Below are 71,032 nucleotides of genomic sequence, written 5' to 3' on the forward strand. Positions count from 1 at the left end.
ACAAAATTGCTAACCATTGAGGTTGTACTCCTATATTTTCTTAAGTGAGTAAATTAATACTGGCAGCCAGAATTAGCTATAATCCTAGGCCCCTTATAGAGATGAGTCAGGCAGGGTAGGGATGGCATGTAAAAATAATATTTCTCGAACATGCTGTGGCAGCTGAATAGTTTAAAACCTGTTTTAGAAGACTTCCTAACCTATGCCTTGTAATTTTATAGTCTTTTTTCATCTTTTAAGATTTTTTAAAATATTTTTATTGATTTTTAAAGAGAGAGAAACATTGAAGTGAGAGAAACATCGATCGGTTGCCTCCCGACTGGGGATGGAAGTCACAACCTGGGCATATGCCCGGACTGGGAATCAAAATAGGAACCTTTTGGTGCATAGGATGATGCTCAACCAACTGAGCCACAGCAGCCAGGGCTATTTTTCATCTTTAATTTTTTTTCATCTTTTAAATTTTTTCTGTCCTTCTCTGCCTTTCTAATCCTTTATACACACTACCACCAATCCTCTCACCTCCACCCACATAAAACGCATCTCCTATGGACACTTGCTAGAGGAAGATAAGCTATACTTCCCATAGAAAGATGAGGTATTATTAATAGAATACACACATGTGATAGTTTTGTTTGTTGTAATAAATTTATGCTGAGCTTTTGTTTTTCTTGGACCAACATTATATGTTTACAAAATGCTAGCTAGGTTGAGAATAGTATATTATTGACTATGAATGAGGTTTCTGCACATAAACCAAAATTACTAAATAGAAAAAGTAAGCCCAAATGGATTCCGGCATCAAGAGTATTAGTGGGGCCGTAGCCAGTTTGGCTCAGTGGATAGAGCATCAGCCTGCAGACTGAAGGGTCCTGGATTCAATTTTGGTCAAGGGCACATGCCCTGGTTGTGGGCTCCATCCCCAGTAGGGGGCGTGCAGGAGGCAGCCTATCAGTGATTCTCTTTCATCATTGATGTTTCTCTCTCTCTCTCCCTCATCCTTCCTCTCTGAAATCAATAAAAATATGTACTATAAAAAATACTTTTAAAAATTAAAAGAGTATTAGTGTGAAGTTTGAGAGTATTGCCCCAGGGTCTATATAGGTGTGCTCAGCATTAGTAATTCTACACTATATAATTCAACCATTTCCCCAATACATTCAAACTTGACATGTATATAGATGACGACAAGTTTAGATTTTTGAAGTATCAACTGTAAGATCACATGAATGGCCAGCGTGTCGCTCATGTTTGTCTTGGGAACAAGGTATAATGATGACTCAAGTAGAGAAAGCAGCAACATTGATCCCAGGCAGGAAATGGCTTCTGGACCTAATGGCTCTGTAGTCCTGCTAAAGGTGATTATTTCACTGTCTGAGTGTCACAAAAATAGTCTGATTTCTTAGCTCTGAGTATGTAGGAGAGGAAAAAGTAATCTTTCCTCTCCCCTCTTAGGTTCTATAGCTAGGCCCTGCAAATTGGGCTGACAAAAAGATTAATAGGAGGAACGTTTTTATTTTGTATGCACATGGGGGGGAAAAAAACCAAATATTCCAAAAAGCAGTTAGGCCTGGGAGCTTATATTATCATTTCACAAGGGCAATAAATTTGTGGGAAAGAGCTAAGACAAAGAAAAGCACTTTCCCACAAATTTATTGGGCTTCTAGGTGCAGTAAATTGTGAGAAGGTAAATATATGGGGGAAACAAAAGAAGAATTACCTTAGGGAGGTTTATTTGTGCAGACCCATTTAAGTGCCATCTTCCCCTTATTGTCTCCCGAGAATCAGTTGTTCTCTTCTTCCTGGTACGGCGAGGGGAAGGGGGACACCTTTACAAAGGGACATTCATGCCCTGATTTTAGGCAGACAGGGGGCGGTAGAGAGCTTTTCTTGCATCTGCTGTTTCTCAGTTGCCTTCAGCTCAATATGATCTTTATGCCAATGTGGCACGTTTTGAGTAGCATATTCTGATACCCTTCAAATGTACCACTCAGAAAACCTAAATCCATATACCAGAATCTATTATTCTCTGCACAAACATAACACCCTTTCGAGAATTAGTAAATGTCGCCCATGATTTAATTATTCCCTTTGTTCAAGGTATTGTGCTAGGTTTTGTAAGCATACTAAGATAAACGAAAATATTCACTCCTGCCCTGGCTGGTGTGGTTCAGTTGGAGCATTTTTCTGTACACCAAAAGGTAGTGGGTTCAATTCCAGGTCAGGGCACATTCCTGGGTTTTAGGTTTGATTCCTGGTCGGGGTGTGTACCGTAGGCAGCCAGTCCATGTTCTCTCTCTCCCCCACCACCACCCACATTTGTCTCTCTAAAAAAATTTAAAAATCAATAAAATGAAAAAAATGTTCACTCCTTTCAAGTAACTTAATATAATTAGAAAACAAAGTCAAGTGTATATATTGTTTCATGTGACCAACAGCACAAACTTTGAGATCTGGTTTTGGATCCTGACTATACTACTTACTTACTAATTCTGCCATTTACATGGTCATGGGCAAGTAACATAACTTCTGTAAATCTCATTCTTCTTATCTGTAAAATGAAGGGCCTACCTACCTTTTCAGGGTTGTTATGAGAATTCAGTGAATGCTACACAGAATTCATTTAGTCCATTGATTGTCCTTGGAAAGCATTCAATATAATTGATTGTTGATATTAACAACTACAGTGCAAGCAGATGGTGGTAAGAGCTCTATAAGAAGATTATACTTACTCAAGAATGCCCATGTCCCCATCTGGTCAGCAAAAGGGAGAAGGAGAGGAAAAAAGAAAAAAGAAAAAGAGAAAAATAATGTTTGAAGTAGGATTTGATCAGAATATGAAGGAATCAGAGGGACAATCTTTAAGAATCTTATCTCTTGATCAAACTGGCCAAATGACAACTTCAACAGATATTTACATTAATTAACTATGCTAGATGACTTTTACTTGTTATCCATTTAATTTCCCATTGATCCTGAGAGGTCATCATTACAGTGTCTCTTCTAGGTTTGGGGGGTTATTAGTGAGCCTGTATTCAAACTCTGTCTCTGATTGGTTTCCTGGAAGGCCTTACGGAGGAGCCAGATCCACAGAAGAACCACTGTAGATAAGTAACACCTTCCCCACTGATTGACCCTCCTTATCCCTTGGCAACCATGGGAAAAGCATGTCAGTGGTTTCTTAGGTTGTAGGCTTCTGAGGTTCATTAAAAGGTTAAATGTAAAATGAATCCACAAAAGCTCCCCTAATTTCAGTTTTTTAACTGTGAATAAGTGTAAGATCATTTGTGTCACCATAATATTGTAATTATAAAATAAAATAATTAATTGGAAAAAGCTATGAAACAAAAGTTCTAGGAGAGAAAATTAAAATTTATTGAAGACTTTATTTAAGAGTTAACCCACTGAAGTAAGACACTTTTCAGGAGCAAATAATCAATACATGTAATTTTAATACATATTATGTTTTTGACATTGTGCGAGGCAGTGTAAGAGGTACAGAAGCACTCTAAAACATTGACCCTGTTCTCAAAAATGGTAGGGTAGAAGGAAATTACTGATGTAAGTTGAAACAGCCAACCAACACATACAAATTTTTCTTTACTAAAAGTATTAGAACCATATGATACATTATCTCTGGGCAGTAAGTGGAAGAAAAGAAGGAAATTACTTATTGGGCTAAGTAATTTTACATGTGATGTCTTATTTAATCCTCTCAAGCATTCATTGAATTAAGGACTACTTTCTCCAATTTTTTAAATGAGGTTACCGAAACCGATATGCAAAATGACTTGTGTTGATAACATAAATATAAGAACAGGGGTCAAAACCCTAATATCAAATTCTAAATCTCTTACTGTTTTCACCATATTGAGGAAGTCTTTAAGATTGGTCACAAAAGTTCCAGATTTTTCTCCTTCCAGGCATATGGTAGGATTAAACTTCCCTGCCCACCTGAAGTCATGTATGGCCATGTGGCTTGTGAAATATGAGTGGATATGATTTGCATCTCTTCTGGGCAGAAGCCTCAAGAGCCAGTGCACAGGATTAACCTTGTTCTCTCTTTCCTTCTGCCACAATATAGAGCAACATTCACCATAGCAGCTTCAATCGCCTCGGTTATTGGAATGAAGAACATAGGCACTATCCAACCCTCAGTGGACACGTAAATGAGGAATAAATATTTTTACTTTAAGGGCTAAGTTTTTTGTTTTGTTTTTGTTTTTGTTTTTTTTAAATATATTTTATTGATTTTTTACAGAGAGGAAGGGAGAGGGATAGAGAGTTAGAAACATCGATAAGAGAGAAACATCAATCAGCTGCCTCCTGCACATCTCCTCCTGGGGATGTGCCCGCAACCCCGGTACATGCCCTTGACCGGAATCGAACTTGGGACCTTTCAGTCCGCAGGCCGAAGCTCTATCCACTGAGCCAAACCGGTTTCGGCTAAGGGCTAAGTTTTGAGGTTGTTCATTTTGGCAACCTAACCAGTCCTTACTCTGGTACTAAAACGAAGGTGCTGTTCCCATTAAATTCCTAAAATATGTAACTTTCGCTGAAGGACCAGTCAACAGATGATGAAGAAATTTAGTGGAAACCAAAAGTCTGGGACGATATGTTCTTATTTTTTCTACAATAACTTGAAAGTCAGATCAGCTGTCTAATGATCTTTTAGCTCTAGAAGTTGGAAAATAGAATGTCAGTAGCATGTATTGGTTACTTCATTTAAATGAATTTGACAAGGTACTACAAGAGATGACCATAACAAAGAACTGGCCAGTTTTCAATCAGGAATAGTAGGGGCAAGAACAAGTCTATAAGTTTGAAGACTTATGAGCTTGGAAGAGGCAACTTCATAGGAAAGCTTTTTTTTTTTTTTTTAATTCTTTAGTGTTTAAAGCAGTGGTTCTCAACCTGTGGGTCACGACTCCTTTGGCTGTCGAACGACCTTTTCACAGGGGTCGCCTAAGACCATCCTGCATATCAGATATTTACATTACGATTCATAACAGTAGCAACATTACAGTTATGAAGTAGCAACGAAAATAATTTTATGGTTGGGTCACAACATGAGGAACTGTATTCAAAGGGCCAGAAGGTTGAGAACCACTGGTTTAAAGTATTACATATGTCTCCTTTTTCCCCCATTGACCTCTCCCTGGCTGCTCCCAATCCCCAGCACATGCCTTCACTCCCATAGGAAAGCTTTTGATAAAGGCAGGCCAACTAGACCTTAGTTTTATGGCAAAGATCAAATCAAAGTATGGTAGTCATATTAGTTTTTAAAACCTCTCATGGATTAATGTATTACCCAGCAAATCCTTTCAGTTAGGAAAAAAAAAAAAAATGGCTTAGTATTTAGTTCTCCACCAAAGCTTAATAGGTTTAAAGTACTCACAGTTAAGTTGAGAAAGAGTTAAGTCTTGAAAGAAAGAATTATAAATGCATCTACCGACACATGGATAGTGTCGGCAATAGTAAAGTAGATAAGAAGCTAACTAAATTTTGAAACCATGAATGTGGGGTAAGAAAATTGTCACTGAAAAATGACTCCTGGATTCTTAATCTTCTGCAGGCAACGAGCCAAGTTATAAAACCTGCTCAGTAATCCAAAGCCATCTCCAGACATGGCCAAGAAGGATAAAGGGAAAAACAGAGCTCCCATAGGGGGCAGCCATAATCACAGAGAACATGAACTGGGAGTCCCTCCAAGGGAACAACATTGGGACCTAATTAAAGAAACTCCTCATCCCCTCGGTAAAAGACCTCTGGGCATTGGTTTAGAATGTCTCCCGAATAACATTTTTTTTTCTGGTTAAAAAAGTAAATAAGTAAGTAGATAACCAGGTGCCGAGGATACCTTATCCTTTATTTTAAATCATCTCTATTTCCCACACTTTGCAAATAGCTAATTGTTGGGGAGACCTACCAGCCCATCAGATCTTCTGTGAGTTTGTAACCTGTTCAGTTTCTGTAGCCCTCAGATTTCCTGTGCTGCTTGTCTTGAGTATCATAAAGAAGTCTGCACTCTGGGTCTCAGTTTCCTAATTTTTTCAGTTGAAGAGATCTTTCTAGGTGATTTCTAAAGAAACTTTTATTTTTTTAAAAAAACATTTTTTAATGATTTTCAGAGAGAGAGAAAGGAAAGAGAGAGAGAAACATCAATGAGAAAGAAACATAGATCTGCTGCCTCCTACCTACCCTCTACTGGGGATCAAGTTTGCAACTCAAGCATGTGGGTCAACGCTCAACCATTGAGCCATACATGCTGGGCAAACTTCTAATTTTTAAAAATTGTAATTCTCTTTTCTGCCAATAGAGGGCAGTTCTTGAACTTTATCCAGGATTCAGACAATGATCTTCATTGCATCTCCTGAAAACTGAGAAATAGTCCAGGGTTGGCTCTTCCTTAAGACCGCTAACATGAAAGGCTTACACTGATGAGGGACATTAGTCACAGGATAGATTCTTATGTATTCAGGATGATGACTTGGATCTGGGAAATTTTATGTGTACACTTCCCTTCAAAATAGAAGCACTATCACAAGATGCATAGAACAAATGCCTGACACAGAAAACAGGAAAACAACTTCAATTTCCAGAGGATGTATAAGCTATTTGCTCTGTCTGGAACAGTCCTCCCATACCTCACCGCTATCCCTATATCATTCCTGCTTATCCTTCAGCCTGCAGAGCAAGCATCACTTCTAGGAATCCTGACTTCAGCCCCGAGATTAGGTTAGGTTCCCATAACCCCTGCCCTTTGCTATATTCATTCTACTCATAGCTATACATTCGGTATTTACCTTCCTCACTAAGCTCCAAGCCCTTCAAGGGCAGAGAGTATAGTTATGTTCATCTTGTGCCTGGCATGGTACCTGGCATTCAGTCGGTGCCCAACAAATATGTTTCATGAAGGCCTCTCCAGTTGCCTTTCTAGTTCAGTGCTGTGGAATAATATTTCTCTCCCCTGCCACACCGCCCTGTAACTACACTTTATGATGGGAAAGAAGAAACCAAGAATTGCCCCAGTAGTTTTGCCAAAACCATAATCTGTTAAATAAATTGCTGAGGGGGGAAATAGTAGTAGAATACTTCAAACAGTAATTCTATTCAATGCAAATGATTAAAATATGCATGCTCTGAAAAAAAGTACATTGCATATAACTGCGAAGCAAATGCTATTGGATAGCTATTATTTAAGGAATATCTCATACTCACTTTCTGGATTTCTACAACAACCATTATAAGGTAAAAGATTCTTAAATTTGCACATGTAAAATTGAATATGCACAGGATATTTCTGAAAACACATACAAGAAACTGAGAACCATCGACACCCACACAGGCTGCATTTACTGTTCCACTGTCTTCATCAACAGGACTTTAATATTCCTGGAAACTCCTGCTCAGAAGATAAAAGTTGCAAATAATTGTATTGTTCATTTCAGAAACATCCAGAAAAACTATTTCAAACTGCTCAGCTTTTCAATAGACAGTTATCAAGTGATTATTCTCTAAGACTTTTCGAAACCCTCACCTTACTATGTCCACAAACTTAACCATGATTCTCACCCAGTCTTAATCAAACCCCTACACTGAAAGACACCCCCCCTTAAACCAGTCCCCAAAACTTCATAAATATCCTGACTTCGTCCTCCCCTCCCAGACATTATTACCAAGGCTCCTTCAATGCAGTGTCCTCCCTCACTACGGTTTGAATAAACCCTGCTTTATCCAGTGGGTGTTTGGGCAGTGTTTTCACAAAACTAATAGAAGTTACTTCTGAAGAGGAAATGGAAAGAAAAGATGTGAAAGATGTTCTTTTGTACCATTGAATCTTTACATTGGTATGTCTTATCTATTCCAACATAAATGATAAAACAAAACAAAATTTAAACACGTAAAAAAAAAATGCAGTAGACACCATTGTGTGCTCTCCTCTCTAACCTAAATGTGTCATTCCTTGCCTAGGTGTAAGCTGCGTCCATCTGAGCTCACTCTGGACTGGGGAAAGGGATGACAGGAGGGCCTCAATGACAGAGCAGAGTACCTAAATGGGAATGAAAATGTTAACTCCTGGAAAGAAATGCCCAGGATCTTGCCTCACAATAACAGGTAATATTCATGAAATACTTTCTAAATGCCAAATAATATTTTTAAATGTCTTTCTAAAATTAGTGTCATATTAACTATCCTCCCTCCTTCTAGATAAGTTTTATTATTTATTTATTATTTTTGTTTTTCCTTAATCCTCACCCAAGGATACTTCTCCATTGGTTTTTTTGGGAGAGTGGAAAAGAGAAGGAAAGACAGAGAGAAACATCGATGTGAGAGAAACACATTGATTGGTTGCCTCCTGCACGAGCCCTGACCAGGGCCCTGGGCCGGGGAAGAGCCTTCAACTAAGGTATGTACCCTTGATTGGAATCGAACCTGGGACCCTTCAGTCCATGGGCCAACACTCTATCCACTGAACCAAACCAGATAGAGATAGATAAGTTTTATTTTTTTATTTTAAAAAATGTATTCATTTGACAGAGAGAAAGGAACAGAGAGAGAGAGAGAGAAAGAGAGAACCCAAGCCAGGCCACAGCAGAACCTTGGCCCTCCGCACACCTATGGACCCCCGGCTAAGCCCGCAGCAGAGGGGCCTCTCCACGTGCCTGTGGACCCCCAGGCCAGCACAGGGGGGCAGGGATGCAAGCCTCACATCCCTAGACCCATTGCCGGGGTTGGGGACACAAGTCTCAAGTCCCCTGGCTGGCGCAGGCGGTGGGGACATAAGCCTCACATCCTGGGTCTGTTGCCAGGGGCAGGGATGCGAGCCTCATGCCTCTGGGCTGGTGTAGGGAGCGGGGACACAGCCTGCTTATCAGTGATGTTGTCCCAACCAATTTGCATATTAGAGGCCCTCTGCACCAAATTTGTGCACTGGGCGGGGGGGGGGGGGCATCTCTCAGCCTCGCCTGCCCCTTCTCATAGTCCGGGAGCCCTCAGGGGATGTCGCCTCTGCAGGAGGTGACCAGCCAATCAGGGGAAGGCACCACCCCCACCACCCCCTTGCTGCTGCTGCCTCTAGCCTCCCTCTGTGGGAGGCAACCCGGAGGTCAGGGGAAGGCAATGCCCCCATCATGCCTCTGCTGCTGCCACTGCCAGCCTCAAGGCTGCCTGAGCCTCGGCCATCACAGCTACTGCGACTTGCCTGAGCCTCATGTGGGCCTCATTGCCTGAGCCTCGGGCCTGTGCAGCGGCAGTGGCCATAGGCGTCTTGCTGGAGCCCCGGGCCGGCCCTGGGCAAGTGGCAGTGGCCATTGGCCACGAGCTTCCCTGTGCTTAGCCAATTGGGTGTGCTCATCCGGTGATGGGCAGACCGCGTCTTCCAGGGTTCTCTTGGCTGCAGGGGAGGGTACAGATCTCCCTCCAGCCCTGGGTCACTGGGTCCAGCTGCTAGAGGAAATTCCCTACATTGATTGCCCGGACACTTGGAGGCCTCCACCGATTCCCAACCCTGACCCGAGGGGTGTTGAGGGCGATATAGGCAGCCTGGGAGTTTTTTGTTGTTGTTGTTGTTTTTTAATACATTATTAAAATAATGTATTTTCATAAACACTGCCTTTATAATTAGTCAAAGTATGTATATACATTATTTTGAGACACCCAATATTTTGGCACACTGCATTTTAACTTAATTTGTTTATTTTTGCCCTCCACAGTTTGTGAGCTCCTTGAGGATAAAAACCTCATTTTATTTATCTTTGCATTGCCAGGCCTGATAAAGTACCTGGCATAAGTAAATGTATGTGTTGAGTACTTACTATAAGTACTATAATACCAAGTGTTCTTTAGAGTTATCTCTGTTCCCTTTCTGTAATACTGAGGGGTAAGTCAAGCTTTGGGGTGGCCTGCTTAGGTATGTCCCCCATCTCCTCTCACTTTGGGAACTCCTAGGAGGACCTGGGCAGAGTCTTGGGTGGAGGAGACAGGGAATGAATAGTCTATGAGGGCCTGGGCACAGGAAGATATCTCTACATCATGGACTTACTTTTCCCTGACTCTGTCATTCAGAGTGTATTATCTTCAAGAGCAATATTAGAGTGTGGATATCTAGGGTAAAGCGTGTAATTATTTAGAGAATCTTCTCTGTTTAAATATCACCCATATTTCCCCCATCCCTTTGCCTCCAAACCTGTTTCCAAAATAAAACCATTGCACCAAGGAAGAGCTTATACAATGATGGTTTCCCATGTGCGTTAGCACTGGGGGGTCATGCAGGGGAAAAGCAGAAATATCAATCACTGTATGCCCTACAGTGACAGCCACTACTGTATGCAGCTGCTTAACTAGGATTCTCTACTGTGACTCCTCCCTGAATCTTTAACATGATCCTTTGAGAAGTGTGGGTCAAAAGGATTTGGTTATAGTTTTTTGAAATATATTTTTACTAGAGGTCCAGCGCATGAATTTGTGCATAGTTGGGGTCTGGCTGGCCCGGCACTGATCAGGGCTCAATCAGGGCCAAGGGGAGGGGCCGTGGGCTATTGGCTGGTGGGCCCCACCCCCAACTGGGGTAGGACCAGCAATCGGGGGTGGGACCAGCCAGGGGGAAGGGCTATATGGGTGGTTGAGCAGCTTTCCCACCCTTGATGGGGTGGGAGAGGCCAATTGGGAGCAGGGCCACGGGAGGTTGGCTGGTCAGCCCCACCCAGATTGGGCCAGTTTGCTTGCCGAAGTGGGTGTCATAGCAACCGTTCATTCTGGTCGTTACAGTGCTCCATTCGCTGGCTTTTTATATATATAGATTGATTTCAGAGAGGAAGGGAAAGGGAGAGAGAGATAGAAACAACAATGATGAGAGAGAATCATTGATTGGCTGCCTCTGGCACACCCCCTCAACTGGGGATTAAGCCTGCAATCCAGGCATGTGCCCTAATGGGCAATCGAACTGTGACCCCCTGGTTTATAGGTCAATGCTCAACCACTGAGCCACACTGGCCTGGTCAAAAGGTTTAAAAAAGAAACCAAAATGTGAGTTTTGGTATCCACAGAAATATTCACAGAGACAAGTACACAGATTTTCTTTTCAAGAAAAGAAGATTTATTTATTTATTTAGTCTACTCCCAAAGCCCTAAATTACATCTTCCCTTAGATTTCACCTCTAGGAAGACATCCTTATCCTCCCTGTATCACTCTCTACCACCCTCTCCTCTCTGGAGCGTCCCCTAAATGGCTAAACCACATCTCCCCCAGCAATCTTTCCTCTGTGATTGCTACTTCATGTGACCATTCCTAGCCCTTCTCCCCCAACCCTTTATTTTGGTATCTAAGTATCTGTGAAGTAGTCAGAAGTAGCTGAGCTCCAGGCGGGCTCATCTGTTACCCACTCACTAGACAATCAGAGAAATCAAATTATCTGATGGAATGAGTTCTGCTTTAGGAGGCAGAAGAATGCTGTCCAATAATGTCACAGAGGATTGATGCAGTTTCTTCCCAACTTCTATCCTAGGGGGAAACAAAAACAAAAATGGAAGAACGTGTTATTCAGAAAGTCTTTACAGTTATAAAGGAGCTTTTCCCTATTTGAAAAGAAGAAAAACCTCACAAATGCACAAAAATATATAATGTAAACATAATTAGAAAAATTCATTCATTTTCAATCAGATAAAAACATGTTGTTTTTTTAAAAATCACATAGAACCCCTCATACAAATGGCATTATTAACTTTCTATGATGTGAACTATGGAGATTATTACTCCCTCTTCAAGAGTTTAGGACAAAAAAGAAAAGCCCACTTTCTATCAAAAATAAGCTTCCAAAAGACAATAACAGTAACCCAGAAGAAGGTCCCCTTAACTTCTGAATATTTCCACACTACCCCAAAACCCATTCTTCTCTCTTCCGGGCTTACCTCATTCACAGGGATCAGAATACTGAATTATTGCTTGTTCATCTGTGAAATGAAATGACATATTTTATTACATTGCAGGCTTCACACATTACAAAGAAAATATTTCATAAAAGCTATTGTTTTAGCCCTTCTCAAAGGATCCCTACAGGTTATATTCAGAATTACAGGAAAGTTCCAAACACTAATATTTGCACTCTTATGGTAAATTATTAATCACAGCAAGAATATTAACAGTTAGCCATTAGAGAACAATGGTCCACATTTTTCTTTTGGTCTGTTGACCACATCCTACAAAATATCTCTAATGCCAAAGACTTTTTTAAATGGCATATAATTAAATTAAAGTATCTTAAGAGATCAGATAATTTATCTATATAAAAGGCTAATATGCTAAGTGTCCTTCCCACTGTCCGACCAGTTGCTATTATGCACACTGACCACCAGGGGACAGACCCTCCGACCGGTAGGTTAGCTTGCTGCTGGGTCTGGCTGACCAGAATCGGGACTGGGCGAGATGGGCCGGACACACCCTGGAGCCCTCCCGCCGTCCCTCCCCAGCCCTGATCATGCACCGGTGGGGACCCTTGGCCTGGCCTGTGCCCTCTCACAATCCAGGATCCCTCAGGGGATGTTGGAGAGCCGGTTTCGGACCAATCCCTGCAGGCCAGGCCGAGGGACCCCACTGGTGCATGAATCCGTGCACCGGTCCTTTAGTACAGCGGTTCTCAACCTGTGGGTTGCGACCCCTTTGGTGGTCGAACGACCCTTTCACAGGGTCACCTAAGACCATCCTGCATATCAGATATTTACATTACGATTCATAACAGTAGCAACATTACAGTTATGAAGTAGCAACGAAAACAATTTTATGGTTGGGTCACAACATGAGGAACTGTATTTAAAGGGCCAGAAGGTTGAGAACCACTGCTTTAGTATAATTATATGATACTTGCCTTGGGAAGGAATATTTGTAAAATCAGAAGAGATATTTTATTCTATTAGTATTTTTTAAAATTCTCACCTGAGGATATGTTTTTATTCATTTTATAGGAAGAGGAAGGGAGAGAAGAGAGAGAAAAAAAATCATGGTGCAAGAGAGAAAATGATTGGCTACCTCCCGCACACACCCCAACTGGGATTGAACCTGCAACCCGGGCTTGTGCCTGACTTGGAAACCGTTTGTTCTCCAACCAATTGAGCCACACCAGCCAGGGCAGGAAAGATATTTTAAAGAATGAGGAGAATTCTGTTGGGAGATGCAGGTGAAGCTCAGCCCTCACCTGGTAGGTAGTAATCATAGACTCTGATCGTTGCTGGTTTCAGGTTGGTGACCAACACACCTTGGCTGATGGTGAAGGTATAGGTCTGAGTCTTCTTATTGAGCTACGGGAAGATGGACACCATGTTACATTAAAATTAAAATGGAAATAATCTATGTGATGTGGAGCTTAAAAGATTTTCTTCTTCACACAGATTTTCTGAAACTCTTCTATCTGTCCCTTCTGACCTACGCCAGGCTGAAAGGTACTGCCTCCTGCTGACTGTCTGGCTCTTTCTTCTCAGGATCTTACAGCTTCCTGGCCCTTCTGTAAAATGGTTCCCTCCATCCTCGGTCTACTTTAATCCATGACTCCTCCACTAAATTAACTGAAGTGGCCAAAGAAACAGACATTTCTCCAACAGCTCTCCCTACTGTTGTTGTTTCTTTATTCTTTCTTTCTTCTTTCTTTCTTTCTTTCTTTCTTCCTTCTTTCCTTCCTTCCTTCCTTCCTTCCTTCCTTCCTCCCTCCCTCCCTCCCTCCCTCCCTCCCTCCCTCCCTCCCTCCCTTCTTTCTTTCTTTCTTTCTTTCTTTCTTTCTTTCTTTCTTTCTTTCTTTCTTTCTTTCTTTCTTTCTTTCTTCTATTCATTCAGGTCTCTGATCAAATGACATCCTCAGGAGGCCTTTCCTGACTACCTTATTTTAAAATAGTCACATCCTGGTCTACTCCCACCATCACTCTATCCCTTTATCCTTCATAGCACTTACTATCGAAATTACTACTGAATGTGTGTGAACACATATATATGTATTTTTTAATTTGCATCATTTATCTCTCACTAGGATATTAACTCCATGAGGACAGGGATCATGTCTGTTATTTTTACTGCTGCATCCCCATCACATCAAAGAGTATCTGGCATAGATTGGTTGCTCAATAAATATTTGTTAAATACATGAATAAATGGAAAATTTAAGACAATTGTATAAATTAATCTAATATAATCAGAAAATAAGATTCATGTTGTACATTTAGATATGGAATTACAAATGCCTAATAGGAAGAGATTTCCAAAAGGAATTTTTTAAGGTACAGTGTCTCTCAAAACGTGGTCCAGGAAGTCTCAGGGAACCCCAAGACTGTATCTAGGGTTCTGCGAGATCAGGATTATTTTTGGAATAATGCTTTTATTCACTCTCATTCTCTTTGATGTGCATGTGCACAGGGGCTATTTGACGTGTGATAATGCAGCGGATTGACTACAGAATCAGATAGAACTTCACTCTCTTCAATGAAGCCAGATGGCAAAGCAAAAATGTAAAACAATCTGACATTATTCTTACTATTTTTTTGTTGTAGAAAATATAGTTGTTTCAGTTCTTGGCTACCTACCTCTTCCAAGTAAATGTTAAGTGTGTCAGTTCCAGATTCAATCTTCTTTACCAGTGGTTGCTGGAGAAGCTGAATAAGAAAGGAGAAAAAAGAGTTTAAGAGCCAGAGCCTTCCCTGTCCCCTGGGGGAAGCTTCCAAAGCTCTGTCATGGTCAAGGAAACAATGTATACGGTGGAAAATGTAAGAGAAGGAACAAAGACTATTACAGGTTCCATGTCATATATCTGATGCACCTTTGTAGCCATTTAGATATTACAATCATGAGTTGTGTGTGTGGAGATATATATATATATATATATATATATATATATATATATATTAGTAAAATGCCCATTTCACGAGCATTTTTTTTTAGAGAGAATGGAAGGGAGGGGGAGAGACACAGAGAGAGAAACATCGATGTGAGACAGACACATTGTGAGAGAGACTAGTTGACTCCCTCACGTACCCCAACCAGGGCCAGGGGTTGAGTGTGCAACCAAGGTGCATGTCCTTGACCAGAATCAAACCCACACCTCTTCAGTCTGCAGACCAATGCTCTAACTACTGAGCAAAACTGGCTAGGGCTCACCAGCTTTTTAAAAATATATATATTTTTATTGATTTCAGAGAAAGAGAGGGAGAGATAGAAACATTAATGATGAGAGAGAATCATTGATCAGCTGCCTCCTGCACGCTCCGTACTGGGGATTGAGCCTGCAATCCAGGCATGTGCCCTTGACCAGAATCGAACCCGGGACCCTTCAGTCCGCAGGGTGACACTTTATCCACTGAGCCAAACCAGCTAGGGCTCACCAGCTTTTTATGATAAAGTTAGGTCCCCTGGGGGCTAGTAAATGAAGAAAAGAGAAGTGACTTACTAACTGATCGGTGCCTTCCATGGGATTGAACCCAGAAAGCATCTTCACTTCCACAATGGCCATATTGGAAGAGCTGCGACTGCCCACATAACTGAGGGCAGAAAGAAGCAAGTGTGTGAGCCCATGATTTTCCCTCTCGGCATACTCTGTCCCCAATACATACACACACACACACACACACACACACACACACACAATCTCAACTCAGCTTCTATGATCCAGGTGCCCCCACCACAACTTCAGCCTTCCTCACCTTGTGTGGATAGTGAGAGTCAAGGATCGAGGTGAAGTTGGTTGATCACATCTAGCTTTTCCCATTTCCACACTAAGACTAAAGGTCTCCACATTTTTAGGAGGGAAAATATTGTATCTCAGCACTGTCTAGTATGAAGAAACAAGATATCCAAATTTGAGTTGAGAAGAACTTTAGATATTGCAGAGTTCAAATTATTTTCCTTACAAATAAGGTAGACAGATAGAGAGGGACTGTTCTACTGGAGGTGAAGATGCCCTCAGAGCCACCTTCCCAAGACACACTTGTTCTCACATGGATCACTGCTTACCTGCACATAGACACAGCCCTGGCCTGTGGCCTCCAAGGTGTACACCCCAGGGACTTTGGGCAGAGTCTCTTGCTGGAATACCAACCGGTTGGCAGCCTGAACACTGAAAGTGCGCTGGAAATTCTCAGTGGACTTTACAGCCAGGTTGACTTCCTCAGATGGCACGTAGGCAGTGGTGGCATATTTGGCCAGAGCTTGGAGAGCAACTACAGTATCCTGAGGAAAACAATCAAGCATACGCTTACCATTTTGTGAGGCGTTGGAATTAACCTCAAACAACCCTATAACCTGTACATCTGGTGGTGGTTTGCTAGTTTAGAAGATATATCTTCTATGTATCTAAGCACCACATTCACCTACACTGGGGAAGCTGACATAGAAATCGAAATATCTCACCTGTATATAAAGTCTCAATTAAGTTATTATTGAATATCCATAAGTCACTAGGCTAATCTCATATATTCATATTCAGCAATCAAACCTAGCTTCAGAACAGGCTACTGTTAGAAGCAAGTGGATAACAGTATATATTTTGCAGTTTCCTTATTTGAGGAAGAAACAACAGCAAGTTGATAGCCCTAGATAGTGCACATTTTTCAAGGTTATTTAACTATGTAATAATCTTCTATGGCACAGTTGGAGAGAGAGTATTGGGAAATCCCTCCTTGCAGGCCAAGGCTCTTAGCCATTATGCCATGTGACAATCCTCTTTTCTCATCTGGGAATAAGACAGATCATCTGTCACCAAGAGAACCTGGCATCATGTAGCTTGAACCTTTCCATTCTGAAAACATTTTCTCTTTATTTATATAAATTACAACTGCGAGGGGATGGGAGGCAAGGGAGAATCAAGTATTGTCCTCTCTTACTCTGTGTTATGAGAATTTCTACATTCTCAACACTTAATACAATAGCTATTACTGAATAAAGGAACCCACTTCCTCCTGTCCCAAATGAAAAACAAGTCATATTTAGACATTATACTGTCACATAAAAGAAGAAGACATGTCACCCTCCTGGGGAAGCTGTGAACAAGTCATACTTTTGCAGCCTGACAATTGACAAACAACTTTTTGTGAACTAGGACCAAGGAGGGCTTTATTGCTTGCACATGTGAAACAATTCAAGTAATGGGACCACACATTAGCTCAAAAACTGATGTGGGTGATACATGACTTCTTAGAATAGCCAAGGATTATAGTAAAAAAACTATTCTGGCATACATCTGTCACTGAGAATTCTAAAGATCTGATGCACTTCTTTTTAAAATTATATATTGTAATTATTTAGGGCTCAACAAGAAGAAGGAAGTCTTTCCTGATCTTTGGCCAAGAACTTCCCTGAAATAAGGAGGCAGTGTACCATATAATATTTTAAAATTCCAATTAAATTATTACCATACTCAAGCTCAGTGCACTTAACATCTTTACCAGACACTCTACCTGCTAAAATCTGTTCATTCTTCCATGCATAGTTTACATGTTATAACTTCAATGAAAATGGCCCTAATATCAAAAATAATATAATCTCTATGTGGACAAGAAATGTGTTTTCTTGTTTACTTTTGTATCTTCGGTAACCTGGACATGGTATGTTTTAATAACATTTGCAAAACAAATAAATTAATGATGACTCTCTTTGTGATCATCTGATCATTTTATGACATTATTTAAATTTATCATACCTTTTTCCCCAATTGCTACCCCACTAATTCAATTTCTCCTTACCCCAATCTAAATAAATGAAATAATCTCCTGATCTCTTCAAATCCAGTATTTCCCACCTCTAAATCATCCCATACACCAAGTAACAGATTAATCTTTCTGAAACAAAGTTAAAAAATTTAATAGCTCCTCCGAATTAGGCAAAATCTTGAGTCTAATATGTAAGGCTCTTCATACCAGTAATATGAACCTACCCTACCTTTCCAACCTATGTCCCATTGTGTTTCAGCCAAATCAGTTTTCCCCAACAACCACTCTATACTTTTGCAAATCCCTCTTCCTTTCAATAGCTGCCTACCAAAAGTTTATATATCCTTTTAGTTCTACCTCAAATGTAATTCCCCTGTGAAGACATTTCTTATCCCTCAAGCTGAGAGCTCCTTCTCCTTTTTGAAATTCAATATTTGTACCTTTTGTATCTTTCTTATGGTATATAACCAGACCCTGCTTTGTAATATATAGAACTTTTCCTAGCTTTCCTTCTAGGTCAGAGGTTCTCAACCTGTGGGTCGCGACCCCTTTGGGGGTTGAACGACCCTTCCACAGGGGTCGCCTAAGACCATCGGAAAACACATATAGCATATCAGATATTTACATTACAATTCATAACAATAGCAAAATTACAGTTATGAAGTAGCAACGAAAATAATTTTATAGTTGGGGGTCACCACAACATGAGGAACTGTATTAAAGGGTCACGGCATTAGGAAGGTTGAGAACCACTGAATCTCAACCTTAGAATCTAGGTTGTAAACTTTTTAGACTACATCTTACTAGGAAATAGTAGAAAGAGGTATGCCCATAAAATCTTGCTTTTATGCTTACAGCCCCCATAATTGGCTTTCTGATTTAATATATAAATTTATCCATACTTATACATGTCCTCTTTACATATAAAATATGAATCTCATGATGCTTCATACTCTGCAAAGAAAGAGCATTAAATGCAGATAGTACTATTTATGACTCACAAGACCCAATTTATGACTCCTTCTATATATTTTTTACATGCTTTTTCTCCCTCTCTATAGAATTATAAGTGCCTGGACCTAGAGGACAAGAGCAATAGTTTTTCCTCCATCTCCACATGGGATCTAATCCTGCCTGATAAGTGGCAGTGGAGAGCAGGCTATTTACCTGAGTGGAAGAGAAGCCCCCATATGCATTACGTTGCTTGGCCAACCAAGCCACTATACCAGTGGCTTTGGCTATTTCCTTTTGAGTCAGATTGGCTTTGCTAAGCCAAGCCAGCAATACATATGCCGTAAGTTCCACATCTACCGCCTCAAGCTTAGACCAAGGACTGGCATCCGATGACTGAGTAGGTTTTTGGCTCCAGTGAATGGACTCTCCTATGGGGAAAGAAGCATAATTAGGAAGATCTTGGGAGGAAATGACTTTCCCATATTCACTTCGTAAATGCTACACCTTAAAGCAGATAAAATACCAACAAAATTAATCATGAGTTACAAAAAATTATTTCTCAAGGTCTTCTGATTTATTGGCCCTAATATATATGCAGGTGTGTGTGTGTGTGTGTGTGTGTGCACTCACACATAATTCCCCAAAGTAAAGCTGGGAGCACCAGTAAATGCCTCTAGCAATTATATGAAAACAGCCCTATAAATTCTAATTCTAACAGAGCTACATAGGTAGAAACTTCCTAAAAGAATCTTACACGTTTGGGGCATGTTTTTGGCTAATAAAATTTTATTAATTTTCAGCATTTTTTTTTACTTAATCAGAGTGATCTTACACCAAAGAATTGTTTCATACCTGCAAAAGGGTAATGTTACAATGCCAGGAAGTTTTCTGACTAGCTCTGACCATCTATCTCCTCTTCCTGTTAAAAGTATAGCAATGCCTTTGAGGACTTACATGGGCTTTCCCACAAAACTCTCAACAATGATTTTATGACAATAAAATGAATCCTAGAATTGAATATAGGTGGGACTATGGAGACGAGGGGAAATTATAGATAACTCACAGCATATTTTCACAATTTCCAAAAATTCTTAACATGGCCAACACACCTGAGATGATAGCCTGCTGCTCTAACTGTTCCAGAAGAGTATCTCTGATGTCCATCTCCCCAGCCAGAGAGAAAGTATAAGCTAGTAGGGCCTGTGTGTAGAGGTTGGTGGTGGAGGAGACAGAATTCCTGAGACACTGCAGTCCCTGACTCACCATTGGGTCCTAAAAAGTGAAAGTGCAGAACTGAATTTATAAGGCATTTCTTGGAAAATGGGAAGGGATGAGGAAATCATCCTATCTTCTTTGAGTTTAAAAGGCTGAGTAGGGACAAAAAATAGGTGAATTTATCTAGAAATAGGTGAGATAAGAAGAATATAAAGAAGAAGAGCCAGAGAAACGCACATCTGTGGTCTTTCTCATCTCCAGCAATGCAGCTGTAATATATGCCGTCAAGGAGATCTCATCGTCAACACCACCCTAAAGGGAAACAGGGAGACAGTAAGTCAGAGGGGCAGCCGGCACATGCAAGAATTGTATATATAATAAATAAAGAAAAAAATTTTTTAAAGTGTCTACCTACCTGCCACTGCCCCCTCCCCCCATCTAAATGGATGAATTATTTAAAAAAAAAAAAAAAAAAGCCCTGGCTGGTGTGGCTCAGTTGATTGAGCGTTGTTCCATGCACCAATGGTCACCTGTTTGATTCCCAGTCAGGGCACATGCCTGGGTTATGGGCTTGATACCCAGTAGGGGGCATGCAGGAGGCAGCCCATCGACATTTTGCTATCACATAGATGTTTTTTTTTATCTCTTTCTCTCTCTAAAAATCAATAAAAATATATTTGAAAAAAGAAGAAAACAAAAGCACTCCTTTCCACAGGCTGACTCCAGGACACACAATGAGGGAGAACTGGGCGGAGTTCAACCACTGCACAGCCTTAAACAGTAGCCTGTGGGAGGTAACAGGAGGTCTTCAGCTCTGAGTGGGTATTGAGGAAACCCAAGAAACAAAGAGAGATTAAAAAAAGAGGGGGGTGGTAAAAGGAGACTTCTTATTCTCGGATTCTTCTGGAATCTGAGCCTCCTCAAATGGATGTCCCCTCAAGTAGCACAAAGCCCAGCCTCTTCTCCAGGGGAGAGGAAGTGACACCTTCCCTGTTTAATGTCTTTCACAGAAAGATTTAGCACATTTTAAAAAATATTTCATCTAAATAATTATTCTCATTTTGTAGATAAAAGGAAAAACACTTACAGAGATATTTAAATAGTTTGTTCAAGATTGCACAGCTGGTAAGCAGGACTGGTTTTTGAATCCAGGGAGTTTAACTCTGGAGCTCCTATGCAAACCACTAAAATTGACTACACATATGATAGTCAACAGACCAGTAGCTCTAATCAGAAAGGAGGACAAAAACCTCTGAGATCTTGTTCAATTTCCAGCATGTACTACTCCCAGGTATATGTTACGCAGGACATAAGAGAAGGAAGAGACTTGGGAAGTGCAGATAACATTCTGCATAAGGAATACTAACAAATCTTATACTGAGATTTTTTTCAATGCTCAAGATTTTTAATCCAGGTCCTTCAACAGCACTGTAAATAATTTCTTTAGGAAAATTCATGCAAATCTTTCTTTTACTGGCATGTTCTGAATTGAACAAGTTATCCTGCATATCAACACCTCCCCTGTGTTTGGGAGGGACAAACAATGGAGTAATGGGCAGGAGCAGTGTCTCTGGAGTCCAGTTGCTGGGTTCAAGTTAGTCCTACCACTCATTAGCATTCACCTTGAGCAATTTACTTAATCTCTGAACCTTAGTGTCTTCATCTGTAAAATGTGATTAATAGGACATACCAGTACCTAGCTCAATGATATGTTGTAAACATTAAAATATATCAAATAAATAAAGTACTTAAGAACAGTGCCCCGCAGAGAGTAAAACCCCTTACAAATGACTGGGCTGCCTAATAGTGCCCACCAAAGCAAATCCCTTTGCTTCAGATTTAGAGATATAATAAAAGGCTCAGAGATCTTCTAGTCCACTGGTTATCAAACATTAGCAAGTATCAAAATAGTCATGCGGATGTAAAGTACAGCTTAGGAAACACAGTCAATAATATCATAATGACTATATACGGTGTTGGGCGGGTACAAGACTTATGGGGGGAAGAGTTATATAAATGTCTAACCACTGTGCTACACACCTGAGACTAATACATTGAAAAATTAAAAACCATATTTTAGCCGAAACCGGTTTGGCTCAGTGGATAGAGCGTCGGCCTGCGGACTGAAGGGTCCCGGGTTCGATTCCGGTCAAGGGCATGTACCTGGGTTGCAGGCACGTCCCCGGTGGGAGATGTGCAGGAGGCGGCTGATCGATGTTTCTCTCTCATCGATGTTTCTAACTCTCTATCTCTCTCCCTTCCTCTCTGTAAAAAATCAATAAAATATATATTTTTAAAAAAAACATATTTTAAATAATAAAAATAATCAAACCTTTAGGAAAAAAAAAAGCTCAACACTGTAGCAAGTATCAGAGTCATGAGGGCTTCTCAAAACACAAATTGCTGGCCCATACCCCCAGGGTTTCTCAGAGTAGCTCTGGGGCCAGGGCTGGAATTTGTATTTCAAACAAGTTCTCAGGTGATGCTTATGCTATTGTTCTGGAACCATACTTTGAGAACCATGCTCTAGTTCATACTCTCATTTTATAGACACGGGAGCCGAGGCTCAGCCTGGTTAAGTATATTGACCAAGTCACCCAGAGACTGGACTGAGACCTGACAACACCAGTTCCCAGGCCAGTGCTCTTCTGATTCAGCTCAGTCAGAGGTACAAGTACCTCCCAGAAACAGTGTGGGGGCAGGGCCTGGGCAGATCTGTACCTTCATAGCTGTGTGCATGAGCTTTCCCACATTGGCATAGCAGCCGCTGGGGAGCTGATTTCCCGCCATCCACTTGAGAGCATCCTGGATGTTCTTGTCGTCAATGAAGATGAATTCCTGAGCTTGGCCAAAGCATTTGGTGACAAAGGCTGTCAGCCTATTGGGTAAAGAGGGAAGCATGGCATGAAGGGGGATTTCTAGGTGAGGGTGCCATAGTTCTATTGTTTATTATGGTGTATGGTTCCAGAGGGAAGTTGAGGAAATATAATGCCCTAGAAGGCCTGGAAAAGGGAGGCATTTATAGGCATTAATGAGGACAAGAACTGGGGAGGCATAAGGTCAGGGCGAAGACCATACAAGTGGCTGAAATAAACAGAATGAAAGAGGTAGAGGATAGAGTGCAAGAAGAAATGGCATTAAGGGGACAGGTAGAGGAATAGTTCCATATAGAGATTATGCTCCTAGGGTACAGAATCCTATATAATAAAAGGCTATTATGAAAATTGTCCCCTCCACCAGAGTTCAACCAGGAGTTTGACCAGGGAGCAGGGCTGGCCAGTCAACCACCGTGGCCCCTTCCCCCGCCAGCCCCTTCCCGAACAGCCCTCCCACCCCAATTGGGGGTGTGTCTGGCCAGCCAACTGCCCACGGCCCTTCCCCCTGGCTGGCCCTGCCCCTGACCAGCCCTCCCACCCTGATCAGGGGTGCCCAATCAGCCCCAATCAGGGCGGGCCAGCCGGGCCCCACCTGTGCATGAATTCGTGCACCGAGCATCTAGTGAATTGATCATTGGGACATATTACCATGTGTTTCCATTTCCATCCTTCTCCCCAAAGGCACTGTATGAGCCATTGCTGTGTTTGTACATTAGCTCCTTCTGGTACCCTGGGAAGCCAGATATAGTTTTAGATCACAGTGACAACTTCAGAAAACACCCCCTATGGCTTCCAAGGATGTGGGACATTTCAGCAGCTGAACTTCCCTGTATCTTATCAAGCTATCATCAGCCCTAGACAAGGTGACCAAGAAGAAATATTAAACCAACTCACCTATCTCCAGGAAACCTACTGCCCGGGACCTGATTTCCTTGGTCAGCAGCCCTGACTTCTCCAGGTACTGCAAGACATAGATGATGGGAGCAAACAACACCATGTTCTGCTCCCCACAGCCACTTGGCATCTGCACCAGATTGTCTAGGTTCTGCAGGGCTGTGCCCATAATGTCTCCTGGGATCCAAAGGAGAGAGAAAGAAGGTGATGGTAGAAGAAGGAACCCATAAAAGTTATTATCATTCACTTAACATTATTATCTATCATTTAGTGAGTATCTACTCAGTGATCTTGGAGATTACAGTAAGTCAAACATGTCTCTACCTCATAATCAGAGGGGCTCATAATCAGAGGGGCAAAAAATTACAATACATTGCAATTATAAATCATTGTAAACAATATAGTACAATATAGTAATATAATATAGTAGTACAATGTAATATAGTAGTCCAATGTATATAGTAGTACAATATTGGGAATGTACAAGGTACTGTAGTATATGGAGAGGTACATAGGCCACCTGAGGGAGTTTTGGGCTTTAAAAAAAAACACGTCACTGGAGATGTGAGTGATGTAACAAAACTGGCAATACTTAGACTCAATCTCTAAGTTCCTCCACTATATATATGTACACCACCCTCCAAATCACCATTTCCTTCCCAAATATACACAATCCTGATACTGCTTTCCAACTTATATCTATTGACCAATCCATATACTTCATAAGCCAGGAAGCCTGAACTAAATGACTCATGAACATCTATCTGCACTTCAGCCATGGAGTCCAATTCAAATACATAAATATGTACTGACTGTCAAGTATGTTGTAGGAAATGTACTAGGAACAGAAATAAAAAAAGACATGGCCCTGGTCCTCAAGGAGTTCACAATGCACTGTAGAAGACAGACAGTGAGCTGTAATTCAATTATAGCATTGTGAGTGCTATCCCGGAGATATGAATCAAATACAGTCAAAATGGGCAAATCTTAACCTGGAAGGGATCTTGAAAGGGGGTGAGAGTAAAGAAAGAACCTACCATTTTAGGGGTTTCTATTATAAGCTAGATATTATGCTGGGAACTTTGTGTTTAATCTACACCAATCCTGAGAGATAGGTTATTATCACTGCCTTCCAGAGAGAAAAGAAGGATCGGAATTGTTCACTAACTTATTCAAGGCCACGTGGCTGTTAAATGGCACAACTGAGATCCTAACTCAGTTTGATATGATTTTCCAAGATCATGCTTTTCTACTCACTCCCTCTCCTTGCCCGAATGAGTGAAGTGTCCTGCCTATGGAAATATGGTTGAACCTTTCCCAAACTATACTCAACTAGACCAAGTGCTCATTTTTAAAAAAATATATTTTATTGATTTTTTACAGAGAGGAAAGGAGAGAGATAGAGAGTTAGAAAGATCGATCAGCTGCCTCCTGCACATCTCCTACTGGGGATGTGCCCGCAACCCAGGTACTTGCCCTTGACCGGAATCGAACCTGGGACCTTTCAGTCCGCAGGCCGACGCTCTATCCACTGAGCCAAACCAGTTTTGGCAGAAGTGCTCATTTTTTAAATGGTTGCTGTAAACAGTTTGTCTCCCCTCCACCCAATTGATAGATCACCTAAACCTAAATACATATCAAGCTTCAAAGACCTTCAACTTCCTCCTGCCCAGATTCTTTTCTGTTTTTAACTAGAGTCTACGGCTGTTCAATCTAGCTGTACCTGTCCATATTCCCCACTATATAAAGTAAGTTCTTCTTCCTTCATCACTTCTAATCCACCACACCTTCCTTCAGGTAGGTTCACATGCCCCACCCGATTCCACACCTTGGCAGCCTCCTTTCTTTTTTGAGCCAAGAATCTCTAACTGCTTACCCAGAACGGCAACATAAGCCTTGGTTGAATCAGGAACAACATCCACAGGGAGTTCCAGGGAGATGGATTCTGCAGCCACGTTTCCTGTGAGAGACAACAAAAAGGTGAAACAACAGAAGGTAGAAGGTGGAAATGGTGGGGTTCTCAAGCCCAGATCATAGAAAAACTTTTCATAAGAGTTTCCTGGATCCAGGGCTTTCTGTTGGATGGAGACAGATTTTTAAACCTAATCAGTGAGCCTTGCTGAAAATATATTCCAAAGAGAGTCATGGTTGTGTTGTACATTTTCTCTTCCTCCTCCTGCCTCTCAGTTAATTGGCCTCTTTGAGGATGGCACCCCCTGGATGTTGCTATACCTTTTTGTCCTGTATATTCCTCCTTTTGCCTAAGAAAATCTCTTGCCTAAGGGAATCCTCACCACCAACCCCTCTCTGAGTTCACCCACCTTTGGGGCACAGCAATGAACTGTGTGTCTTCTCCACAAGGACTCCCTCAGGCTGACATAAAAAGAAACATAGATGAGTAAATACGATGAGGATGAATGTTAGGGCAGGTGGCACTGAAGGGAAATGGGGAGGAGAGGTCCTTCCTGTGCCCTCTGGGCTTCTATCAGAGCTGGAGCTACTCTTGGTAGCTCAGGAGGACTCCACTTCAACCCAGCGATGGGCATCTCAGTAAAATTCTTCCTGGGCAAGGACAAGAGCTAAGGACAAGTTTAGGAAACTTCTAAGAAGCAGAATTACATGGGGGTTCATGATAGGATAAAAAAAAAAGTAGCTAATCATAACTTTAGTGATTTTAATAGGAGAAACTAGCATTCATTGAGTGACTATGAAGTACCAGGCACTAATAAAGTGCATTAGACTTTTTCATAGACCATTGGTGTGGGTTAAGCAAATCATTAAAAGTAGAAAGGGACCAGGGAAGAAGAAAGGTGAGCTAACTGATTAGAGTTGGAATAAGGCTGCTGTGAGAGACTCACTGGTATGTTAGACACACACTGAACATCCCTGGGTTGGTGGCTATTTGTACCTCTGAAGCTAGGCCTGCAGAAAACGCACCTTGACCAGAACTGGTTTGATGAGTGTGTCGCTCCGGCCTTTTGCTGGAACAAACCCTTTCTGGCCCCCACAGAGTTCGTTGCTGTCCAGAATCTTAGTACTGATAGTAAAGTTTACATGACCTGAGAAGAAAGAAGGATAAAGGAAAGCATTATACCTATTGCCAGAGGTACCAATGAGGTCTCTTCCCCTCTAGACCAGTGCTCTTAAACCTAATGGCATACAAATCACCTGGGGATCTTGTTATGCTACAAACTTTGATTTAGTAGATCTGGGGTAGGGGCCTGTATTCTACATTCCCAACAAGCTTCCAGGTGACATCAATGATGCTGGCGCAGTGTGGTAGGCAGCCTCTAAGGGCCCCCAATGATCTGCGCATCCTCATATTTTTAAAAATATATTTTTATTGATTTCAGAGATGAAGGGAGAGAGATAGAAACATCAATGATGAGAGAGAGAGAGAGAGGGAGAGAGAGAGAGAGAGAATCATTGATCTGCTGCCTCCTGCACACCCCTCCTGGGGGATTGAGCCTGCAACCCAGGCATGTGCCCTTGACCAAAATCGAACCTGGGACCCCTCATTCCACAAGTTGATGCTTTATCCACTGAGCCAAACCAGCTAGGGCTGTACATCCTCATATTTACACTGTTGTGTAATGCTCTCTCATTACATGTGAGCTGGATTTAGTGACTCACTTCTAATTCAGAGACAGGGCAGAAGTAATGATATTCCATTTCTGAGATTCCATTTTTAAAAAGACTGCAGCTTCTGTTTTGGGTGTACCCTTTCTCTTGAACCCCTTGCTCTGGAGAAAACCAGCTGTCATGTCATGAGGCACCCAGTAGACAGATTCATGTGATGAGAAGCTGATGGAGACCACTAGCCAACAACTGAGGAGAGCACTGTACCCTTCAGTCTAGCAGCCTGTGAGGAACAGACTGTGGAATGAGCTTAGAAATGGATCACCTCCTAGTCAAGTCTTCAGATGAGAACACAGCCCTGACTGACAGCTTGACTGGCACTTCACAAGAGACCTTAAGCCACAGGCACCCGGCTAAGCTGCACCCAGATTACTGACCCACAGAAACCATGTAATAATGCTTGTTCTTTTAAGCCACAAAATTGGAGGGTGATTTGTTGAGCAGCAATAGATAACTAGTATTAGTTATTGGAAAACTATACTTTGAGTTGCAAGGATTTAATCCATGAGCAAAAGACATCACCTAGAATTAGTATGATGATTAAGTGACTTACCACATGTAGAGCAGTTGAATAGTGCCTGGTCCAGATTAGCGACATGACCATATATCCCTTGTCCTGGCATACATTTTTTTTTTGTAGCATAAATATTAAAAAGTTCCCCCTTTCACACTCAAAATAACCCCGTTTGGATAATTCTTTAGGTTATCTATCAAAGGGTACTTGCTTATTTATTTATAACAGAGACATAGGAAGGAGGAAAAAAAGAGGCTAGGAAAATGAAAAAAGAAGGAAAGAGGAAACAAAGCAAATGCAGTGGAGGAAAGGATGGTGTTCTCATCCTTCTCTTACCCAGTTTGATAGCTGTGATATTCCAGTGATAGGTTTTTGCTTCATCAGCACAGAGACAGCTGGAAGCATGAGAATCTGTCCAGGATTCCACCTGGTACTCCTCTGATTTGGCCAGGTGTGTCTGAACCTGAAGAGGATGTTTAAGAGATAAAGGGTCCAAGTAAAGGAGACAGAACACAGAGGCTTAGGAAAACATGGGGGCTGAGACACTGCCATCACATCTCTTTCCCAGGGAAAACTGGTACGCTTCCAATTTAGGGAAAACTTACAGTGGGGGCTGTGGTTCCCAGGCTGGCACCTGTTTCCTGTACCCCCCATTCTTTTTTTTAATATATTTTTTATTGATTTCAGAGAGGAAGGAAGAGGGAGAGAGAGATAGAAACATCCATGATGAGAGAGAATCATTGATCAGCTGCCTCCTGCAAGTCCCCCACTGGTGATCGAGCCCACAACCCGGGCATGTGCCCTTGACTGGAATCGAACCTGGGACCTTTCAGTTCGCAGCCTGACGCTCTACCCACTGAGCCAAACCGGCTAGGGCTGTCCCCCCGATTCTTACCGTGATGCAATCCTTTAGATAATTGAAGATGGTGGCAGTAAGACGAAAGGATTCCCCACGAACTACTGAGTAAGGGAGAGTCAGATCTACAAAGAACGGCTTGAATGCAGTCAGTCCAACAGTGGGTGAAAGACCAAAGCCCCTGGACTGGGAGGTACAAAAAGTCATGGCCTTCCACTCGGTGATGGTGTCAGGAACAGTGAGGTGGATAGCCTCCTTCCCCGAGTTACTGTGAGAAAACAAGAACCCAGATGAGGCAGACAGTAAATGAAAGAGAGCATTTGAGAATTAAGTTACAAGGCCAGCTGAGAAGTGAGTTTTCTGATGTTGTGCCTGGGTGGAGAAGCAAAGAGGCAACGGAATTGGGGGGCCACGTGAATCTCAGAGTGTGAATCCTCAGGTGAATGAAGATGTACAAATATGGGAGAAGCAGGATGCCTGAGTATGTTGGAGGTGGTATGTGTGGATGGACAAGTGTGTGCGCAAATGTATCTGAAAGAGAGGCCACTGAGCCTATGAAGGTACATGTTCTTATGGCTTGTCGAAATGAGCAGATAAGCAGTGAGCAAGAACTAAACTAATGCCAATATGTCCCTTTAAGATTTTGTGGATCTGAAGTGAGAATGCACTATCTGTACTGTGTAAATGTGAATTTCTTTTGAGTGATTGTATATAATTGTATAAGAATTCAGGAAAGAAATACATTCCCATATTCCCATTCAATTTTTCTTAGCTTTAGAGTTAGATTCATAAAAACTATTTTATCTTGAGTTTTCTGCTGAGTCCACACTGTATTATCTTGCTATACCATTGAGGCATCACTTACCCAATAGGAAGCAGATCCCAGAGCCACGTCTCTGGGAAGTACTGGCGAACCTGAGAACCCTCTGATGGAATTGATGGAGATGAGGACCCAAAAGCCAGTGGAGTATTACGATCACTTTCTAAGGAGACTAAGAATAGGGGAATGTTAGAAGACTTCTGTTGTGAGATAAATTTACCTGAAGGGACTACCAGTCACAAGGCCAGTGACAGACATGGACATTTGGCCAGGGAATAGATAGATAAGGCCTTCAGATTTCAAAAGCCTTCCCTAGACAGAGATAGCCTTGGGAGACTGCCTACATCTATGACTCACAACCATTATTGTGAGGCTAGAGGCTCAGGATAAGGACCAGAGGCAAAGAGGGAGCTTTCAGAGCTCCACGATTCCAAACATCTCAGTGACGGCACAAGTCACAAAGGTAGCTTACTTCCACCAGTTATTCTACCGTATTCTGGAGAATGGTGACTGCAATCAACTGGCTTCTTGACTTTGGCGTTGGACAGTATTTTCAGTCCCATGTTCTGATAGGCGCAAAAGAGAGGAGAGAATAAAATGTTAAGTCCTCTCCCTTAATACCAGGGCCGCTGCCTAGAAATTATACCCTCAAAGGGTTCAGCCAAGACATTTGTGTCCTATTAATGGTGAGACTGGTGCTGATTACCCAATACTTAGCCAAGATTGGTCCATTTCTGTTCCAGCCTAGGGTGAAAGGCTTTCAAGTAAACTTACTTCATTGTTAGATATGTTTAATGCTTCTTTCAAATATTAGTCAAAATATTATTATTTGATTTAGACTCTGAACTTTCATAGACCAGGGACCATATTAGCTCAATCAATTCAACAAACATACATTGAGCATTATGAAGGATCAGGCATTAGAGAGCATGCTTTAAAGATGAACAAGATATGGCTCCTGTCAGAGGCCTCCTGGTCAGACTTGAGCCATAGCATCCCAACTTCTGTTCATAAAATAGGTGCAATATTTTTTTTATAATAATAAAAAGACACTGCTGGTCTGCCTTTCCTCATTTTCCTTCTTGACTGATCCATGAAAATCAATCTTTGGGGACCACCAGTTGAGAAGACTAGGTGTTCAGACTCTCATGGTGGTTCTCTTCCAATGAAACAGGGCAACTTCTTCAAGCATAAGAACTAAGAGAGGCTGCCTTACATATCAGGAGGTTTTTTCAAGATTTTATCCCTGCCAGTGCACACATGATTCTCTCTGCTTTTTAAGATATGGACTTTCAGCCCGGCTGTTGTGGCTCGGTGGTTGAGGGTTGACCCATGAACCAGGAGGTTGCAGGTTCGATTCCCAGTCAGGGCACATGTCTAGGTTGTGGGCTTGATCCCCAGTAAAGGGTGTGCAGGAGGCAGCTGATCAATAATTCTCTATCATCATTGATGTTTCTATCCTTCTCTCCCTTTCCCTTCCTCTCTCTGAAATCAGTAAAAAAACATTTTTAAAAATATGGACTTTCCTTCCCCTCTCCCACTACCATTGTTTTATAAAAACAAAATAGATGAGACCATCTACCTGAAAAAACCTGAAAAGGTCCATGCCTCTAGAGAACCAATATCTCGGCATAATTGAACGCCTGCTCCACCGCTCTTCAGGCACGGGGACAACGAGGGGCTGAGGAAGGTCTGTTGGGCCAGACACTGGACACTCATCATATTCATCCACCTGATAGGGGTAGTAACCATACCAGAATGGGAACATCCCATAGACCTGAAATAAAGGGGGGAAAAGAAATAAAGTATTGACACAGTGTAATCAGTTGAGAAACTTCTCTCGGATTTTGGTGCCACAGCTCCCATATTATTTATCTTCATTACTCCAGAATTATTTCCTATATTTATTTCATCATAACCTCTTCCTTTACTTTTTAAATTTTAACCTCTATCTCACCTTTTTCATAATCTGTCACACTTATCTTCTATTTCATTTTCTTCCTTTCTTTTTTATTTATTTTAGAAAGACAGGAAGAGAGAGATAGAATCACCAATGAGAGAGAAACATCCATTGGCTACCTCTTGCATGCCTCCTACTGGGGATTGACTGATCTCACAACCTGGGCATGTGCCCTGACCGGGAATTGAACCTGCAACCTCCTAGTTCATGGGTCGACACTCAACCACTGAGCCATACCAGCTGGGCTCATCTTCTTTCTTTATCTCTATGTCCATATTAACCATGCTCTTCTCTTCCCATCATTTCCACCTTTATTTTCATACCCGCTTTTCTACTACCTTACAGTGGTGCACTATTTTCCTAAGACTTTCTTTCCCACTCCCTGAAATCTATCCTCTGTTCTAACAGAGCCAGATTGTCTTCCCCGTTAACTCCCTCTTCCCACCTTATTAGCCGACTACTCACAGAGTGGTTACTCAGCTCTCTCTCTGGCCTAAGTAGTAAGACACTCTCATCCACAGCTCGAATGGCACAAAGGGACCCTGGAGCTGCCTGCAGCTGTAGGTCCACATCTGATCCTGGAAGCTGCTGGGAAGGTGAGAAGCCAAGGGAAACCTGAAGAAGGACAAATATAACTTGGGAGTCAGGTAGGCCTGGAGAGGACAAGACAAATTGTCACTTGGATCATCAGCTTTAACTATGGTATCCAGCCCACTCTTTCACTTTTATACTGATTTTCCTTTGTAAAGTCTAGCCCTTGAGAACCAGTGTCTTACAATAGAGTTGAGAAAAGTGAGCAGCACAGCAGAATGATATAGATGTTTAAAAGAAAGCATATGGAATAGCTATACTTAGAATAGCTATATATGTGATTCCCAACATGATTTTTTAAAAAGAAGCAGGAAAGAAATAATTTCAATGAAATATTCTAAAGGTATAAATACAATATGACATCTTATTTTCTTATTTCCCAGCCCCTGCCTTATCCCAACCCTAGCATACACAAGATTTCTCTCTATTCCCAGATTTTTTTCTTCACCCTCCTCAACTGCCATTTTACCTTATTGTCAAAGCACATCTCTACTGAGAACTGAATTTTGTCAGCTATAACACCTCCACTGGGGAAAATGGCATAGACCACCAAAGAAGCATCAGGGGCAAGCCTGGAATTGATGGTCAGTGAGAGAGAGAAGGAGCCTTTCAGTCCTGAAAGAGAAGAGGACACACACAGGGATGAGAGTGTACTCACCTACCCATGACATCCAACCATATGTTTGCATTTCCCATTGGGCCAGCAGCAAGCCTTATGGTACAAGTAACTTCTCATTTTCCTATTCTTCTATGGTTATTATTACTGTTCTGTTCTCATTGCTTCTATGGGTAAGAACTGTTTCCTGGAAGTTTAAAATATTGTTTTCTCTTCCAAAAGAAGCATGGCCCTAACCAGTTTGGCTCAGTGGATACAGCGTTGGCCTGTGGACCAAAGGGTCCCAGGTCCAATTCTGGTCAAGGGCATGTTCCTTGGTTGCAGGCTCCTCCCCAGCCTGGGTCCTGGTAGAAGCATGTGCAGGCGGCAACCAATCAATGTGTTTCTCTCACATTGTCTCTGTCTTTACCTCTCTCTCCCACTCTCTCTAAAAATTCAATGGGAAAATATTCTTGGGTGAGGATTAACAAACAAAACAAGCATGAACACTCACCTTTCTTTTTAGAGTTCATGTGTTTCTGCCCCTCCATCTCCAAACGTCCTTTCCCTATTAACTACGAAAGAGAAAAAAAATCATCAATAACATAAATGTTATGGGAGATTAGTCTTGACCCTACTTCTGGAACATCCCTGCATCTCCCTATAAGGAGAGTCTCCTTTCATAGTTCCAGAGCCTGACTCAATACTTGTTATATTCTACCTAATCCTCCTTATTCTGTTGTGTCAGGATGATTGTTTTAGTTTAATGAAGCCATGGGGATGATAGAAGATACTAGGATGATTCAGTAGGGAGAAAGTCTCTCAGAGACTTTAAGGGGATGATAAGAGAATGAAGAGACTCTGTACCATCAAACCTGAGCTTTACAGGAATCTAATCCTCACTATCACCGAGATGACCAATAAAGCTACTTATCTTTATATATTTCTTTCAGGCTCCAAGTTGTGATTTTATTTCTCCAACAAGGTCATCAATGTTAATTTTAACCCTGTATCATCTATTGTAAAATATTGGTCAGTAAAACACAGAATGAATTTTATTCTGAGTCCCATCCTCTTCTCACCCTCCCTCCCACCCACGTACCCAGTTCCCTTCCATCCCTGGCCAGCAACATTTTCTTGTTCATTCCTCATCTTACTTCCCCACACAGTTTCCCTGGGATCCTGCTCACAATCTCTTCATTCCTCATTTCCCCCTTCCTTTACACCTACACTAATCATATAAAATACATTTAAAAAATTGAGTTTTGCATTTTCCATTTCTTGTTCTTTCCATTTCTTTTAGTGTGGCTTTTAAATTTTTTTTGAAATTACCTATGTTGCTTGCATTCTCTCTACTTGGATAGTCTATCCAATTTCTCCAGTTCACTCTCCCCATTCCCTTTCCTTCTTGACACATTTTCACCAACCCTCACTTCCCAGTCTCACATAGTAGGAGAAGGTGATTTCCTGGTCAGGGTTTGCATCAGCTGGATTAATGTCATACTCCACCAGCACTTCCTGGGGCTGCCCACATTGCAAGGTGCCATTTAGCCGGTTGATTCTGAGGAAGCTGTGTGTTGTATTGTAGAAGGGTTGCAGGTGCAGGTAGGCATCTTGATAGTATCGAGGCACCTGTTCTGGATTATATACTGAATCTTCCATTTGGAACCTGCCCTGAGAAAGAGAGGGAAAAGAAGCTCTTTTGGCATGTACCCTAACCATATTTAACCACAATCATTTGTTATGATTTTGAAATAGTTCTCTCTCAGATCTTCACTGTGTAAGAATGGCATGTAGATATTTCAGTATAAGTCCAGCCAAAGATGTTTGAGGAATCCATAATAGGGGCTATGTGCAGCAGCATTTTATTATGTAGGAGAGAGAAACAAGGACTGAATTATAATTGTCAAGTAATGGGAAATACTTTTACAGATAGATGCCTAGGGAATAGGTAAGCATGAGTAAGATTATAGAGAAATTAAAGACTATATCCCAGGGACATAAAAATGAGATATAGAGGATAATAGGATTGAAAATAATTATTTCTAAGTAGAGTGATCAAGTGATGCCTGAAAAAAAATAGTTCTATTAGCCACAGACAAATAGCATATGTTTGCTTAAGTAGTGTAGCTAAATGATTGCATTAATGGCTTTAATTTTTCATCTCTCCTTGCATCAACATCATTTACTATGCAATATTACAGTGGGCCCCCAGGTGACTTGTTGGAAATAGATGTTAGCATATGCAAGATAAGAAGAGGCTTGAAAAAACACTCGCATGTCCACTTTTGCTCTTGCATCTCATTGTTGACATGAGAATATACTTCGTGCTGCCTAACTTACTACCCCAGATGCACAAACAATACATGCTTTTTATTGTATAATGCTAAAATTTAAAGTTGTTTGTTAAGTAGCATTATGTCAGTTGATAATTGATAAAAGTAGTCTTCCTTATAAGTATCAAAATCTATAGTTCTCTTCTTTGCCATTTTTATGAGTAACTAGAGGCCCAGTGCATGAAATTCATGCACAGGTAGGGTCCCTAGTGGCTGCCGGCTGGAGAGACCCTTCTGCAGGCCACCTGCCACTGCTGCTGCCGCTGCCACCGGCCCCGCCCTCTGGTTGAACTCCCAGTCTAGGGGACAATTTGCATATTAGGCTTTTATTATATAGGTTCAGTAAGGGGACAGGAGGAAGAAGACAACTCTGGACCATTTTTACCTCCCTATTCAGGTTTCAAATTAGAATATGGGAATAAGTTACAAGATGAATTAGTATAAAGAGCAATTTTGATCTGAAGGGTCATTTATTTAATTAATATCAAAAGCAAACAGAAAAAGATTTGCCAAATGGGCAGCAGAATTGGCAAGTGATGGAATTACAAATGGGGTGGTAGAGGAAGAAAAGAAATAGAAAAATTTTGAAGTTTTTCCTTCAGGAAGTCTTCCTTGCTGGGAAGCTGGCCCACTCCAGTGCTTACCTGCAGAGAAATGTCTGTCCCATTCCAATGAACCGTATCCAGCTTGAAGGAAGCGAGGCCATCGTTGTCAGTAATTAAGGTATGGTTGATAGTTGCATTTATGCCCAAAATCATCAGAAACACTTCATGATTCTTGAGAAGGGACCCATCATGGCCCTTAACTCTTATCTGAGGGGCAAAGGTCATCAGAGTTAGGTTTGGAATAGGTTCAAGTATGAGGTAAAGTGACATGATAACAGAAACTCTTAAGAATACATTTCAGAAAAGAGTCTAGAAAAAGCTAAATGTATTCAAGCTTTGCAAACCAGGATCTACAAGGAACTGAGAAACAAACAGAAGCAGCTTAGCCTGGAGCAGGAGTATATTTGCCATGAAGCGTTAGGGCCCTTCATTAGCTACACAGGCTCTTCCTAAGGCTCTGTAGAATGTTTTGCTTTCCTTTTCTTTTTATTATTATTATTATTATTATTTTTTGCTTTCTTTTTCTTAATCTTTACAACAATCGTATGGGATAGACACTATTATTGGGCCTATTTTACAGATGATTTAACCTCTTCCACTCCCAAATTATATAACATTAGACTCTAAGAAAATCTGGATCTGCTCTTGATCTAGAGAAAAGATGACTAAGGAATAAATGGATCTAAAGATGTACATTATTGTGTTGACCAGTTGTTCTAGGAATGTAGAAGAATACGCTAGAGAGAGGGGTAGATTTTAGGTATTAGACAGAAGACATTAACAAAGAAAATTTTAAACTCTCTTTAAAAAATGCTTAAGGATCTATAAATGGCTTTCTATCAAGGAAAGTCTGATATTAACCTTGCCTAGATGCAGGAGTTCAGACTAGATGATTTCTCCAAATACCTTACAGCTCTAATATTCAAATATTTGAATATTACAATATGAGCCCTTGGCATTAGGAAGGGCACTGAAGTCACATTAATATTCAAGATATATCTCATGTGAGATTAAGGGCAGCACAACATAAGGAGTTCAGAGTATATATTCTGAACTCAGGCTGCCTAGTTTTTATCATAGTTACTACTTACTAGTTATATAACCTTGGAAAAATCACTTAACCTCTCTTGCTTCAGTCTCCTTATCTGTAAAATGGGACCAATAATAGTGTTTATCCCATAGGAATGGTGTAAAGATTGAATAAGTGAATAGCCATAGAGCACTTAGAACAATGCTGGTAGTTTTATTTTGATATGTCTACAGAAAGGAGGCAGTAGTTAAGCATTTATTTTTGTCTGTGCAGAGACAGGCTTCAACATACCTTCCCACTGAAGGGAAAATTGGGGTAATAATAATTATTGGTGTCTTCAAAGGTCATTGATCCTATTTGTGAAGAAATGTAGATTTCCTGAGTGCCATTGGCCTCCACGCCTGCAGAGGGAAACCAGATGTACATTAATCTAAATGCCTGAAATCCTCATTTTCATGTTTAATACAAAATCTCTGAAAGGATGGTGCCCCTGGAAGTATAAAGCTTAATACATTTCTAGCCAAAGACCCAAACCAACTCCTTCTCTCCAAATGTTTGGAGGAAATAGGTACTGGATGGCAGATTGGAATCTGGCATTTCCCTTCGTAAACCAGAAGTCACTCCCAAACACTAATGAATGTAGGTCTTGAGTCCTCTGAGTAGGTGTATCCCTGAAACAGTCCCTTTCCTTTCTTTTTTCTTAATGAACCAAGAAGTATCCACTTACCTGTCCCTTCCTCCACCACAGTAGTCACAATATTGATGCTGTGTCTGTACATATAGCCAGTGAGGTTGAAGGTGGACATGTTCACAGAAGCTGAGAAGCATCCTGCTTTGTCCGTCTAATGGGTCAATTAGAGAGAGGGAGGGAGAAATAGAAGATGAATAATCTGATCCCAACTTCCATTTCATAATGTACCATAGAAGGAAATAATTTCTTATCTTCATGCTTTAGTTTCTCCATCCTTAAGATAGAAAAACTCTCCTATAACATAGAGTATACACCTACACATATATAATCATGAAATGACTTTGAAGCTACAAAATAGGAGAAGATGAAAAGAGCCAACTGTAGAATGGGAAAACTTTATTTCCCAAGGGTTTAAGTTCATTTCTTGATTATAAGGCAGATTCTAAAAGACTTTATCTATTTTGGACAAAACGACCCCTTTGCTCTTTGGAACTTGGATAACAATTGTGTGAAATGTTTTCTACTCTGGGCTTTTAGCACTTTTTCTATATTGCTGCTTATTTACTCTTTAGGACATGTACATAAGGTGCCTTTTCTAAATACCATTTACTCACCTGTCCAGAGAGGTTCGTGCATTTGTCAGGTAGCTGTTTCCTTTCTGTCTCTCCAAACCAGTAAGTATGTGCCTTTTGACACACTGATACTTGCACTGCTCCTAGCATAGGTTTTCCATAGGTGTACCTAAACCAGAGAAGCATGCGGAGTCAGAGTTAGGAAATTCCACTTGAGGGCCAACCTTCATCCCCCAAAACACCACTTTCCTTCTTTCCCACACTCCAACCTCTGCAAGTACTCTGGCATTCACTTCCCTGCTTTATTCAAAGCCGTAGAGTGTTGCCATTACACAATAAGTACCATCCAAAGGACAGAATAGCGGCTTTCTTTTTCCTTACTCCCATTTCTCCATGAGATTCAACATTCCGTTCAGCACAAAGTAGATTCAAAATCCCTAATGCTGACCAAGTGAGCAGTGGAAAGTAAGAGCAGAAACACAATTAGAAAATGTGTTCTGCCGAAACCGGTTTGGCTCAGTGGATAGAGCGTCGGCCTGCGGACTGAGGGGTCCCAGGTTCGATTCCGGTCAGGGGCGTGTACCTGGGTTGCGGACACATCCCCAGTGGGGGATGTGCAGGGGGCAGCTGATCGATGTTTCTCTCTCATCAATGTTTCTGGCTCTCTCTCTCCCTTCCTCTCTGTAAAAAATCAATAAAATATATTTAAAAAAAAAAAAAAGAAAGAAAATGTGTTCTTGGAGAAGTCTTTACTCTAGACTACATAAAAAATCCCAAGTTTTAACCACCACCTCCATTTCTCCATAACACTCCTCAACATACTTCTCAATGTAGCTTTAATCTCCACCAGATCTAGAGTCATATTCTTACCTACAACAAATTTTTACTAAGAAAGATTCCTCCATGGTTGATAACTGCCTGGGCTCGACCACTTCCACCTTGAACTTAGGCAGCACTGGAGAGAGTGGAAAGAAAATGGAAACGGAATAGGAGAAGAACTTGACCATATAGGTAGTGAACAGTGGGGTACAAAAACAGTAATTAATTAATTGATTGATTAATTAACTAACTAATTAATTAATTAATTAATCAAGAGGGGGCTTTATTAAGGTGAAATACTCCTGAAGTTATTAGCTGGTTTAGCACTGATTCAAAAATGAATAAACACCCCTCCCGATGGCAAGTTTTTACTTTATTATTGCTGATTTTGTAACCAGATTACATCCAACACTATGAGCTCATCATTCTCCCACCTACCATATTCTTCCACACTGAAGGTGCCAAAGGTCTTGCCCTCAGCCACTGCCACTGTGTAGGTGCCCAGCGTTGCCTCTGGTGCCAGTTGGAAGGATAGCTGCACAATGCCTTGCTCGGGCACCACTTCCAGCCACTGTGCAATCCTGTTGCTATTTGGATCCTGTGTCCATGGAAAAGAAACCTCTTGATGTGCCTGTCTGTCTGGCTACCACTTTGCACTGCAACAAGCGGGTACAGGATTCTCCCCATGGCCTCCCCATGTCCAAACCGCACCTGGCTTATTTGTTATTCTCTTCATTACTGCATGAGATAGGCTCAGCCCCCACTTTTGGAAGAAAAGGGTCCTTCAAATAATCAGACTGAGTCTTCTAAGGTGTTATGACCAGTTTCAGAAAGTGGGATTTAGGATGTCCTTTACAAAGAATGTTTACTCTACTCTTGGTTTCTATTAAGGGACAACGCTGAAGGGATTGATTGTAAGATACATGAAAGATAGGTAATTTAACAGAGAAATGGAGGGGATGCTCTGGGGAATTCGCACTCCTAGGCCCTTTTCTCCTTAACACTTCTCACAGGCATTCATGTCATAGTCAACTGTCGAGTGTCTATGACAAGAGCTCATCACTGAAAACTAAGAGGAGTGCGGAACCAGGTGAATTGGTGCGGCACAAAGAAGTTACAGGAACCAGAGTGGAAGGGTTAGTCCCAGCAGAGGTTGGTGACTTTCCTTACAGAGGTTTAGGGCTGAGAGGACTGGGGCGGGCAGAGGCCAGAGAACAGGCACAGCGTAGATGGAATTGTGGGCACTCAGTGCTGGGCAGTCCCAGGCGCTGGGCCAAGATCTCAGAGTTCTGTCTGGCTTCCAAGTTTAGCACCAAACTCTCGCTTCTCCTTCTCCACCACTGACAGAAAAGCAAAAGAAACTTCTACTTACCTGCAGTTCCACCATAGAATACTGAAAAGGAAAACCAGATAATGTGGGTTAAAGCAGGATACACAACAAGGTTAGGTTTGTTGAAAGCAAGTTCACAAAGGCGCCTTTCTTTCCCCATTGCCCACTCTTTCCTTTCAGATGGCTCTGTGCTGCTCTGATTAGATTAACAATGGGACAAAAGCTTATTGGTTAGTGGAGGAGAGAGAAGGGATTTCCTCAGTGGGTTGCTGGTCTCCGAAATATTTAAAGAAATGGAGCTTCAGACACTTCAGCATCCCTCGGTGCTCTATGACTGAGCTCTTCTTGGAGCCAAGTATCTTCCACCCCCTCCTCTGCTATTTGAGTGCCACTGGGCGGGAACCTTATTTTCAAGCATTGCAAAACAATTTCTAAAAAAAAAAAAAAGTGTTTAAAAGTGTTCCATTGAAGGATCATGTATAGTTTCCTCAAGAAAATGGATGCTAAGACCATTAAGTTGTTGGGGAACAGGTCATTGTGCTAGGTGTATCACCCCAAAAGCGCTTGCCAGTTTCAATCGGAAAAAATACATAGCTTTCCATTGGGGAAATTAAGCTGTCACCACCTTCACCAGTAATCAAACTCATCATCACTAATCGTGGGAAAGAGACACCATGTGCTTCCTTCCTGAAGAGACACATTTGAGGTTCACTGCATTACCTACCAAGTATTGTTGCCAAGAATGTTTAGCTTAAACCTAATTAAGACCTCACACCTACTTCCAGAAGACAGAGGAACAAGTTAGATTACACAATAGGAGAAATAATCAGACAAATTAAGAATGTCAAATATTCTGTAAGACAAGTAGGCTTCCTTAAGATCAGTGTCATATTTCAAAATGAGGACATTTTAAAAGCTATTTAACCTGATCTCTTTCTCTCACAAAAAGGTCAATATAATAAAAAAAGAGAGATTATTTTATATTAAGAAAAATTTAAAACATAATAATTAAATGTAATACATGGATTTGTTTTTTTGGCTCCTAGTTTGAAAATTTGGAAAAAAAAAAAACAGATTTAGGGCTGCATACTAAATAATAATTATTAATTTTATTAGATGTGGTAATGACATTATGATTTTTAAAGACATTCTTTTTAGAAGATATATACTAAAGTATTTACAAGTAACATGTTATGATGTCTGAAGCTTACTTTTAAATTATTTAGCAAAAAAATAATATATTAAAACAAATGTAGCAAAATAAAAAACATTGAATCTTGGTGTTATGTTTGAAAATTCTAATAATTAAAAGTTGAAAACAAAATGACAGCTCAAGATAATTTTCTTATGAGAGAATTATCTTTTTACTGTATTGTTTTTGTTTGTGTGGGATGTTTTAATTCTTTAACTAATTTTTAGAATTTTACAAAATCATGGCCATGGAAATAGATAATTACAACATCTAGGCTGTGGGCTGTGAATATAATTAAAAATCTGGTTAGAGACTATACATTTGCTGGACTCAGGACTTTCCAGTTAGTATTACACACTTTTAAAAAATATGTATTGTTATTGATTTCAGAGAGGAAGAGAGAGATAGAAACATCAATGATGAGAGAGAATCATTGATTGGCTGCCTCCTGCATGCCCCACACTGGGGATTGAGCCCGCAACATGGGTATATGCCCTGACCACGGAATCAAACTGTGACCTCCTGGTTCATAGGTCAACACGCAACCATTGGGCCATGCCAGCTGGGCAATATTACACACTTTTAAAAGGACTTACAACTAAATGAGATTGAAAGCTGAATTTAGATATGGAGGTCTTAGAGAGGGTACAAAGTTTGGATCTCACTTGGAAGGGAGATGGAATGGAACCTAGTTGGTGCTTGCCTTTGATTCTTGCTCTAAGTACCATGAGATGTTGACCAGTGAAGAAGCAGCGTGTCATTAAATACAAACATCAGCCTTGATATCAAGGATAATGGCAATTCCTCAGTAAAGCCAGAAATGAGAGATAAAGATTGTAGGGGTGGAAAAATTTTCCCTTCTTCCCTTCTAGGCTCTTTGTCTAGTCTAATAATTAAATTGACCTAAGACAGGTTAATAGTGAAAAAAACAAATTTAATTACATCCATATAGGAGCACCACAAAGACAATGAGACTAAAAAGGAATCAGGCAACTGAGGCTGAGATGCCACCCTGAGCTAAGGAATGGAATAGGGGTCTGGGGCTCCCAAGCAGAGGAGGGCAATTCACAGGAAGAGAAGAAAAACAGATGTTTGGTAACCAGATGTTTGCCCTGCCGTGCAAGTAAGTCTTTCAGATGTAGACAAAGTCATCGCCGATAATAGCTCTCTCTGGTACAGGCTCCCCATCTAAACTCTTTCAGCCAGTTAAGGGAGAAATAAACTTTTTCTTGAGTCTGTAGTCTTTTGTTTTGTTTGTTAATTCTCACTTGAGGATACTTTTCCATTTATTTGTTTATTTGTTTATTTTTATTTTTATAGAAAGAGTAGAAGGGAGAGGAAGAGACAGAGAGAGAGGAACGTGGATGTGAGAGAGACACATCAATTGGTTGCCTCCCACACACACCCTGACCATGGTCGGGGATCAAACCTGCAACCAAGGTACGTGCCCTTGACTGAAATCAAACCAAGGACCCTAGAGTCCAAGGGCCAACGCTCTACCCAAACTGGCTAGGGCTGCAGAGTCTTAACTGCCTTCAGCTCAAAATAGCCCATATGATAAAGCAGCACATTTTGGGGTGGCCTATTCTGCTCTAGTTCCGGGTCAAAGAAGGACAGGATTTCCACAAACCAGGGCTACATAGGCGATAAGGAGGCAACTATCACTGAGATTATTATGGAATCCTATAAATTCCAGAAGAAGAACACTTCCTCAGATAACAAAGTATTTTTCTCACACAGGGAGTCAAGAGGGAGGGAGGACACCAGTTACCAGTTTGCTTTCCTCTCAAAGGAAACAAGTGTTCAACTAGGACAGTGGTCAGCCAAATATCAACAGTACAACGATTGAAATTTCTTTTGAGAGCCAAATTTTTTAAACTTAAACTATATAAGTAGGTACATTGTTATTAACTTAATTAAGGTACTCCTAAGCTGGCCTTTGTTAAAAACGTCCTTGCCCTGACTGGTTTGGCTCAGTGGATAGAGCATCAGCCTGCAGACTGAAAGGTCCCAGGTTCGATTCCAGTCAAGGGCATGTACCTTGGTTGCGGGCACAACCCCAATAGGGGTGTGCAGGAGGCAGCTGATCTATGTTTCTCTCTCATCGATGTTTCTAACTCTCCCTTCCTCTCTGTAAAAAAATCAATAAAATATAATTTTTTAAAAAGTCCTCAATCTGAGGGGTCGACCTTGGCGAACGTACCCCCACTTCTTCTAACTCCACTTCTTCAAAATAGACTCGCCCAGGCCGAAAACTGACTTCTGCACATGGGCCACGAAGTTTCAATCGCACTGTACGTGCACACCCGCATGTGATATTTTGTGGAAGAGCTACACTCAAGGGGCCAAAGAGCCGCATGTGGCTCGTGAGCCGTGGTTTGCCGACCACTGAACTAGGACGATAGCATTTCCAACTGGAAGCTGCCTGAGATTTCTGAATGAATGGATGTAGCAACCAAAGTAGTCAGGGTCAGTTCATCTCAAGTATATTTTAGTTGCCTGAGGCTAAAACACTGTGCTCTGTATACTCTCCGTTTCTTAGTAAAATTCCTTTGGGTAATTTCAGTGTTTCAAATTAAGCATTTCAAATTTTCAATGTTCAAACTGGAACTTGGGATGAGGGTGCTGGCTAGAGAAACGGAGTGGAGAGGAAGGAGTAATTTTACATCAGAAACAGCATCACTGTAGAAATCAGAGCACCTCTCAGGAAATGAACACAGGAAAGATAACAGGGGTGGTTAATGAGATCAACCTTGAAGGCAGTAGAGTCTGAGATAACTTTGGCTGTGGCTACACTTTCACCTTAGCATGTCCTCTTTTTAGCTCTGGAATCAACAGTTTGTTAAACAATAGCGATTCAATATTCTACCCAGATTTTTTAAAATATGTTTTTATTGATTTTAGAGAGGAAGGGAGACAGAGATAGAAACATCAATAATGAGAGAGAACCATTGATTGGGTGCCTCCTGCACGCCCCCTACTGGGGATCGAGCCCACAACCTGGGCACGTGCCTTTGACCAGAGTCGAACCTGGGACCCTTTTGTCCGCAGGCCAACACTCTATCCACTGAGCCAAACCAGCTAGGGCTCTACCAAACTTTTGATAAAAAAGGATACAGGTGATGGGAAGGAGAAACTAAAAAGAATTCTAAATTGGGAAAGAAAGCAGTGGTGGGGGAGGCTACTGATCATATGCCCATAGCCTCCTATACACAGGGAAAGGAAACAGAAGCTCTGAGAACATGGAGAGGGACATTAAAATAATGCTCTCCCTATAATTATCATTAAAAGTGTCCTTTGAATTCATGACCTGTGTCTGAAGGTGAAAGAAGACAGCAGGAGTGTGTTAGAGCAAAGTATTTCACAAGCATGTAGAAACAACACAAGCCCTGAATTGAGATCATACCCCTCATAAGGCTTATGATTCTAGCAGTTGAGCTGTTCAAGGAAAATTGAAGTATTCACCAAATGTTACCACATTTTTTTTACCTTTGGCACTTTTTAAATGTTGCCTTCAGAGAACTGTCTATTTTATAATTTGGTATTTTTAAATGTTGCCTTAAGAGAATTGTCTAAGTTATAAATTACCTTGCCTCATAGTAAAAAAAAAAAGGTGTGTGTGGGGGGGGGGGGGGTGAATATCCTCATTTCTTCCTTTTGTTAAACACACTCCTGAATTATGTCTTCAGATTTGAACTGCAAAGCATCTTGGTGTAATCCCTCGAAAGTCTTGAAGTTTGCAAAAACTATTTTTTAAAACAGCAGGGAATGTAACCCTCTCTCGGGAATGTTAACCTCCCTGATGTGCTCGGCTATTGGGCCTGAGAGCTAGACGCATCTGCTTGTTTTCAGGCAGACAGGGACTAGGAGGTCTTAGACTGGCATCTCAGTTCCCACCTGCACTCTGCACCTCAGAGGGCCTCGCCTCCTCACACCCTTGGAAAGAACCTCTTCTTTCCCCTGTTCTCTCAGTCTGTCCTCCCCCTTTCCCTTCCCTTCTTCCCAACTCAACTCTCACCTTGTCATTCACTGGAACAAAGTTGCTGTCCAGGGTGACGATGCGGAAGTGCACTGGAAGGAAACAGGCGTCATTAGCACAGGGGAGATTTCCTCTTTCAGATCTTTCTTCCTTCCACCCTTCTACTTCCTCACACATACTTCTGAGTCAGCACAACCCCATCGTTTTATTATTATTATTATTATTATTATTAATTATTATTTTTTAAATAAACCTCGTCCGAGAAAAAAGGAAGCCCTCAAACGAGTTCTCTTCACCACTGCAGACTCTGAAACCCCAGAGTGGAATGCCCCTCTAAGTAAGAGCAGCAAATACCAAGGACAGGAGCTCCAGCCAAACGTGTATTTGCATATTTCACACACAAGCAGCTTGCGGAAGGACCCAGCAATCCAATTATACTTACAGATTTTATTCCAGAAGAAACGTTCTCTCCTGTTTTAGAAACACACACACAGGAGCCACTCCACCCACGACCCTTTGGCTTGTGGAGCCCAGCATCCCCCCAGACCTTCCCCTCTTCTGCTCTCATTATTCCACAGGCCTGCCACCAAATCCCAAAGGCCCTGTTGCCTTTGGTCCGTCCCCGTATGTGTGCCTCTTACCTCGCTGCCCTGGCTTGTAGACGGGTTTGTCAGTTTGCACAAAGGTGCCATGCCCCTGCCTCTGAATTAAAACCGTTTTCTTTTCCTCAAAGCTGATGTTATTTCCAGTTCCTGACACCCGGACTGTAGCCACTTCTTCTGTGCCACCTGCAGGAGGTGGTACCTGGCCAAGAGAGGGGAGCTCTGAGGAGTAGGAGATGGAGGCACAGAATCTACTGGTTGCAAACCCAAGGATGGGAGGGTAAAAGGAAAGGGCTGAGTCAGATGGGAGTAGCAAGGGTAGAGCCACAAAACAGGTTGCCAGGGAAAAGGGGAACAATAGTCGGAGGTTAAGGTCAGGAACAAAAAGAAGAAATGCAAGGTCAGGGAAATTATGGATGAGTGGTGGCCAGGAATTGAAGTCAGGTTTAGGGGAGATAGGTTTAAGGGCCTTGACAAACGTAAGATAACAAAGTTAGATTATAGTGAGTATCTAGGGAGGAGAATAGGCAAGTATGGGATTCGAGTTGGGGCTAACTCTGTGCTTACCAAAAAGGACATGCAGTGTAAGTGCCTTTTCCTCATTCCACGGTGTTCTAGCAACTTCTGGGCCTTGTTCTTGGTCTCCAGAGTAACAGTGAATTTTACATCATAGTACCCAGGGCTCAGATCCAAACAAACCTTCTGAGTAGAGGGAAAGTGAAGCTGGGCTGGTAATGTCACCAGGTAGTTACTGTTAAAGAAGCAAAAGGGTTTGAGGACATAATGATTCATCCATTCAGTGGGAAATTAAGCCCTTTCACAAACACTCAGCATATAGCAGTGAATTAAACAGACTGAGCCCCTGCCTCCATAAACCTTATTTCCTATAAAGAAGAAGAAGACAAATAACTCAGTGCACAACCTTTACACCTCCCACAATAAGGAAACCATCACTGAGAGTACATGCTTAGTATACCAAGGAGGAAATCAGTTCTATGACAGAGAACAGAGTACAGGGAGCCTACTGTATTTTAATATTATCTTTTTTTTTTTTTAACTTCCTCTTAGGCCTCAACTTTTCTCTCTGGGTAAAGGAGAAATGCAACCAGAGAAGGGAAAAGATGAGAAAGAAATTACAATAAACCAAAGGTTATCTCCTCCCCCCATATTTAGGTTTGAGAAAGGTAGACAAAGAAGCTCTGACTTCAAGCACTTACGGAAGGAGTTGTTCTGCAATAGCTGGTGATAGAGCCAATATTCCCAGCAGGAGTTGAGCCCACATCGTTGTGGGTAACGCAGATGAGGCCTGCTCCCCGTCCGTCCGGAGCATATATTTTAACTCCCCAGGCTGGGAGTGGAGCTACCATTGAAGCTCCAGCCAATCACCTACTGGGGCCTCAGGTGAAGGTGGTAAATGAGGGTAAGGCTTCTATTCACTTCCTTAAGTTAATTTCTCCCTGAAACATTTGTACTGGCTCAGCCAGTCCATACCTGTTTTGGAAACGCCAGAGTTGAGAATTCACAGTGGTGATGTTCACAGAACAAATGTTGGACTCCGCCCTTTATTTCTGGTTTCATTCCAAATTCTCATACCCATTTGACCTTTCCACCTTTTTTATTATTCTATTAAGACATATTTGGGATCACAGGTATGGGAGCAGTACCCATAGGAAACCAGAATACCTCTTATCTAATTGGGAATTTTAAAAAATTAACACTACACAATATTGTGTCAATAAAAATGATCCAAAACTTTCTGAAGGTAATTTCACACTGAGCATCAAAAGCTTTTCAGATTTGCATATTCTTTGACCCAGCAACTCTTATGGAAATGCTTCTTCATGAGAAAAGAGAACATGAATACATGCAACAAAGAAAATGAATCTACATTGAGTTTCTTTGTAGTGCTCGTTACAATGTAAGACTTAAAAGCCACCTAGAGTATAAATCAGTGAGAATACTTTCTGGACCAATGACCAAACCACCTAAAACCAACATGAACAAAAAAGTGTTTTTAGTAACTGGGGTGGATAAGATATGAAGAAAGAACTGAAGGAAACAGAAATTCTGAAGACTTTATGGTCTAGAACTAGAGACTTGATGCTGTCAGAAAGAAGCGAGGAAAATTCCTTGGCACGAGGAAATTGAGACAGGTAGCTAAAGGGCTGAGTAATTTACAGCCAGATAATGTCACAAGATCTTATCTTCCTTAACTAAGGAACAAGCGTTTTACACATTCCACACTGTGCGGGGGAGCAGACCTGCCTCAATCCTGGTCCCTTTCCGGTAACATTATCTGCTTGTCTCTTACCGTTACCAGTAAGGGGACCAAGCCAGGAGCGGGAATGCCTAGGGCTGGCCAGTGGTGTGTGGGTTCTTGGCTTTGTGCAGGAAAGATTTCACAAGAGGAATCCAGGTGATTTTGAGAGTACGTTTATTAAAGCTGGAACGGTGAAACAGCGAAGGGCCTAGGATAGAAGACAATAGGAGAGAGACTGGGGAGGGCTGCTTTGGCTCTGTAGAAATGTTAGGTTATTAGAATGAGCAGCTTCTTCTTCAGGCTCGTAAGTAAACTTGACAGAGCTGAGGAAAAATCAGCCAATATCTATCTTAAAGACAGATCAATAAAAATGATCCAAACCAAAATAAGTGCGGAGAACCAAATGGCAGCATAGGTAAACGCCTATACTTACTGCCTCCCACAACCACATCAAAATTACAACTAAAATACAGAACAACTATCATCCATAACCACAAGAAAGCTGGCTGAGTGGAAGTACTACAACTAAGAGAGGTAAAGAAGAAAGCTCATTGAGACTGGTAGGAGGTGTGGAGGCACGGAACGGGCTGGTCTGGCACCCAGGTGTGCCCCTTTTTTAATTGGGAGGGAGATCGCCTCTGCAGAGGCCGCCTGGAGGAGCAGGGAGTCCCAGCCCCACACCAGACTCCCAGCCCAGGGTCCCAGAGCTGGGGAAGGAACGACAGGCCATAAGAACTATGGACTGTAAAAACCAGTGCGGATTAGGGCTGAGTGACACACAGGCTGCTGGAGACCTAGCTGCTCCTCTTAAAAGGATGGCACCATGAACTGAATTTACAAGCTCCCACTTTCTCTGAGCTCCAGTGCCAGCTGAGGCTCTGGGGGATCCAGACTCCTACAGGGAGAAACTGAATGGTCTGGCATTGGGGCAGGAATGCGGAGGCAGCTTTCTTCCAGAGGGAGGTGCTCCCAGAGGTCATTGTTCCTGTGCTGGGACTTCCCCAGTGCAGGGCTGACTGGTAGCCATTTATGTTTGCTCCGCCCTGGTGATTCTCTGAGACCCCGCCCTACCAATTTACAACCCCACCCAAGCTGTGCACAGCAGCTTTTGCATATGAATGGGCTGTCCATTCGCAGCCTAAAACTCTGTTAAACAAGCTGCAGCTGGGTCAGGGAGCCTCAAACCTGTCAATAAAAGGCCCCAAATCAGCACCAGCACCAGCCTGCCTTGCTTCACAGCTGGGCCTTGTCTGGGCACTTCCAAACCCAATACAAAGAGGAGGAATCTGCAGATCTCTCTGTAGCTCCTGCTGGGTGGCCCCAGGCAATGGCTGACTTTGCACCTCCCTGGCAACCCAAGAGCCAGTCTACCAGTGGTCAGTGTGAGACCATCCAGATTACAACTCTTCACATTCATAAGTGACACACTCAAGGGGCAGACTCAGTGAGCACCAAAGCCCCACTGAAGCAAGTCCTGCCCCATTAGGGTGTCTCCTGCACAGAAGCTCTCCCACTGTAGTCACAACTGGTCCCCACAGCCAATTGGCCTAGAAATCAATTCCTCCCAGTGACACCAACAGCAATCAAGGCTCAACTACAACAAAACTGTGCACACAGCCCACAAAGGGGTGCCCCTAGAGCAGGGGTGGGCAAACTTTTTGACTCGAGGGCCACAATGGGTTCTTAAACTGGACTGGAGGGCTGGAACAAAAGCATGGATGGAGTGTTTGTGTGAACTAATATAAATTCAAAGTAAACATCATTACATAAAAGGGTATGGTCTTTTTTTTTTTTTTTTTTTTTTTTTAGTTTTATTCATTTCAAACGGGCCGGATCCAGCCTGCGGGCCGTAGTTTGCCCACGGCTACCCTAGAGTGTCCATCTCAGGTGATTGGGGAGGCTGAGCCACTGGGCCCTATAGGACACCTACTACACAAGGCCACTCTATCAACTCAAGGAGACTTAGTAGCTACCCAATACATAGAAACAAACACAGGGAAGCAGCCAAAATGCGGAGACAAAGAGACATGTCACAAATGAAAGAAAGCAAACTACTGGATATAGAGTTCAAAACCATGGTTATAAGATTACTCAAGAATCTTCTAGAAACCTCCAAGGAATTTAGTGAGACTTCCAAAGATCTTAGTGAGAATGCCAAAAAATTGGAAAAGGATCAGTGAGAAATTAAGCATACACTGACTGAAATAAAGAATAATATACAGGGATTCAACAGTAGATTAGAGGGTCCTGAGAATCAAATCAATTATTTGAAATATGAGGAAGAAAAAAACACCCAACCAGAAGAGAAAAAAGAAAAAAGAATTAAAAAAATATGAAGACAGTGTAAGGAGCCTCTGGGACAACTTCAAACATACCAACATCCGAATTAGGAGGGTGCCAGAAGAAGAGAGCAAGATACTGAAAACCTATTTGAAGAAATAATGACAGAAAACTTCCCCTACCTGGTGAAAGAAATAGACCTACAAGTCCAGGAAGTACAGAGAATACCAAACAAGAGAAATCCAAAGAGGACCACACCAAGACACATCATAATTAAAATGCCAAGGGCAAAAGACAAAGAGAGAATCAAAATTAAAAGCAGCAAGAGAAAAACAGTTAGTTACCTACAAGCGAGTGCCCACACGACTGTCAGCTGATTTCTCAACAGAAACTATGCAGGTCAGAAAGAAGGGAGTGGCAAGAAATATTCAAAGTGATGAAAAGAAAGAACCTACAACCAAGAACACTCTACCCAGCAAAGCTATCATTTAGAATTGAAGGTCAGATAAAGTGCTTCACAGACAAGAAAAAGCTAAAGGAGTTCATCACCACCAAACCAGTATTATATGAAACTAGAGGCCTGGTGAATGAAATTCGTGCACAGGAAGGGCCCCTAGCACTGGCTGTCAATCAGGGCCGATCTGTGGAGCAACCAGCATGGCAATTGGGGGGTCCCGCTGGCACCCACCTTGGCTGGCCTGGGGCCTGCAGGCTGGGGACAGCTCCCTGCATTGAGCGTGCACATAATAGCGACCTGTCGTACCGCTGTCGTTCCACTGTTCAGTTAACTTGCATATTGGGCTTTTATTATATAGGATGCTGAAGGATATTCTTTAAGAAGAGGAAGAAGAAGAAAAAGGTAAAGATAAAAAATATGAACAACAAAGTGACAACAAATACATATCTATCAACAAAAATCTAAAAATCAAATGAATAAAAAATCTGATGAACAGAATAAACTGGTGAATGGAATAGAATCAGGGACATGGAAATGGAACAGACTGACGATTCTCAGAGGGAAGGGAGTGTTGGGGGGTGTGGGAAGAAATAGACAAAGATCTTATATGCATGTATTAGTATGCATTACCTATGGACACAGACAATAGAGTGGTGAGGGCCTGGGTACCGGTGGAGGGGAGCTATCGGAGGAAAAAAAAGGGACATCTGCAATAATCTCAATAATAAAGATTAGAAAAGAAAAGAAAAGAAATGATCCAAACTGAAACACAAAGACTGGGGGGAAAATGGACATCATCAAAAAGAGAAGAGATAACAAATCCAACAATCACAGAGAATTCCAAGCAAGAAAAAAATACCAAAATAAAGTACACCTAATAGCATCAGATTCAAACTGCTGAAAATCAGAGGAGGTCCTAAAGATAGCCAGAGAAAAAAGACACATTATATATAGAAGAACAAAGATGAGAATTATAGCGAATTCTCCAATGTTAGCCAGAAAACAATGGATTGACATCTTTAAAATAGTAAAAGAAAATCCAGCACTCTGTACCCAACAGAAATATCTTTCAATAGTGAAGGGGGAGCCCTGTCAGCATGGCTCTGGTGGTGAGCTTTGACCTAAGAACTAGGAGGTCGCCCTAACCAGTTTGGCTCAGTGGATAGAGCGTCAGCCTGTGGACTCAAGGGTCCTGGGTTCGATTCCGGTCAAGGGCATGTACCTTGGTTGCGGGCACATCCCCAGTAGGGGGCATGCAAGAGGCAGCTGATCCATGTTTCTCTCTCATCGATGTTTCTAACTCTCTATCCATCTCCCCTCCTCTCTGTAAAAAATCAATAAAATATATTAAAAAAAAAAAAAAAAGAGCTAAGAGGTCACTGTTTGATTCCCGTTCAGGGCATATGCCCGGGTTTCGGGCTCAATCCCCAGTGTGGGATGTGCAGGAGGCAGCCAATCAATAATTTTCTCTCATCATTGATGTTTCTAGCTCTCTGTCCCTTCTCCTCTGAAATCAATTAAAAAATATGCCTAAAAAATAATAATGAAGGGGGGGAAATACTTTTTCAGACAAACAAAAGCTAAGAGAATTTATTATCAGCAGATGTGTGTTATCAACAATATTAAAGAGAGTTCTTGCCTGGCCTGTGTGGCTTAGTGGTTGATCATTGACTCATGAACCAGGAGGTTGTAGTTCGATTCCAGGTCAGAGCACATTCCCGGGTTGTGGGCTCAATCCCCGTGCAGGAGGCAGCTGATTAATGATTCTCTCTCATCATTGATGTTCCTATCCCTCTCCTTTCCTCTCTCTTAAATCAACAAAAACATACTTTTTAAAAAAGTTTGCTGCCCTAGCCGATTTGGCTCAGTGGATAGAGCGTTGGCCTGCAGACTAAAGGGTCCAGGGTTCGATTCCGGTCAAGGGCATGTACCTGGGTTCCAGGCTCCTCCCCGGCCCGAGCTGTGGTTGGGCGTGTGCAGGAGTCAATCAATCAATGTGTTTCTCTCACAATGGATATTTCCCTGTGTCTTTCCCTCTCTCTTCCACTCTCTCTAAAAATCAATGGAAAAATATCCTCAGGTGAGGATTTGAAAGAAAAAAAAAAGTTTGCTGAATCCTGAAAAATGATAGGATCCTATACATACTATTAAAAAAACAAAGAATATTAAAGGGAGTTCTTAAGGAAAAAGATATGACTCAAGGTGACAAACTATGGCCTGCAGGTCAAATTCATCCTTCCCTAGGTTTTGAATGTAGAGATTTATTGGAGCACAGTAACACTCGTTTGTTTTTGTGCTACTATGGTAGACTTAAGGAATCACAAATTAAGATACCTGGAAATGCTATCAAATAAAATAAATATCAAAGACATTGAAAACCAACTTTAATCACTTTAAAAGATAAATGGCTGCCTAAAGCAAAAAAAAAAAAAAAAATAGTTCATTCTGAGTTATAATGCAGGAGTGAGGAATTTTTTTTACAAGTCAAGACAAAGGGAATTAAAAATAAAGAGACACTGTAGAATGTTAGCATAATTCCTTTAGCACATTTTCCTTATCTCCTATTTTTAATTTTCTAACTCTAAATTTTTCTCCCTTCTTTTTTTTTTAACTTGTTCAGGGCCACCATTACACATGTCTAGTTCTCTCAGCTTTTCTAAAATCCCAATAAAGATGTCTTTATTCTCTCCAGCCATGAATCTTCATTTACCCTTGCCCTTTCATTCCATCAGATAAGATTTGTTAACTTTGGGATTCTATTGAACAATTTCCAATCCTGTGGATCTACTAGTAAGAGAGAAGCTAGAATGGAGACCGGTATGGTTCTAGCTATGGGGATATCTGTATGTCCGGTAATATATTAGCCATTGCAATGGAACAACAGTAATGCCTGAGCTAGGGAGAGGTGCTTATTTACAGTAAATGTATTTAGCTTGTATTTCTAGGAAGTCAGCATTACTGCTGAGGGAGATTTAAAACAGCTATTTACTGCTCTGGCAACCAGATGACACTATTCTTACAGAAGAGAGATAATGGTAAAGGACTCTGTACAGGGAATGCCATTTATTAGCTATGTGACCCATGATAAGTTATTAACCTCTCTGTGCTTCTGTAAATTTTATATTATGTACTTTTTACCACAATTAAAATAACAATAAAGAAAGATCTTGAGGGCGGTAAAAATAGTACAAAGTCAATTAGTTCTCATATTTCTTACATTTTAAAAGCTTGTAACTTTCATTAAAAAGAGATTTATGGACAGATGTTTGCTTCTGTTAGGGTGCACTGAGGGTTCCACATGATCTGCAGATGGCACAGAGAAACACAGCAAAGCAGACAGAAAAACCCTGAAAGACATACATGTGCTCTGGTCCATGCCATCCATTCCCTTTACCTGGATTGCCATTTCTCCTTTTCTACCTGGAGAATTTCTCATTATCCTTCAGATGCAGCTAGCAACTCCATGAAGGCATTTCTAACTCAGCTCATATTCTCCACTGCTCCAGATAGAACTAATTCCTCTTTCTTCTGTGCCCCAAACTTCGGGACCTAGTGAACAAGACCACAGCGTTAGCCGTCTTGTCACTCTTTATTTGAATTCTTTTTTCCCACCCATACTGTGAAACTCTTCAGAGTGACAATTAAAAGTTATCCATCTTCTCCTGGCCTAGGTACTTCGTATGAATGCATAAGTGAGGAGCCAAGGGCAAAGATGATCCCACATCCCATCCATCTCTCTTTTTTTTTTTTTTTTGTAAAATATATTTTATTGATTTTTTACAGAGAAGAAGGGAGAGGGATAGAGAGCTAGAAACATCGATGAGAGAGAAACAACAACCAGCTGCCTTCTGCACGCCCCCTAGTGGGGATGCACTCGCAACCAAGGTACATGCCCTTGACTGGAATCGAACCCGGGACCTTTGAGTCCGCAGGCCGACGCTCTATCCACTGAGCCAAACCGGTTCGGCCCCATCCATCTCTTAACATTAATCCCCTCTGCTCCTGATCTAAACTCTGTCAGTGTTCCTTCCCTGTTTGAGGCTCTTGTTTGGCATGATTTTTATGATTAGTGGAATCATTAATTAATTATTCTTTTCTGCAGCTAACATCACAGACAGTCTCAATTGATTTATTAATAAGGAAGTCGTTTAAAAAAAATAAGGAAGACATGACCAAATGTTTGTCGAAACACATTTTGCTGGGCCCCTATCCCAGAGTTTTTGATTCCTTGATCTGTGGTGAGGCCTGAGAATTTGCATTTTGAACAAGTTCCCCAGTGATGCCAGTACTGCTGGCCCAGGGATCACACTTTGAGAACTGCTGCTGTAAGGCTGGATCTGAGAGCAGTTAATCAGAACACCTTCCTGGAGTGTGGAGCACGATTCTGATAATAAAGGTGCAGAATGTCAACCTCTCTTCTGCATTTCTCTCACCAATGTCCAATAGAAAGAGACCATGAAACTGTCTTCCTTTCTCTCTTCGTCCTTTCTCTTTTGCAGTCTGTTCCTCCCAGGACTTCTCTGAGCTTATTGTTAGCAATTTTAATTTGGCATTCCGCTACCAGGAGTAAAATGAAAATAGTAGCCATCTGGGGTAGAAGAAATAAGATGCCAACAATAATGAGCTCTCTGTGGAATGAATCCAGATGAACTGTCCCTTGATGAGTTGCTCAGAAAATATGAGAGGCTGCCTCTGTTTTATCATCTATAATTTTTTTTAAAAAAAATACTTCCATAGAAGCATTGGTGCATAAGGGAAACCATGAATGTAAAATTTAATCTCCACCCTGGAGTAGTTAGTTAGCATTCAAAGGCCCAGAATATAAGCTTCATTTTAGCCAAGTCTTGTCTCTACTTTGTCCTGCACTCTGTTTCTGCTCTCTGGATAAGGGGACTCACTCGGCTCCATGACACCAACTCCTCTGTTAGGAGGCTAACTGCTCTTCCGTCAGTCAAATTGGCCCACCAATTATTTTTATCTCTTCTGATCCACTTTAAAATCCATTTAATCTAGCTATCAGCCTGATAATCTGCCTGGAATTTGGTGGGGGGAATGTGCGGGATTTAATAACCTCCAAAATTTAGGCTGCATAAAACCTATTCCTGGCATATCATATGGCACATACAGATAAAATAGCCATGTTAGTGATTCTGTAAAGCGTTAGCTCATTGAGTTTTGTTCTGTGTATCAGAATCCTTACTTGTTCTGTGTATCAGAATCCTTCTTGCATGTGGACCTTTCTTGTAAACAATAAAAGTATTTCCGGAGTGAGAATTATACCAATTATATTTTAATTAAATATTATAATAGCTTATTTTATGCTATGTATTATCTTAGGCATAACTATATGTGTATGTATATAATAGTTATTCAGAAGTACTCATAAATTTCCAATTTATCTACACCAAAAAAATTAGTGATGAGAAGCACTCATCAGTATAGCTAAAAAAGAAAAAAAAAATGTTCTGGTATGTGTGGAGTTCTTTTTTATATAATTCCAGTTTCCCTGATCCTTTTTTTATATAATTTACTAGAGGCCCGGTGCACAAAAATTTGTGCACTGGGGGGGGGGGGGGCGTCCCTCAACCCAGCCTGTGCCCTCTCACAGTCTGGGACCCCTTGGGGGATAACCACCTGCTGGCTTAGGCCCACTCCCTGGGGGATCGGGCCTAAGCTGGCAGTCAGACATCCCTCTGGCAGCCCGGGAGCCCTCAGGGGATGTCCACTTGCCAGTGGGGAGCAGACCTAAGCTGCAGTCAGACATCCTTAGCGCTGCTGAGGAGGCGGGAGAGGCTCCCACCACCACTGCTGTACTGGCAGTCATCAGCCTGGCTTGTGGCTGAGCAGAGCTCCCCCTGTGGGAGCACACTGACCACCAGGGGGCAGCTCCTGCATTGAGTGTCTGCCCTCTGGTGGTCAGTGTGTGTCATAGTGACCAGTCATTCCCAGTGGTTCTGCTGTTAGGGTCAATTTGCATATTACCCTTTTATTATATAGGATAGAGGCCTGGTGCATGGGTGGGGGCCAGCTGGTTTGCCCTGAAGGGTATCCCGGATCAGGGTGGGGGGTCCCGCTGGGGTGCCTGGCCATCCTGGGTGAGGGGCTGATGGCTGTTTGCAGGCTGGCCACGGCCCCCAGCCATCCAAGTTCCCAGTGGAGGCTGGCTGGAAGCAGGTATCTGAGATTTATTTATCTTCTATAATTGAAACTTTGTTGTCTTGAGCGGAGCTCAAGGCTGGCAGGGCAGGCGGAAAGCTTGGCTTCCTCCATCACCAGGGCAACCAAACCTCCTGCTTGCTCCAGCTCCATTGCTGCCGGCCACCATCTTGGTTGGGTTAATTTGCATATAGTCGCTCTGATTGGCTGGTGGGCGTGGCTTGGAGCATAGCGGAGGTGCGGTCAATTTGCATGTTTCACTTTTATTAGATTAGCTATTTTAGTCGCATCATTCTACCCAAAGATGTTATTTTCTCATTTCTAGATTATTTCTCCTTTTTCACATACAGTTTTTGGTCTTCCATCTGCTAACATTTTCTTTTAATACTTTGCTCTCCAGAAGATACTTGACTTGGTAACTTCCTGGGAAATATCTCAGCACTATCCCCTAGGACAGTGATGGCGAACCTATGACACGTGTGTCAGAGGTGACACGTGAACTCATTTTTTGGGTTGATTTTTCTTTGTTAAATGGCATTTAAATATATAAAATAAATATCAAAAATATAAGTCTTTGTTTTGCTATGGTTGCAAATATCAAAAAATTTCTATATGTGACACGGCACCAGAGTTAAGTTAGGGTTTTTCAAAATGCTGACATGCCGAGCTCAAAAGGTTCGCCATCACTGCCCTAGGAGATGATATTCTCAACAAGTCAGCTTCCTGCTCTCCTCATACCAGAGGTCAGAAGAGAGGGGCCTGTTTCTGTCCCACTCCAGAATGGATGATCTGGGGCTCTACCTGAGTAGAGCAGGGGCTAATCAATGCAAATCATAGTTTTGGAGAAAAAGGAGGGAGGAACCAGTGTGATGACTCCAGCTGAAGCTAGGGCCACTCCTTGCTTGCCTCAGTGTTTCCTCCACCCTTCTCTACTAATTATAGGCTTCACTTTTCCAAATTCATTCCCGTGAACTATGCAATGTGTCAAAGTTCAGTGAAGTTGCCACCCAACCACACCCAAACCCAGATAGGAAATGAATAGGAAATGAATAATTTTGTTTCCAAAAGTACAAAATTAGTTTAAAGAAACAAAAACTAAAAGTTCACATTCAAAGAGGCAAAGGAGAATCATAGAGATCACATGCTCAGATTACACTTAGGGAGAAAGACTTTTTCAACAAATATTTATTGATCACTGTTATGGGCTGAATTGTGTCCCCTCAAAATTCATATATTGAAGTCCTAACTTTCCATGTCTGAGAATGTGTCTGTATTTGGAGATAGGGTCCAGTTGCCCCAACCTCCTCTATGATTTTGGACTTGACAGCCTCCTCAAATATGTGAGCCAATTATAAATCTCTCTATATATCTCTATCTCTATAATATATATTACTTTAAAATATTGGACACAATTGGAAATAGAGAATATATTTGAAGACCTTTTATTTAACTTCAAGGAAAATATTTCATAACATAAGATATTCCCATATGGCCTGGCTGGTGTGGCTCAGTGGTTAAGCAGCAACCTATGAACCAGGAGGTCACAGTTCGATTCCCTATTGGGGCACATGCCCGGGTTGTGGACTCGATCCCCAGTGTGGGGCGTGCAGGAGGCAGCCAATCAATGATTCTCTCTCATCATTGATGTTTCTCTCTCTCTCTCCCTCTCCCTTCCTCTCTGAAATCAATAAAAATGTATTTAAAAATATATATTTTCCCATATGAAAAGTGCAATAACAAACAAAAAATACTGAAGAAATGCCACAGAACAGCATACGATTTTGTACCGAAAGTGTGCTACTGATGATAAATATTATTCATAGAAGACAGATCTGTGGGCCGGGTTAGAGTTATAAGGAAAAATTCAATGGAGTATGGTATGTAACTGAGAAGCCTCAATGAACCTCTTGAATCTAGGTTTTCATTATGTTTTTACTCTTACGTTATAACTTTAAATTCTTCCAAATTAAAAAAAAAAAAAACTCCTTTGTGAAAGATAAGCCCTTCCCCCTCAGTCCCAATCATAGCATTCCCCGTACAAGATATTTGCTAATTACTATCAAACCACCCTTTCGGAATTTAACGGTTCTCTTTTGAGGCGAGGAAGTGGAAAACAGAAGTGCTTCCTGTGAAGTATAAACTTTCTTCTGAAAAAGGAGAGTATAAGGGGTGGATGGGAGAGGGGAACTAAGGTTTCCTAGAATCTCAGCAATGTTGGACACATAGGAAGCATTCAGTACATTTTCACTGGCTGCTTAAAAAAAACAAGTAGGTTAAAAAAAAACACAAAAAAACAAGTAGGTTAAATCTATAAATTCAACATAGCCAAAACCGGTTTGGCTCAGTGGATAGAGCGTCGGCCTGCGGACTGAAAGGTCCCAGGTTCGATTCCGGTCAAGGGCATGTACCTGGGTTGCGGGCACATCTCCAGTAGGAGATGTGCAGGAGGCAGCTGGTCGATGTTTCTCTCCCATCGATGTTTCTAACTATCTATCTCTCTCCCTTCCTCTCTATAAAAAATCAATAAAATATATTAAAAAAAAAAAATTCAACATAGGCCAAACTTTTCAGTATTAACTTAAGACATTGTTTTTGGTTTTTAGTTAAATGACTATAAAAATAGTAATCTTAAAAAATGAATATTATTACAAATAGCACTTTTTTTTCCTGCAAAGAGTAAAGCAAAACAAAAATTTGTTCTTGTTGACTTATCATTTTTCATAAAGAAATTTAAAATACATTTAATGAAATAGAGTTGCTTGGGGAATTGGTAGGTATAAAAGGAATGGTTTAACTTAAAGTAAGTATTTCCAAGGAACCAAAATACTTGCTTAGCTACATGAAAACAAATAAAAATATTCTATATAATAAAAGTATAATATGCAAATTGACCAAACAGAGGGGGGTGGTGCTGGCAAGCAGGCGGTGCCAAGCCAGCCAAGGCATGTGCCAGCAGGCAGAGGGGGGGAATGGTGATGGGGGGATGGGGAGGGACGCACAACCAGCGGCGGTGGAGGGGCGATGGGGGGGCGGTGTCGGCACCATCCCCTGATCGCCTTTCCAGTCACCTCCCGCAGAGGGAGGCTGGGTAGCGGCAGCGGCAGCGGTGGGGTGATGGGGGCGGTGCTGTCCCCTGATCGCTTGTCCGGTTGCCTCCTGCAGAGGGAAGCTGGGCGGCAATAGCAGGGTGATGGGAGTGGCACCATCCCCTGATCCCCTATCCTCGCCTCCCACAAACGGAGGCCAGGCGGCAATAGCAGGGTGATGGGGGTGGCACTGTCCACTGATCCCTGTCCTCACCTCCCACAGAGGCAGGCCAGACTGCGGCTTAGGCCCGCTCCCCATGGGGAGCAGACCTAAGCCATCAGTAGGACATCTCCTGAGGACTCCTGAACTGTGAGAGGGTGCAGGCTGGGCTGAGTGACCTCCCGCCAGTGCACCAGGCCTCTAGTTAATAATAAAACTCTTTTTAAAAAATATATTTTATTGACTTTTTACAGAGAGGAAGGGAGAGGGATAGAGAGTTAGAAACACCAATGAGAGAGAAACATCGATCAGCTGCCTCCTGCACACTCCCCACTGGGGATGTGCCCGCAACCAAGGTACATGCCCTTGACTGGAATCGAACCTGGGACTCTTCAGTCCACAGGCCGATGCTCTATCCACTGAGCCAAACCGGTTAGGGCAATAAAACTCTTTTAAAAAGGGGAAGAACAAGTAGGCTACAAACTCTTCATAGCAGATATTCGTTAATATTACATTATACCACAAACCACTATATTATTACTGTGGTTATATAACATGTGAGCCCAGAGAACATGCTGCATCCTCTCAGCCCATTTAAAACAGTATCTGGCAATGGTAGGTATTTAATAAATATAAATTAATGAAAAATGAGAGCAAAAGATCTCAGCAAAAAATCATACAGTAAAGACTTCCAAAAGTTTATCCCTTCGTAACAGAAAAACAAAAAGCCTGGCAAACAATGGTCCGGTGCTGGCTTGTGTGACTCATTTAGAGCACCAAAGGTTTCGGGTACCATTCCCAGTCAGGGCACATACTTAGGTTGCGGGTTCAATCCTCAGACCAGGCATGTAAGGGAGGCAACTAATTGATGTGTTCTCTTGATGTTTCTCTCTTTCTCCCTCCCGCCGTGCCAATGTGGCCCAGTAGTCAAGCATCGACCTATGAACCAATAGATCATGGTTTGAGTCCTGGTCAGGGCACATGCCTGGGTTGCAGGCTCAATCCCCAAAGAGGGGATGGCGGGGGGGGGGGGGTGCAGGAGGCAGCTGATCAATCATTCTATCTCATCATTAATGTTTCTCTTTCTCCCTCTCCCTTCCTCCATGAAATCAATAAAAAAGTATATTAAAATAATTAAAAATAATAAATAACAGATCCTTGGGTGAGGATTAAAAAATAAAAAACAAATGGTCAGAATCAGCTTTAGAACTCAAAATTAACCATATGCTTGCAACAACCAAGGGGACATTTAGTTAAGAAAAACAGCTGGATCTTGGTGAGAGCAGTGAGCTTTGTGGCATTTTAATTTACCTTAGTCTATCCCCCATTCCCCACTTCTACTGTAGCCTTGAGAAATAACAGCCTGCATTCCTAATCCTGGGGGAGCAGAGAGGATCTTATTTCCCAAGAAATGTCATTATTTGAACTGTCTGCTAGGTTTTAAACACCACAGCTGTCTGAGATGAGGACACAAACAGACTAACCAAAAAGCTTAAAATGAAAAGTTGCAGAATGAGATATCCATAGGGACTTTGAAAAACTCTGACATTAAAAAATTCTATGGAATTAGTCCAAAAGTCACTGAACACATAAGTTACTACAAGCAGCAAAATAGGCAGGAGAATCTGATTTCCAGAGATGTCACATTACTTGAAATATTTAGATTTCAACAAAAGAAATTACAAGAAACAAGTATGACCTGTGCACATAAAGAGAAATCAATAGAAACAGTCCCTGAAGAAGCCCAGATGTTGTATTTACTAGATAAAGACTTTAAATAATGAAACCATGTCTACAGAATAAAAGAGAGCATGAGAACAATGTTTAACCAAATAAAGCATATCAATAAAAAGGTAGAAATTTTTTAAATATATATTTTTATTGATTTCAGAAAGGGAGAGGGAGAAATAGAAACATCAATGATGAGAGAGAATCACTTATTAGCTGCTTCCTGCACACCCCACACTGGGGAATTGGCCGAAACCCAGGCGTATGCTCTGACCGGGAATTGAACAGTGACCTCCTAGTACCGGGAATTGAACAGTGACCTCCTAGTTCAGTGATGGTGAACCTATGACACGCGAACTCATTTTTTTGGTTGATTTTTGTTAAATGGCATTTAAATATCCTATCTAATAAAAGAGAAACATAGTAATTAGCCATACCTCTGCTACCCTTCCCATTGGCTAATCAGGGTGACATGCAAATTAACTGCCAGCCAAGATGGCGGCCAGCAGCCAGGCAGCTTGAAGCGAACATGAGGCTTGCTTGCTTCAGTGACGGAGGAAGCCAACGTTCCCCGCCTGCCACTGCCGGCCTCTGAGCTTGCAGTTTGAAACATTGTTACAAATATAGAAGCTAAACAAAACCCCAGAAACCTGCTTTCAGCCAGCCTGGATCTCAGAGCTGGAGTTGAAACAGTGTTTCGATTATAGAACCCAAACAAACCAGATACCTGCTTTCAGCCAGCCGGGATCTCAGAGCTGGAGTTGAAACAGTGTTTCAATTATAGAACCCAAACAAACCACATACCTGCTTTCAGCAGCCGAGGCCTCAGAGCTGGAGCTAAGCCTCAGAGCTAAAGCTGGCCCAGAATAAAAAAAAGAAAGAAAGAAAAGAGCGGTTGGGAGCTTCAGTCACCCGCCAGCCTGAAAACAGCCCTCAGCCCCTCACCCAGACTGGCCAGGCACCCCAGTGGGGACCCCCACCCTGAAGGGGGTGTGACCAGCTGCAAACAGCCATCAGCCCCTCACCAAGTATGGCCAGGCACCCAAGCGGGACCCCCACCCTTCAGGGCAAACCAGCCAGCCCCCACCCATGCACCAGGCCTCTATCCTATATAGTAAAAGGGTAATATGCCTCCCAGCACCGGGATCAGCAGAGCAACGAGGCCTCCCGGCACTGGGATCAGTGTGACAGGGTGCGGGGCCACAACCTCCCTATCAGCACTGCTCTGTTCATGACAGGGGAAGGCGCCCCAACCCCCTGATCAGCTTTGCTCTGTGCCTGATATGGGGGAGCTCCCCAACCCCCTGATCGCCCTGCGGCTCTGTGTGTGACGGGGTGGAGCCGCAACCTCCCCATCAGCCCTGCCCTTAGTGTGACAGGGGGGAGTGCCCCAACCCCCTGATCCGCCCTGCTCTGTGTGTGACAGGGTGTGGCACCCCAAACCCCCCCCCCCCCCCCACGGGCCCTGCTCTGTGTGTGACGGGGTAGATCCATAACCTCCCCATCGGCCCTGCCCTGAGTGTGACAGTGGCGGCGTCCTAACCCCTCTGATCGGCCCTGCTCTGTGCGTGACAGGGGGGAGCTCCCCAACCCCCTGATCGACCCTGCTCTGTGCGTGACAGGGTACGGAGCCCAACCCCCCTGATGGGCCCTGCTCTGTGACAGGGGGCAGTGCCCCGACCCCCTGATTGGCCCTGATCTGTGCGTGACAGGGGGTGGCGCCGCAACCTCCCCATCGGCCCTGCCTTGAGTGTGACAGGGGGCGGTGCCCCAACCCCCCAATCGGCCCTACCCTGAGCGTGACTGAGGGTGGCATCGCAACCTCCCAATCCGCCCTGCTCTGAACCCGACCAGGGGCTGCACCTAGGGATTGGGCCTGCCCTCTGCCACCCGGGAGCAGGCCTAAGCCAGCAGGTCGTTATCTCCCGAGGGGTCCCAGACTGTGAGAGGGCACAGGCCGGGCTGAGGGACCGCCCCCCTCCCCCCCAAGTGCACAAATTTTTGTGCACTGGGCCTCTAGTATAAAATAAATATCAAAAATATGTCTTTGTTTTACTATGGTTGCAAATATCAAAAAATTTCTATATGTGACAGGGCACCAGAATTAAGTTAGGGTTTTTCAAAATGCTGACAAGCCAAGCTCAAAAGGTTCGCCATCACTGTCCTAGTTCTTAGGTCAAAGCTCAACCACTGAGCCATGCGGGCTGAGCAAAAAAGGGCCGACATTTTTAAAAGGACTCAAATAGATTCTGGAGTTGAAAAGTAAAATAACTGAAATGGAAAATTCACTGAGTTCCCTACTTTTTGTCCCATGATATACTTAGTGTTTCCACTCTGGCTGGTGGGAATACAAACTATTCCTGTCCTTTTGTGAGCTCCAGGGACTTCCCACTGATAATTTCACGTTTTTTTTTTTTTTTTTTCTTTTTTCCTCTGCCCTTGGGCAGTTTCTTTATATGCAAGTGCTAATCAGTACTCACCCAAACACTCAGGGAGACCCTCTGCAGATCTCTGTATTCTCTGTGTGCCTCTCCTTCCTCTCTGGTACTCTGCTCTGAGAGTTCTAGCTATGCTGGCCCTCTAATTCTCAACTCCATTTCTTCAACTCACTGAGACCACTAGGTTCCTGTTAGATTGCCTTCTTCTGCACTGTGACCTCAAAATTCCCCTGGTAGTAACCTGGAGCAATCACAGGGTTCACCTTAGTTGTTGTCCACCTCTAAGAAATAAACCTTGTGCTAACTGATGTCCAATATTTTAAAACCATTGTTTCATAAATCATGTCCTACTTTTTCGTTGTTTCAGATGGCAGGATAAATTCAGTCTCTTCAGTTACTTCATCTTGGCCAGTAGCAGAAGTCCTCTTGCGGGTATTACTACAGAAGTCTCCCTGTTTCTCTGACTGTTCAGAGCATGTTATCAACAATATAGCTAAAATGATCCCTTTATTTCTTAAAATATATTTTATTTATTTTTTACAGAGAGGAAGGGAGAGGGATTGAGAGTTAGAGACATTGACGAGAGAGAAACATCAATCAGCTGCCTCCTGCACACTCCCTACTGGGTATGTGCCCGCAACCAAGGTACATGCCCTTGACCGGAATCGAACCTGGGACCCTTGAGTCCGCAGGCCGATGCTCTTATCCACTGAGCCAAACTGGTTAGGGCTAAAATGATCCCTTTAAAATGTTAAGTTAGATCATATTACTTCTCTGCTCGAAACTGTAAAATGCCTCTCAATTTCTTTCAAAATAGAACGTTTTTTTAAGGCAGTTATTTTAAGGCTCTGTTTGACCTGACCCTTCATTACCTCTCTGCTCTACTATTGCTCTCAATGTTCCACACATACTGGCCTCATTGCTGTTCCTCAAACATTCCAGGCACACTTCCAGCTTAATAACATTTATAATTTGCTGTCTGTTTCCCCTACTTACTGCAAAGTAAATGATGGCAAAGATTATGTTAATCGCTGATTTAACCCCAGCACCTAAAGTGTGCATGGACATAGTAGACCCTTAAAATACCTTTAAGTGAAAGTCTGAGTTCAATCACAGAGCATTTAGGATATAGGGAAGGTTACAAAAACAGGCACTCAGCCATAGGAGACAAAATAGAAATCGAATTACCAAAAATGGAGTATAGTATCAGAATCTTGCCAGTAACAAAAGTCATTTGATGCCAAGTGTTATTGTTGGACAAGAGATATTTGATGTGTTTTACCAAAGACCAGAATTTAACTTAGAGGTTGGGCTGAAATGGGGAGCAAGTGACTCAAACTGTGGGAAGCAGGACCTGATATTAAGCTCGGCCTGAAATGCCTCAAAAACATGATTTCAAAGGACAAAAATGTCTAATAACAGAACTTCAGGATTTTGGATATGCACTCGGAAAATATTATTCGTGTTAGAATTCCTATGAGAATTGCGATAGAATACCATCATTCTTTTTTAAAATTAATTTGTCAAGATTTTTAATGCTGATGAAAGATGTGATGAAATTGGCACCTTATAAACTAAATGGTAGAACTGTGTTACAAATGTTTAATTTTTAAAAAACTGTAGTAAAACTTACATAACAAAATTTCCCCTTTTAAGCATTTTTAAGTGTATAGTTCAGTGGCATTAAGGACATTCACACTGTTGTATAACCATTACCACTTTCCATCTCCAGAAATGTTTCAATACCATCATTCTTAATTAAAAGAAAACCAAGTAGTGACAATTTTTTCTACAAGTACTTGTCTGCCTACCAATGTAATTGAATTAAAAAAAAAAATCTCTTTCCTTTCACATTCAAGAGATTAGTTATACAGTGTAAGGAAAAACAGGAGAGAACACAAATGAATCCCAAAGGTCCTTCTAATTCCTTGTGTGTGCCTTCCACCACGTTTTCTATCTTTTCAATAGAAAAGGTTTAGAGCTTTCTTCGTTTAAGGAGAAAAATATATGTTCTTGACTCAACCATCTTCCATAATGTCAGATCTCCTTTTTTTTTTTTTCAAATATACCTCTTACTAGGAAGACTACCTGGCAGCTCCTCCGTAGCTCCTGGCAGTTCTCTGTAATGGGCCATTGCATTTTGAACCCGGCAGCTGTTGTGGGCTGAGAGCAGCATGTAGTACCCATGGAAGCTCTAAAACATGTGGTACATATCTATGCACCAAAAGAAGGAGTAATTGTTTTAGAATACATTGTGGAGAGATTAGTCTATCAAAAACCAAAGCAGTTTCATCTTTAAAAAGTGAAGAAAAGAATACTGAAAATGATACATGTGGAACTAGACTTCAAGTGTAGACATATGCACTGAAGTGAATGCATATTAGATGGAGTGGGTAGAAATAGCTGCCAAAAAAACAAATCGTACTCCATGCTACTTCATTTCCAGTTCTGGTGTTTTTATTTTGGAAAACACAATGAATCAACAGGTTAGAGCTATTGCTTCCTTGTACTGTATATTATCCTCCATTTAAAAAAAACACAGTTGAACGTATCTTCATCCATTCTGTGAATGAAGTAATAAGCAAAAAATACCACTGGTTACTTCAAAAGAACCTAGGGAGGAAAACACAGACAACTCACTTAAATTAGATTTAAACAGTCTTTGGATAAGAAAAACAAGTAAAGATAAAAAATTAACTAACACCACAATATTCAAATTGTTTAGATTACAAAAAAAAAATCACAACCCTTTTTTTTTTTATTACCACACTCTAGCTTGGTGACCTCAGCTGGAGAAGATATACTCTGATTCTGAGATGGAAGATATTTAATGTTCTTATCATTAAAAACTAAAAGCGTGCCCTGGCCAGTGTGGCTCCGTTTGTTGGAGTGTTGTCCCATACACCAAAAGATGGCAGGTTTGATTCCCTATCAGAGCACATACCCAGGTTGTGGGTTTGATCCTGTCAGGACGAATGCAGGAGGCAACTGATTGATGCTTCTCTCTCTTCCCCCTCCTCTTTAAATATATTAAAAATTTATCCATCAATTTTACTTAAAGCTGAAAACAGGGTTTACATATATTAATTAACTAGAGATAAATCCCTAATTTTATATAAAGCTCAATTTTTTTTCAAAGTAGAAGAAATTCATCCTAAGGCAAGGACCTATTGGCATTTATGATTACACATCACAGTGACTTATAACACCGGTACTGAAAATACATTCTTAATTGAAAATAACTTACCATTTAGAGCTGAATCTAGAAATCTCAGTCCAGTTTCCATTTTTTTGCCAATGTTACTTCACTTGGTATAACATGCTCTATCTCTTTTATGCAGATTTTGTCAGTAGCCATCAATCTGAAGAATTCCTTCTTCTGCTGCCACCTAACAGTTATTTCTCTACTGCAGCAGAAGGGTATACAGAAAAAGTTCTTGCTTATTATTCAGATTAAACAGAAAAATTTCTTTATTAAACATTTCATATTTTCACATGTGCACAAACTTCCTCATTGTTTCCCCCAAGACCTCCCCGCCAAAATCCAAGACAACAAAAAATCCCAATCACTGAAAATCAAACAATGTATGATCAATGTTCATTCATGCTAAGCTGGGAAAATAAAAATAAAACAATTAAAAAGGTGCAAAGATTTGGACACAACAGTTGCCGTCTCAAGGAGCTCTTTCTTTCCTCCTTCACCTATCCCTATAATTTTATGAATAAATGCATAACTTAACATTTTAACTAGTCTACAACTCCTGCAAATTTTTAGTTCAGAGACTACCAAAAGAATTGTGGAAGATGCAACAATAAAGGATTTTTTTAAAGTAATTCTAGAAACTAATGGTGTTAGGTGCTTTACCTGCTTGAGTTTTCAATGTTCTGGACTGCTTATTGCCCAATGGCTCTGAATACATTAAAACACGAACACATACGCCACCTACATTTAAAATAGGGTAGCATTTGTATGCCCATATAAGCATTGGGAATATTTTTTACAAGAGTAATAAATGCATTAAATCCTTTTAAAAGAACTGATCACAAGTGCACATTTCCTCAAACTGTATACATACATGAAAGAATTAGGGCAAAAAAAGCGTGACAGAATAACAAATGTAATAGCAGTTGTAGAACTGGAAATTAACACCACATTAATGTTTTCTGTTTGTTAAAATCCTGAAATTCATTTCTATTCCCATTCTCTTTGTCACTGTGGGTCTAGGTTTCAAATTTACTTTTGTATTAGCTACTAAAGAACAGTATTCAATAATGAACTAGTAATACTAGTAAAGGCTTGTTATTGTTCCAACCTCCCACTACCTTTACCCCAACATAAAAATATGTAGTTTTACTAACTTAAAAAATAAAACACTGACATAAGCACCAAAGGCTAGCCAACAGTAGCACTACCGTGACAGTTTCTACTTTCTATTCCTTCCCCCAGCTCAAACCCCACCCTTTTGACCTCTGTATATGGGATGAGCCTGAGCAGGAGAGTTGGTGATGTCAGGACTGCGCCGTTCCCACGGATGATCCTAGAGGCCTGCTGTGCTTCTGGGAACTGGGGCACAGGGATGTCTGTCTGACTGAAACCTAAAACAACAACAATTCACCCCACCCCTCATGTTCCCAAACCCCACAATAGCAGCCAGGCATATACGCTATATAAGGCCCACCTAATAAATGATTATGGTAAAATCTAAAAAGCAAGATCATTCTTATCAAGTCAGTGATCTTCATGGAGGCAGCAGAATGAAGGCTGCTAAATTCTACATGTCCCATGCAATCATATTCCACACATTCTAAAGCTGGCCATTCTTATTAACAAGAGAACAAGTTTCTCCTATACAAGCCTTTTTTAGCATACATCATAAATTTCTACAGGAGTGCTGCTGGGATTCTTTCGTTAGTAAACTTCTGTTCACAGGTAAGTATTTTTGTCTTAAAATGCTTATGAAAGTTTCTGTTCTTATTTTATATGAGTGAAATAAAGCACAACAGGTTAACGATTTATTTTACACCTTCAGCTGTAGAAACAGCATTATGAGCCATGATTTCCTACTCACTAACTAGTGATTTATTGGACAGTCTCTTTGAATAGGACATCTAAAGCCACAGGATAAAATTACGTAGAAGTGTATCTTGAAAAGGTCCTGACTACTGTCACTAAAGTTTCACCTATTAGAAAGAGGATTATCTCCCAAAATGGTAACTCGTATGTTGGATTAGGGTACACAGAGGAGGGGATAGTATATTAAAAAATAGAAAGGACAAGTTGTATTCCTATTCCTTCGACTAACTTTATGGCCTTTATCTGCTTAACAACCTTGTGCTTCAGAAATGTCCTCCAATCTGTTCAAACCTCTAATTTTTAAATGTTTGAACCATTAGTTTATGATAATCTCAAGTTACATCTATTTTTGTTAGCACTAGTGTCTGAAATGATAACTAGTTCTGAAATCATGCTGCTCTTACAACTCTTTCTGCTACCTTTGTCTCATCATTCCCTTTCATTTTTATGTCACAGAAAGAGAAGCACTAAAGTCAACTAAACGCTATGGTGAATTTTTACCATACATATAATCTAGAACCTAAGTTTACCTTTTCAAAACTCTAGTTTTCCATACCTGTCAACTCCTAATTGATGTCTTTATACTGTGAGCTCACTGTGTACTCGGAACACCAACCCCTGAAAAAGCTTAAGCCAGAGTAGCACAATGGAAGAAACAAACAAACCCAAAACAAAAAACAAAGCCAAAAAAGTCACACGCTGAAGTAATCATAGACATATATGCAAGGAATGGATTTAACTATACGATTTAAGCACACCCCCAATGAAAGTCCTGAGTTCATCCCAACCAATTCCAATTTTATCCCCAAATGTTCTTCTTTAATCAAATTATTTGCTAGATATAGTTACGCTTTTTTTTTTTTTTTAAATGAGAGCTATTACAAACCCATGGTTAGCTTGAAAGCACATAAAGAAATTTTTTAAAAGGAAAGTAGTTAGCCTTATGATGGAAAAGAAAGGATAAAGAGTCAAATTACCTGTAAGCAGGCTGGGGGTGTGCGCGAATCCAAACCGCTGCATTTAGCACTCATTATACAGCTGCATTATTGGGGGAAGGGGAGTTTAGAAGGGCACTGACCCCGAAAGTTCTCAATACTTCTCACTCATCATCAGGAAAGGGGAAGAAGGAAAGTTTTTTCTCTGGGTATATTTTTTGTTTGTTTGTTTTTGGTTTTTTTTGGCTCCTGAAAAGGCTGGCAAAGAACAGTAACAGTAAAAGCAGTTAGAATATTTCTTTAAAAACTATTTAAAAAATGCAAAACATTAAGGAATTTCAAACACCAAAATTTTCATTAATATAAAAAGAATTTTCACTAGAGTTAGGCAGCCACCCCAAAACATCATGGCTAAAGGGCACTGATATAAAGGAAATAAAATACCACACAGAAATTCAAAACAAAACTAAAAACTTCAAATTAAACCTGGAGGACTAGAAGATTCCAACAGCAGATTTCTGTCCACTACTGAAACATTCCAAAATCCAAGCTTCAAAGGTGCCTAAATGTATCTTAAATGAAACTTTGTTGTTTTTTTAATTAAAAGAAAGAAAGCAATAAACCTGGTTATAAATCCTGCGATATATTACATTTAAAAATATCCTAGTACAACAAAAACAAATTTTAAATGAAATTAAACAAACAAACA

General features: G+C 41.5%; 1 protein-coding gene and 1 long non-coding RNA gene across 3 annotated transcripts; both read right to left on the minus strand.

Annotated features, from left to right (window-relative positions):
- Positions 1-1,718: 1,718 nt before the first annotated feature.
- LOC139007361 (uncharacterized) lies at positions 1,719-5,471 on the minus strand. Its single transcript, XR_011470844.1, has 3 exons — positions 5,399-5,471; positions 2,733-2,754; positions 1,719-1,802 (listed from the first exon to the last, which is right to left on the minus strand). It is a non-coding gene; the product is annotated as an uncharacterized lncRNA (long non-coding RNA).
- A 5,604-nt stretch (positions 5,472-11,075) lies between these two features.
- A2ML1 (alpha-2-macroglobulin like 1) lies at positions 11,076-47,162 on the minus strand. Of its 2 annotated transcripts, none has more exons than XM_070410721.1 (36): positions 46,967-47,162; positions 46,317-46,500; positions 45,789-45,951; positions 45,187-45,239; positions 40,019-40,039; positions 39,085-39,244; positions 38,698-38,782; positions 37,870-37,996; positions 37,292-37,406; positions 36,856-36,965; positions 35,574-35,741; positions 34,040-34,267; positions 33,108-33,168; positions 32,468-32,613; positions 31,873-32,022; positions 31,030-31,224; positions 29,938-30,013; positions 29,493-29,619; positions 28,667-28,895; positions 28,108-28,234; positions 26,556-26,677; positions 25,940-25,991; positions 25,495-25,578; positions 23,619-23,795; positions 23,373-23,454; positions 22,570-22,726; positions 20,086-20,160; positions 19,743-19,905; positions 18,847-19,061; positions 15,986-16,201; positions 15,676-15,803; positions 15,423-15,513; positions 14,563-14,631; positions 13,191-13,293; positions 11,911-11,952; positions 11,076-11,503 (listed from the first exon to the last, which is right to left on the minus strand). In XM_070410721.1, the coding sequence occupies exons 1-35, from the start codon at positions 47,077-47,079 to the stop codon at positions 11,912-11,914; spliced, it is 4,413 nt and encodes a 1,470-aa protein (XP_070266822.1). In that variant the 5' UTR covers positions 47,080-47,162; the 3' UTR covers positions 11,076-11,503; position 11,911. The 2 variants fall into 2 exon arrangements, with proteins under 2 accessions (XP_070266822.1, XP_070266821.1); XM_070410720.1 differs by having other exon boundaries at positions 29,920-30,013.
- Positions 47,163-71,032: the final 23,870 nt, after the last annotated feature.

The sequence above is a fragment of the Myotis yumanensis genome, unplaced genomic scaffold (assembly GCF_028538775.1).
Source record: "Myotis yumanensis isolate MYYU_CA2020_CCGP unplaced genomic scaffold, mMyoYum1.0.hap1 SCAF_3, whole genome shotgun sequence".
In the NCBI taxonomy this organism is placed as follows: domain Eukaryota; kingdom Metazoa; phylum Chordata; class Mammalia; order Chiroptera; family Vespertilionidae; genus Myotis; species Myotis yumanensis.

Excerpts from the sequence above, each read along its gene's own strand:
- A2ML1 (XM_070410720.1), bottom strand. The coding sequence starts at position 47,079 with ATGCTCCGGACGGACGGGGAGCAGGCCTCATCTGCGTTACCCACAACG. Across the intron at positions 23,455-23,618 it reads AGTAGGTTTCCTGGAGATAG|GGTACCAGAAGGAGCTAATG; the intron begins GTGAGTTGGTTT and ends CTGGCTTCCCAG. Across the intron at positions 11,953-13,190 it reads CTATGATTACTACCTACCAG|ATGAACAAGCAATAATTCAG; the intron begins GTGAGGGCTGAG and ends TTCATTTCACAG.